The 72089-nt window shown below is 38.7% G+C and overlaps 4 long non-coding RNA genes and 1 pseudogene across 4 annotated transcripts; all 5 read right to left on the minus strand.

Moving 5' to 3' along the window:
* Window positions 1-16113: 16113 nt before the first annotated feature.
* Window positions 16114-24893, minus strand: LOC150057220 (uncharacterized). The gene is made up of 3 exons (XR_016537156.1): window positions 24867-24893; window positions 24678-24766; window positions 16114-16168 (listed from the first exon to the last, which is right to left on the minus strand). It is a non-coding gene; the product is annotated as an uncharacterized LOC150057220 (long non-coding RNA).
* Window positions 24894-31230: 6337 nt separating this feature from the next.
* Window positions 31231-37103, minus strand: LOC150057221 (uncharacterized). The gene is made up of 3 exons (XR_016537157.1): window positions 36869-37103; window positions 34753-34872; window positions 31231-31457 (listed from the first exon to the last, which is right to left on the minus strand). It is a non-coding gene; the product is annotated as an uncharacterized LOC150057221 (long non-coding RNA).
* LOC150057222 (26S proteasome regulatory subunit 4 pseudogene) lies at window positions 32521-33830 on the minus strand (annotated as a pseudogene).
* Window positions 37104-38887: 1784 nt separating the features above from the next.
* On the minus strand, window positions 38888-43280 carry LOC150057223 (uncharacterized). Its single transcript, XR_016537070.1, has 4 exons — window positions 43226-43280; window positions 42057-42110; window positions 40250-40303; window positions 38888-38939 (listed from the first exon to the last, which is right to left on the minus strand). It is a non-coding gene; the product is annotated as an uncharacterized LOC150057223 (long non-coding RNA).
* Window positions 43281-48613: 5333 nt separating this feature from the next.
* On the minus strand, window positions 48614-56884 carry LOC150057224 (uncharacterized). Its single transcript, XR_016537071.1, has 3 exons — window positions 56830-56884; window positions 50681-50734; window positions 48614-48690 (listed from the first exon to the last, which is right to left on the minus strand). It is a non-coding gene; the product is annotated as an uncharacterized LOC150057224 (long non-coding RNA).
* Between the last annotated feature and the right edge of the window lie 15205 nt (window positions 56885-72089).

Raw genomic sequence — 72089 nt, forward strand, 5'->3', positions numbered from 1 at the left:
TGCCTGTTAGAGAATTACTGACACCCACTTTGAGCATATTATCTAAGTGTTTTGTAAAACTTTTTAAATTTCATTTGTCAGGTAGTAGGAGGTGCAGGTCTTCTCACACATTAATACACCTTCTCATGTGTTTCTCCCTGTTTCCCTCCACCCACCCCCTTCCAATCATGTTGTTTCCCCCCTTTCCCTACTTCAAATAAACAAACAAACATATATTCTAAGTGTTTCTAATTGACAAAAGTTACCAAGGGGCTGGGAGTTTGCCCTAGTGTAAGAGTGCTTGCCTAGCGTGCATGAAGACCCAGGTTCAATGACTCAGTACCACATACATAGGAAAAGCTGACAGTGGTGCTGTGGATCAAGTGGTAGGACTCTAGCCTTGAGAAGGCCAAAGAACAGTGCAGAAGCCATGAGTTCAAGCCCCAGGACTGTCACAATAATTACCAAGACATAATTGGGTGTATAATGAAACCTAGTAGTTAAATAGTGTTCTGGGTTTTTTTTTTGTATTTATCTTTGTTTTCGTTAATGTCAGTAGTGGGGTTTCTACTCACGACCTTGAGTTCTCAATAAACTTTCTCTGCTCAAGCTGACCCTCTCTTACTTGAGCTCCAGTTGCATTTCTGATTTTTCAAGGACTCATTGGAGATAAGTGTGACATAGACATGCCTGCCCAGGCTAGCTTCAAACTGTGTTCCTCAGATCTCAGCCTCCTGTATAGCTAGAATGACAGGTCACTGAGCCACCAGTGCCCAGCTATATTGCCCTGAATCGGTGAAATGATGTTTTTGTCTAAGCCACAATCTCATCAGTGTAAAAAAGATTTATCAAGCAAGGAAAAAATGATACCAATTTTCCAGAAATGACTACAAAAAGGAGGATCCAATGTTCTTATAATCTCCAATGAGATGATGGTGGTGGAAAGGACAAAGCTATCCTTTAGCAAGAACCAGTTTGACAAGAAGCAACAAGTAAACACCCTGCCTCTGTCGAGGACTTTGCTCAAGAGACAGCTGGACACGTAGGAAAATTGATAGAATTTTTCCTTTAAATGCAGAGTTTACTCTTTCCAAAATCAAATTGTATGTGAGTTACAAATCTGTAGAAATGAGGCTTCCTTGCTGCTGTCTTAATAGATTTGGGGTATTATCAGGCCCAGTTCAGATTTCAAGAGAAGTCTGGCACTGGATGTAACCAATACTATCCAGCACCACTTCTGGCTTTTTCTATGTATGTGGTACCAAGGAATCAAACCTGGGTCTTTGTGCATGTTAGACAAGCACTCTACCACTAGGACAAACTCATGGCCCAAGGTCTTCATTCTCCTCTCTCTCTCCCTCCCTCCCTCCCTCCCTCCCTCCCTCCCTCCCTCTCTCTCTCTCTCTCTCTCTCTCTCTCTCTCTCTCTCTCTCTCTCTCTCTCTCTCTCTCTCTCTCTCTCTCTCCTTTTGGTGGGTCATGGGGCCTGAGTGTTGTCCCTGAGCTCTACAACCCAAGAATAACACCCTACCCTTAACCCAACCCCTATTTCCCTTTTCTAGAGGTTAATTGGAGATAAGAGTCTCAGGTCATTTAGTGCCCAGGGTGGCTTTGAGCCTTCATCTTCAGATCAGGCTCTTGAGTAGCTAGGATAATAGGCCTGAGCCACCTCCCCCAGCTCCAAGGTCTTCATATCAATCCTCACACTTTTATGATGACATGGCAACAGTCATTTCTGCCTTGATGTGAATGATCTAGAAAGTGTTTTTCTTTTTACCACCACAGGTCAATACTCCTGAAAACTGAGTCTTTGTAGGTTCAGGAATGAGTTTCTAGATAAAGTAGTAGGTTCTTAGCAATAATACATCATTCAGTCATGAGGAAACCTTTTCAAAGGGGAGGTTAACCGAACAATGCTTTTGAAATTGTTAATACTTCTCAGGCCTTAAAACTTCTGTCCTACATGGAAATGTGCCTACAGCAGAAGAAAGCCAGCTAAAGCCTCCCTAGACTAATCCCACCAATCATGACCCAATAAAGTGACATCCACCTAGACCTTTCTATATTCCAGGAACCGGGTAGATGTACACTTCGTGAAAGAACTTGATCATTACTATGATCTGGGTAATTGCCTCTTCACTGACACATTGCCTTATGGTAGGGGATAGGAAATGTTTGCTTAGGCAATTCTTTATTTTTGTAGAAAATGAGCTTAGTATAGTAGGCAAAGGAATTGCCAATCTGTCTTACAATCTGTCCTTACCTGTTTTTCTCTATGAAAGATGTATGGAACCACATGAAGAATGCACAGTCATCATAATAGTTAGGAAGCTTCTAAAAACACATGATTAAAGAAAGAGGTGATTTGTATAATAAAATGGATACCAAAAACTAATAATTGCATTGGGGTTGACGTTCCTTCCTTCTGCCTTTTTGTGTACATCAATTGCAACATCCTATCTATTACAATGTACTCAGAGGCTTGAAGAGAATACTTTTTCATTAAAAATATAAAGGATCAAAATTACTACAATGAAATAGAAAACAAGTGTTCAGTTGGATTTCATTAAAAGACATAATCAGGGTGAAAAAATGTAGCACCAAAATAGAGGGAAACATAGGCATATTTTGTATCTGGATGGGATCTTGTATTCACAATATTTTTAATTCAAAAACTAATGTCTGAAAAACAAAAGCAGATGCAACAAACACCAAGGGTTTGAGCATATACTTCAGTTAGTCAGAGAGTATACCCCAAAGGTGGCAAACACATGCAGAGCAGAACTGGACTTCTACTCTCACCCACTAGGATCACCAACAAAATTCAGCAAAACCACAGACCACTGGAGTCCTCAGACCTTGCTGACACAAATGCCAAATGGGAAAGCAATGGTAGAAAAGGGTCTGTGGGTTTCTCAATAAGTTAAACATAGAATGACCATTTGGCACCAATTCAACTTCAGGGATGTTTTTATATGATAAATATAGACAATGATCTCTCAATCTGATTAGAACACCACTAAAGAATCAACTAAAGACCTATGTTTACACACACACACACACACACACACACACACACACACACACACACACACACCAAACATACTGTGGTGAATTCTTCATCCTTTCTGTTTGTTCTGCTTTCATTTTGACTATGTTAGGCTGGAATACCAGAATCAGGGCACAGCCACCCCCAACAGTTTCCAGTCTCTGCTACCTCTCAGTTCCTCAGTGGGAATGAGCTAGACAGCTGTCTTATGCACCCATTTTCTAGTGATCACCTGTCTATGTGACAGCAGATACAATGCACTTGACCTAGTGACTCCATACTACCAGGGACCTCTGAAGATATGTCATAGTGACTACTTGTGCTACAGCACCTTGGACCACAATGAAACCTCCCATGGAAAACCTGCTAAGGTCACACCTGGCCCCCAAGAGAATGTTATTTGCTTCTAAGGTTGCCTTGTGTCCCTCCACTGGTCAGGTATCAGTTTCCCCTGGATGGCTCCCCTCCATCCACTGGCCCTGCAAGATGTGCTGCCTTTCCCTTCTCTGTCATAAACTGCTTCTCTTATTCACTGTGTTGTGTTTTCATGCTTTGTTGGTGACTTATGTAATAAGCATATACAACCTGTTCTATTCAGGGTTTTCCTAGAGTGATTAATTTGGTAGAAAGTCAAAACACAACAAGTCAGACAGCAGCTATAGGTCATCTGTCAGTACAAACAAGTTTCCTGTGAGGAGGATCCATGGTCACCAGTGGGACAATTAGACATGAAGCCACTCCCCACCAGGGTAAACAATCATCCTGTGAAAGACACACTGTACAGCATCCACAGCCATTTCCCCTGGAGCTCCATCACAACAAAGCTGGAATGTATGGTCCTGTCCAGAGACAGTGTCCTTGAGAGTCAGCCCAAAGACATAGAACTCACATCTCTTTCCATAACTGACAGCTAGTTTGAATAATTAGGCATCAATATTAGTGATGGCTAGCTACACAAGAAGCTGAGATCTGGAGGATCAAAGTCAGCCATGGCAAAAAGTAAAATATTGTTTCCACGTTAACCAGCAAACAAACAGGGCTGGAGGCATGACTCGAGTGATAGATGTTTAGCCAAGCAAGTAAACCAAGCAAAAATCCAAACCAAAGTATGGCCAAAAACAAAACAAACCAGTAATCAATAATTTCCTCATTTTTCACAAGCATGCCATCCCATCTTAACCCTTAATAATCACAAAACTAGCTCTCATCAAGACCCCCTGCACCAGGGAGAAAAAACACAGTGTTTGTTTAGAGACACTAGCTAAGCAAGAATTCACAGTGGTTCTGTTATCCAAGGGGAAACATTGAAATGGAGAGACTTCCCAGGTGGTCACTTGCTTCAGCATTCACATTCACATCTCAGTACCTAAGACTGCTCAGCAGTGAGCAAGCAGGTAATGAAGGAGGGCATACAGAACACATGGAAGTTCTTACTCAGAGTAGGAATAGATGATTTCATAGACAATCACTATAGTCATATATGACACTCAGACATGACATGTACGGCTAATCCATTAAAATTACACAGTCATACTAATGATAGCAAGTCAATAGATAATTATGGACAGGAAAGTAAAATCTCCCTCACATTTGGTAAACACACTGATCATGGTGTGTTTAAAAGATAGACAACATAACTATAATTACTCTTATGGAAAGTCAACAATGTCGGTTTCTTTTTAGCATCTTTGCTTTCATACTTTTCTCATTTGATAAGTAACAGATATCAATTGCTTACAATTCAGAAGAAAGTGATCAGAAATATTTTAAATATATACAAGAAATCCTGATGACTTTGTTTTGTGTTTTCCTCCCCTTCCCGAGACATGCATTTTTATCTGTCCTTTCTATTGTAGGGAACTGCAGCAAAGGAATCGCAAACCCAGACCAAACAAAAGAGCATCCAATCATGCAGGATACTTGAGGACTCACCGAAGAAGAAAATTTTACTTTTACATCATCACATAAGTCCGGACAGTTGGGCACCAAAAAGATTGCTCTATTTGTATCAATATCATGGACAACCTGTTAATGAACACATGGAATTAGGAACTCAAAGTGTTGCCAGCGATTAGTATTCTTTTTCACTCATGAAATCATCCTTAATTCATTATATACTCATAATTTCATAGCTTGGTAATTTCATATAGAAAATAGCAGTAATTTTTTTCTGAAGTGGTAAAGGTACTGGGCTCCAAATGTTTGATAGCTATCTTAAGACTACACTTGAGAAGCAAAGTATTCATTTTTGACAAGTGTCTTTTTGTTTATTGTAATGTATAGAGGGATTACAGTTATATTCACCAGATAGTAGGTGTCTTACTTCTCACACATTGATACCACCTCTCATGGTTTTGTCCCCATTTTCCTCCCCCAACACCTCTCCCAATCATATTGTTTCCCCACTTCTCTTTCCTATTTTAAATAATCAAATAAACATACATACAATATACCAGGTCACAAAGTCAGATACAGTAACAGTATGAGATTAACCAGAAGGAAACTAAACAGAAGAGGAATAAAGGAGTGCATTAAGAGCCACAATCATACAAGATAAAGCTCTTGTTTCAATATCCTAGAGATCCTTTCATTTAGTCTCATCCTATATGACCAGGAGTTTCTAATGTAATACACATTACTGTTCTATGTGAATCATCCGATTTTTATATTCTTTTAAGGATGCGCTTTAACTTCAGTCTGAAACAGTATATTGATGTTCAAGAAGCAATGAATAATTGACCCCACTTTCATGACAAATATTATGTTGCTGATGAGGTCAATGAGCCATTCCAGTGAATGGAATGACCACAAACAGGTCAAGGTTGGGGATTAACAACTATGATATCATCCCATGTATTACTCTGATATTCATATACCATCATAGAATAAGAAGAAAGCTATGCTAGGCTTCAAGAAACATACCACAGAAGACTCTCACATTATTTTCAAGTTTTCAGGAAGTTTTCTACATACAGAACAATATGAAAATAATATATTGTTTTTAAGCTTTATAAGGAAGTGTGCAAGTGTGTCCTATGGGAGGGCAGTATACAGCAGAAAGTTTGAATAACAAAGCATATTCTAGAAAGTAGAATTTCAGTTGGTCATTGGAGGATTTTAATAAAGGAGGAATAATATAGGCCTGAGAAGAGAAACCAGCAAAAATATCAATGAAACTGAGAATTTTATTCCATGTGCCAAACAGATGAGTCAGTCTTCTCTAATGGGAATTTGTAGGTCCAGATATTGATGGAAATAGCTTGGCTACACTAGGGTTGTTATGTATTCAGAGCTTAAAATCCAGGAAAATAAGAATAAATATGGGCTAAGAATTGATGGGATCAGTGTCCTATGTGACAAAGTGGTTTGAAAATGGTCACTTTTTACACTGATTTGATAACTCATAGATTAGAGATTAAATTCAAATATATTACCTAAACCTCACAACACACTACACTTGTGTGCATGTACAGAAGTTACAACAGGAACCTGGGAATCATTCTGAAAGCTTCCTTTGGGATTAAAAAGGAAATTTGCCAATTTCTCCTAGAAAAGGTACACAGTCTTGAGAATTTCTTGAACATTTCAGAAATGGCTGTGGGTAAAGAGGCATCTCCTCAGTCCATATGCTGTCTCTACTGATCTCAAGGTGACAGCCAACAAAACATCTCAATGACAGTCACTGAGCCCATTGCTGAGTGGACAGATTCTGCATCACTCTTTGAACCTATGACTTTCCACTTCCACAAGTGCCAAGGTGACTTTCAAGAACACTGCATTTGAGAATCAGAGCTTTGTAATAAATGATCAAAATGATCAAAAGGAAGATCATATGGCAAATACTGACATGATGTATGCATTTAAAGCCTCGAGTAATTCCTGGGGACATTCTTAGCATTTGTGGGCACAAGTGAATTCGAAGCAGCACTAAACTGAAGCACAGTTTGACAATATCTTTCAGAAACTGTTTGGAACAAGGCTCTGCTTTGCATCTGAACTAAGCAATGCCAACTGGAATGGTGACAGAGGGCAAGAGCTGTCTCTTTTTGGTGAGTGTTACTTTGGGGAAGACCATCATGCCACTTGACTGGGAGCTTTGAAACAAACATGAGAATTCTCATTTATGAGCTTTGGCTCACCGTGCAGGTTTGGCGAGTACAAGTAAATACAGTCTTGTGCTGCATTATTATTTCAATTTTCAGGTCTGCTCCATTACCTTCTCCTACTCCTGCATAAAAGTGAAAAAGAAAACATATATGTTTGTTAGAGTACAGAGCAAAATGTCTTGCCAGTTAACTCAATGGAGAATAAAGAGAGAAAATATTGGCCAGCTAAGGTTGTGGGTTTAGTTAATCATTTGATCTTGCATAGAATTTGTCCTTTACAAATGGTTTCTGCCTCTTAAAGCAGTTCACAATATTGCAAAGAAAGAGAAAAATCATTATATCTTAATCTTCTACAAGATAAATTCTTACTACATCACCATTCTAGGAAAAAAAAAAAAATTGGGAGCTTCCAGAATTTCTTGCTTATGAAATGCTACCTTTAGAGTTCTATAATAATAATCTAAATTTAATTTTCTCTAAGTCAAATTTATAAATCAATATCAAGGATAATATTGGTCAGGTATACCCAAACAATCCTGTTTGTGTACATTAGAGACAAATAGTTCTATGCCATTTTAGCTTATACTTTTAGTATCTTAGGTGGTTACGCAAATGGGTTTACATTAACCAATCAGTTTATAAGTACAATATATCTTGATGGATATATCAACCCCTATCCTATCTTCTCCATTTCCCTAGGCTCATAGGATATATGTTGTTAAATATTATGGCTGCATTCCCCTATTCTCTCCACATTAATCTAAATTCCTCCTCTATATAGACATAAAAACCTATGACTCTATAGACATAATGTTTTATTTCATAAATTAATGTGTTTCTATGACGTACAAACCTTAGCTTCATTGTGATTAAGTTCTAAATACTAAGTCCCAGTGATTGTAAATAGAGATTGCCTCCTTGAACACTTGTATGTTGAACTTGTCATTTAAAATATGATGTAAAAATCAACGTTAATAAATTCTTTTTTAAAAAAAAGAAAAGGTTAAAAAAAAAAACTAATGGGTTGTCAGCCTGACAAAATGAGTGTGCTCAGGAAAAGCAACCAAGGAATCATTGGGAAAATTCACCGAAGTCAGGCCTTAGGTTTAGCTTCTTTAACCAGTTTGTGCAGAAATTTGCAGGCAACCCAGCAGGAGGTGTGACATTCCATTGGAGTTACTGAGAGATGAAACTGCTGCCACATATTCTGTTCTGCCTGATTCTACCACCACCCCACAGCCGTTTCCTGAGAGGACTGGAACCAAAAACTCTTGGTGATGGGACATTCTGTGCTAAACTCAAAGTCCCCTAGTTGGTTCCAGCCATTATGGTGACTCTGGATGGGTGAATTTTCCATCCAGTGCTGAACAGCCTAGATGAGGGAGATGCTAAATGGGTATGAGGACTATGGGGCCCCCAGAGGAACCGTAATCCCCACCCGAGGGATATGCATCTACCGTTGACAGGTGTAAGCATTTGCATGAGGTGCAGCTAAGACTGCGAGGAGACAGCCTAAACAGCCATCAGTCTCGGGGTCTCCTAGGGACACGCCCAATAGCATGGAGGTTGGCATCTATGAAAACCATTCCCCCGCAAATAGATGCTTGGCCTCAGCAGAAAGACAGATACATGAGCCAGTGGGTCTTGCTTCTTCCTCAACATGGCCTCCATTCTAGGAATCAGGGCCTCTGTCCCCCCTCTCAGGTTAATGCCTACCATAATTCAGATATTGCCTAAATCCTTGCCCCTCACTTATTTCAAGATGACGGGAGGAGATCGGGGACATTCTCCCCCTCCCTGAATTCTTACTGTAAGAATGTGCTTGCATCTTGTAAGTAGGTCACTAAGCAGCACATGCCTGCTTGCGTTGATATGCAAACATCCTACTACCTGGCCTCTACCCCAAGCAAACATCCTACTACCGGACCCCCTCCCCCGAGCAGTTCCTATACCCCAATCCCTCTCCTGAAGAGGCATATAAACCCTTGTGTGAAAAATAAAATTGGCAGCTTGATCAGGATGCTTGTCTTGCTGCCTTCTTCATGTCTCCTGTCCCTTTCATTCCTCCCTCTAGGTTCTTGGCCCTAGTTGATGTCCCGCTGGATGGGACACTCTTTCACTTTGGAATATTTATAATTAATTGGGGATAAGTGTTTTCTATCTGGGTTGGCTTCAAACCACAATCCTCAGTTCTCAGCCTCCTAAGTAGCTAGGATAACCAACGTGAACCCAGGGTGTGTGACCTTTTCCTCAGTTCAAATGGCCCCTCTTCCTTTAGCCTTTCCTCCAAGATCTGGTTTCAGAGTCCACAATGAAGTTTTTCCTTTCAACCTTGCCTATTTCACATTAACATGAAGCATGTCTGATTGGGTTTTCATCTTGCCTTGTTTTGGTGTCTCTTAATTTCATGGATCAAACACTATCATCAGAAAGATTTCTGATGGAAACATGGCTTTTGCTGCACTCTCCTCTCCCTTGTTCCAGTTGTCCAACTGCTTTCTACTGATATCCTCTAGCAATAAGCCACTGAAATGCACAAGTACAATGTGCTAAGCCTTTATTTTCCTCACATTTAAACAATTTACATCACACAAAGGAATTTCATCCTTGAAAAATACAGGCAAAGCTGGGCTCAGTGGCTTCCATAGTAACCATAGCTCCTTAGTGTCTGAGATCTGAGGATCAAGGTTCAAAGCCAGCCTGGGCACAAAAGGACCCGAGACTCTTATCTCCATCTAACCTCCAGAAAACAGGAAGTGGGGCTTGGCTCAAGGGTACTGCAGAGCTTAGGGACAACACCCAGGAACAGGGGTACGGTCGTAGCCTTGAGCTGAAGAGTTCAGGTACAACTCACAGGTTGGGCTGGAATCCCATGATCCCCCCATGCACCCACCAACAAAATACAGACAAAATGAAGTGAAAATTCTCTGTCTCACCTTCTTCTACATGTTTAGGTTTCTAGCTCTAAATAAATAACCTCTTTTACTATTTTTCTAGTCCAGCCTGGGTAAAGAGAGACTTCATCTAGGAAAAGAGTAGAGCGGCCCAAGCCTGTAGTCCCAGTTGTGGGAAGACTGAGATGGAGAACCCAGGGGAAAACTTTGGAGAACTGGGTGGTCTGTGCCGGTCTTTCCAGCAATATTGGGAAGTCTAAACTAGACAGTCTGATTTCTTGGAAACAGCACCAACTTGGCAGTTGCTAGAGGAGTCTAGTAGAAGAACAAGTTCTCCAAACCTGTTCTATGTCCATGGAGATTCAGGTGTGAGTGTCAAACAAGGGCAATCAGGGGAATCCAAGTGCTGCCCTCTAGGAACCTTGTCTGTACTACCTAAACCTGGCCTGCAACAGAGTCTAACTTTTGTATTTGCAAGTAGCAGAGTTTGAAGTCTGGGTCTTGAACCTGCTCAGCTTGTCTAGCTGACACTCTATCACTTGAGGCATGCCCCCATTTTGCTTTTTTTGGTTGCAATTGGAGACTCAGAGTGGCTTGGGATGGCTTCAAACTGTGGTCCTCCACATGTCAGCCTTCTCAGTAAGGAGGCTTTTAGGTAAAGAGCCTTGAGAACCCCTGCATTGTAGTTGGTTTTTTAAAATCTAAGCACTTATTTGTCTTTTCTGCTCACAACCCCAGCTGAATGCTAGCATATGACCTGGCCAAAGGTGGTAACAAATGAAATAAGGCATCCTGATGGAGAAGATAGTGAGGAGATGCTTAGAGGAGGAGGAAAGAGAGAAAAGACTATAGTTCTGAGAAGAAAGGGCCGCTGGAAGGACTGGCCAAGAAAATGAGGCAGGGCCAGCAATGCTGAGATGAACCATGAAGGAGAAATGAGTCTGAGAAAGAAGGACTCTACTGGGTTCTGTAATCTTCTCTTCTCCTATGAAAAAAAATCTATCCTAGGTTGAGACAAGAACATCGAGAACAGAACGCAAGGGGTAGAACCTCCCCTCAAGTGGAAATGGGTAAGGGATAAGAGAGGCATCTAAGGAGAGCTGACATGGCAGCTCAAGAGGGAGAAGGTCACATGCATTGACACTTAGCTGTGATGTAGGATCATTTGCATAACATAAGCAAAACCCTCCCAAATAGTGGATCGCACATCCTCTTGTCTTCTCCTTCCTTTCTAAAGCACTTACCTTGGATGGAGTAAATCACAAACTTCACAATTTTAAGAGGTTTTTTCACTGGCATTTCCAAGTTCAACACATTCTTCAAGATGTCAAAGTAGCGGACATAGCGACTCTGTAAAGCAACAAAAGCCTCCACTTTAGTGGGAATGCCAGATGTAAAGTCAGTATCCTAATCTCCTTCTCTTTTTCAGCTTGTGAACAGCAGTAAGAAAGGAAGACAACATTTAGAATGAGCCCTTACATTATCAACATTCTTATGTATTTTCCTCATTGTGGAAAAAGAGCCCAGCTGAGACTTGCAGACAGTAACATGGAAAGAACAAGCCCTTGCTTCTAGGCTTGCTTATGACCATGAGAACAGTGAAGGTGCTGAAACAGCGATGACACAATCTGTTGTCATGCACTAGAGAAAGGACTATGGTTTGGGAGATAGTTCCTCATCAGGAGGAATGACATCTCCACATAGCTGCACTAGATGATTCTGTACCATTAGTGAGGGGTCCTCTACAGAGAAGAGATTCTTTATCTGCCTTTTTCTCCAATATGGTTTTTTTTTTTTTTTGGTAAGGGAACCTTTCAATACTGTTTGGCTCCTAGCAAGTTGCTCAAACAGGATTTCTTAGAAGTCTCTTTGAGAAACTCCAGATGTCTGATGATGAACCAACTGAGAAGAGTTCAGAAAGTGAACTGCCACATTTCCAATTAGCAAAAGCACTTGTACTGCATGCGAGTGGCTGATGTCTGTAATCCAAGCTACTCTGGAGGCAGAAGCTGAGAGGACTGAAGAATAATGCCAGCCAGGGCTGAAAACTTTGAGATAATCCATCTCTATATACTTAGCCAGAAGTTGAGCTAGAGATCTAGCTCCCCTGATAAAGTGCCACTTGTGAAGAGTTCATTCGTTGAGGGCTTCCTAAATTTAAAGCATTAGTAGGAGGTGGGGAAAATGTTAGGAGTTGGGGCCTCATGAAACCAAAGAAGTCACTGGAAGGATGGATCATGTCGCAAACCCTTCCTTCTCCTCAGCTTCCTGGGAACCTTGAGGTGAGCAATCCTTCTCCACAATACCCGCCTCCTTGACATGATTGTTCAGTGTCAGTGTAGGCCCAAAGCAATGGGATCAAGTGGCCTTAAAGTAAATCCTGAAACTGTGAGCCCAAATGAATCTTTCCCCACTTTAAGTTCTTTGGTCAGTTATTTTTTTTATAGTGACCAATACTCCTATCCAATATAATTGGGATTTTTCATATTTTCATAATAAAGTATTATCAGAGGAAAATAGGACAACAGTGGATAGTTTAAACAATGTTAAGAATATGGAATGAAAGTATATGATAATGTCTGCTGGAACAAGATTTGTAAAATACTTATTTTCCCAGTTCATTCTGTTTTCTTCTTTCATACTCCCATTATCTCTGTGTGTCTTTATCTCTCATTCTTGGTCTGAGGAGCTCTCATTCTTTCTCTTCTCTGCACTCTTCTTTCCCCTACACTGGGGTCATCACAAAACCATCCTGGCAGTGTTCTAAAGACCTTGAATTGCTCATTGCCTTAGCAAAAACTGGTGAAGGATCCAATCTCTCTTTCTAGGGAAACCAATGGCTAGTAGATCATCTACTAGCCAGAGATCATCTTCAGGCATCAGAAAACCTCAGATATTTGACCTTCCTTTTTGGGAGGGGACTCAATTCCAGAAGCTGTAGGGAATAAAGAATAAGAAATGGAATGTGTGATGCTCTGTTGAGAACTGTTGGGAGCCAGAGTGGAATCAAACTGTACCTTGATTTGCATCAGACAATTGCTTTATTGTCTTATGGTTTTCTGGCCTTATTCTGTTTAAATGACCTGAGATTTACCATATGAATGTAACACCTGGAAGTTCCCTGGTTTCAAGAAGGGATATAAGCCTTGAGTTGAGGATAAAGGGGGCTGCAGTCTTTACCTGGGCTGCAGACCTACCAACCCCATGTGTTTGTCTCTCTTCTATTGTTTCCAGTCCCTGCCCCATATTTCAGGAACCCCAATTTGCTGCCGGTAGGCCCCAGCAGAGAACCAAACCAAGTAGCCTATGAGGCTACAGATGTGGGCCTCCAAAGATCAGGAAATGGTTAGGAGTCACAAGTCCTCTGCCATCATTGATTGTTAAAGAAGGGTTACAGATGCGACCAGGCTAAATGTGCCACTAACATTTCCCCATAAATAACTTTGTGACAAGAGAAACTTACTTGGGAAGGAGTTTCTACTCCTTGAAACTGACTGCTCACATTTCTGTCAGTTCTGCGCTCCCCGAAATACTCCAGGCTGTCCTACAGAAAAGGGGTTAATACAATCACAGTGCTTATCTGTCCTCTTTGGACAGAGCTACTTATGAACTTTCTTAGTTCCTAGCTTTTTAAGTGGCTAAGATTACAGGCACAAGTCTACAATGCCCACCTTTCCTTTGATTCTTTTAAAAATTACTTTATTATTTTTTTGAAAGGTCTTTCTAGCTCCTTTGCCAAATTACTGATTAGCTCATTAGTTTGGGGGAGATGTTAATTTTTGAGCTTCTTCTATATTTTGGATATTAGGACTTTGTCAGATATATTGTTGGTAAAGATCTACCAGTCTGTTGGCTGTCTTTTTAGTTTAGCACCTATGTTCTTTGCTGTGCAGAAAATTTTTATTTTGATATAATCACATTTGTCAAGTCTCTCCTACTTTCTGTGGCCTTGCCACTATTTCCAAAAAGTTCCTGCCTATGCCTATCAGTTCTAATATTTCTCCTACTCCAACTTGCAATAGTTTCAATGTTTCAGGCCTGACTTTGAGGTCTTTAAATTCATTTGAGTTGATATTGGTGCATGGTGATAAACAAGGATCCAATTTTAATTTTCTTTTTTTTTTCATTTACCTTTTTTTTTATTGTAATTAGTAAAAGGGTTACATGGTATTTGCCAGAGAGAAGGTGCATTAATTCACATACATTGATACCCTTTCACATGTCTTGGTACCCGTTTCCCCCCCCCCACACCCCCCACCCGTCTTGGTTTTCCCCCCTTCCCTATCAATTTTCAAAGTGATGTAAGCCAGACTCAAAGGAACTTAGGCTCAATGGTTTCCCTCATTTGTCATAATCAGTAGAAACCTTGGGCTCTACTAGCAGAGATTTCCAATAGAGCCAAATCTTGATACATAAGGACATATAATGTGAAGCTAATTGAAAGGACCTCCAGGATAGTGAAACAAAAGTCATGTAATGAATGATTGTTGTCCTTAATGTACTATGCTGTCTCTCATCTCCTTTGCTGTCCCTTGGTTATCTCATATTGGTATAGTATCTCACTTTGTTACCCAATTTTAATTTTCTACATATGGAAGTCCTAATACCAATTATTGAAAAGACTATATTTTTCCATCACACATTTTTATTGTGCCTAATTTCTTTATATATATATGTATATATATATATTATTAAGATGCTGGAGGGGATGTGGCCAGGAGGGATCATTATTACACAGTTGGTGGGAGTGCAAACTCATTCAAGCATTATGGCAGCTCCTCAAAAGACTAAACATAGAGTTCCCCTATGACCCAGCAATTCCACTACTTGGCATTTACCCAACCGTCCAGAAACAAGGACATACTAAAGCCACTAGCACAACGATGTGCACTGCAGCACTATTTACCATAGCAAAGATATGGAACCAACTCTGATACCCTTCGATTGATGAGTGGATCAACAAGATGTGGTATTTTTACACAATGGAATTCTATGCTGCTGTCAGAAAGAATGACATCACTCCATTTGGAAGGAAATGGAAACACTTAGAAAAAATCATATTAAGTGAAGTAAGTCAGACTCAAAGGAACATATACTCAATGGTTTCACCTATTTGTCATAATCAGTAGAAACCTTGGGCTCTCCTAGCAGCGATTTGCAATAGAGCAAAACCTAGATACATAAGGACATACAGTATGTCGCTAAATGAAAGGACCTATAGGAAATAGAAACAAAAGCCATAAAATGAGTGATTGTTGTCCTTAATGTACTATGTTATCTCCCATTTCTTTTGCTGTCCCTTGGTTATCTCATATTTTTATAGTATTTCACTTTGTTATCTGATATATTGTATATATGCGTATTTGGTTATTTGAAATTGGATAGGAAAGGGGCAAAAACAAGATGAGGGTGGGAGTGGGGGGAGGGAAATGGGGACCAAGACTTGAGAAAGGGTATCAATGTATGTGAAGTAATGCACCTTCTATCTGGCGAAAGTAATGTAACCCTCCTATTAATTACAATAAAAAATATTTTTAAAACTCATTATAAAGGTGTTATACAGAGAGGCTACAATTACATAAGTCAGTTAATGAGGATACAGCTTTTTAGAAAACGTTGATTCTTATTTCTTAAATACGGAATTACAAAGTCATGTGTATATCCTACAACATTAAAGAAATGGTAGGAAGGAAGTAGTGGGTTGAGATGGAGGGAGGAGAATGATGAACGAGTGACCTTACTCAAAATGCACTGAATTCTCAAACTGCTTTTTTGAATGGCAACTACTTATAGATGGTAAAAATATACCTTAAAATGCTGTTCTTCTTAGTGATTCTGAATTTGGACATTCCTTTGCATTTGTGTCTCACTGCTCTCACTATAGGCTTGGCCCAGAACAAGAATACAAGGGTACAAGTCCAGTAAATAACTGCATATTAAACAAGGCTGCATTAATCCAGGCTTTCACTTTCACTTAATCACCATGAGCTAAGCATTTCCTTAATATTTTACCATGAATGCTTCAGAACTAGCAAATTCAATACATATAAAAGACTAAGTATCAAAACCTTTTTCCTACCTTTGCAGTTAAAAATGTGCCAGTGGCAAGAAGTAGAATAGATATCATTGTTCCTGTTCGTCCTAGAAAAGAGCAGAAATGAGTTCAAGAAACCTTTGTTCCAGTGTAAAAATACACTCACAAATACGCATTTGGTATTGGTACTGTTTCTTCTGAAGTGTTGCTGTCTCAAAATTTCCAATTGAGAAATAGTAAGACTTTATTTTTCATTAATGTAATGAAAAGAACTCTGGTCCTCATGTATAATTCCAGATTCCCAGGTGGGAAGATCAGGATGGTTATGATTCCAACCAGCTTAGGCAAAATAAGCAGGACCCCATTCTCAACCAGCAAGATGGGCCGGGTGCTTCACATCTACAGCCCTCATTGGGAGGGAGACATAGAAACGGGTTTCAGACTGATGCCAGCTCAGGAAAATGTAGGATACTTTATCTAAAAAAAGCATTGAAGCAAAACAGAGCTGAGCATATACCTGAAGTGGGAGAATGCTGGCCAAGCACGTGCCAGGTGCTGAGTGCAAATGCAAGCAGGAACCCACATTATCAACTAGAACTATAGTCCCTATGTAATTGTATTATTTGAATTGTATTGTGAACATTTGCAAACATAAGAATATAGAGAGACAAGCATAATGAATACGCATATTCCTATTCCTCAGATTATGTAATTCTAAGTATTTTGCTGTAGTGTTCTTGCTTACTTTCTACCTCAGCTTACATGCCTGCTTTTCTCTCTTCTCCCTCTCTCTTTGCCTCTGCCTGGGTGTGTGTGTGTGTGTGTGTGTGTGTGTGTGTGTGTGTGTGTGTGTGTGTGATAGTGTTTTGTAGCAAATACTTTGACAAGTATAGCAAGTCCTTGACTTCTTCCTGCTTCAAATCACTCATCCACTAAGTCTCTTCTGTTACCTTCTACTTATATCTTAGTTTTGTCCTACAAAATTTAAGTTTGAAAATATGTTCTTTTCTCTTTCTATATTCATCCTTATAATCTAATTTTTAACATACCCTTTCACCTGAAAAGTACACATTTTTCATCAGAGAAATCAACATTGCATATGTAACCCAGCTTACTAGCCAATTCCTTAGCCTTTGCCTTTTCTAGCTTGCCAATTTGAGTCACATATTTTGGACTGAGGACATGCCTTCCCAGTGAGGATGGATCTCATCGTGAGTATATGTCTTGGGAGCTTCAACTCATGAACTCCTTTGGCTTCTTTTGATCAAGAGAAGGTACTCTACCAATTCAGTCATATTATCTCTACTTCTAGCCTTTTGTTTGTTAAACAGAGACAACCATCTTAGGGATTTTTTTTTGCCTGAGTTGCCACAAATCTCACATTCCTGAGTAGCATGGGTTACCAGTGCCTGGGTGAAACTTTCACATAGGCAAAAACAAAGTATCTTAAATGCCAGGTGAGAAGTCATTCATGTTGAGGTCTGGTTCTCAGAAGATATGCAAATGGCTAATTGATACCTAAAGAAATGTTCAACTTCTTTAACCATAAAGAAAATACAAATAGAATCTGAGCTGATTTCATCACACCAAGGCAGAATGGAAGTCATAAAAAAAATAGCAAAGGCTGGCAAGTATGGAACAGAAAGGTGAGAATGAACTATATTAGTATACTGTTGGTTGGTTTGAAATTAGTCTATCCACTAGAGAAATCAGTATGGAGGGTCTTCTTCAAAACACTAATCATAGACTTACTTTGTAAGTTTTATAGGTCTTATAAGTTACAAGGTAACTTCTCATTTTATAGAATATCTTGTTTGTGACTTTGGATGTGGTGAGCTCTGTGTGTGTGTGTGCTGTGTGTGTGTGTGTGTGTGTGTGTGTGTGTGTGTTTCATACGTTTTACTACAGAAAAATCTCAAACCAACAATTTAATGGTACAACTTAAAATGCTGGAAAAAGAGTACCAAACCCAACCAAAATCTAGTAGAAGGAAACAAATTATTAAAAGTAAAGCAGAATCAAATGAATTAAGAATCCAAAAAACCCCAGAATCCACAAACAAGGAGTTGGTTCTTGGAAAAAATTAACAAAACTGACAGACCCTTACCAAATCAGATCAAAAAATGAAGGGAGAACACCTAAATAAACAAAATTACAGACAAGAAGGGCAATATAACAACAGAAATTACCAATATCCAGAGCATCCCAAGGGATTACTTGTCAAATCTTCATGCCAACAAATTTGAAAATCTAGAAGAGATGGACGAATTTCCAGCAAATATTGAAATAACCAAACTGAAGCATGAAGATCTAAATCTACTAAACAGACCCACTTCAAGTAATGAAATAGAAAAAGCAAGAAGAGACCTCTCATCCAAGAAAAGCCCAGGACCTGAAGGATTCATAGCTGAAATCTATAAGGCCTTCAAAGAAGAGCTCACACCAATACTCCCCAAAATCTTCAATGAAGTTAAAAGTGAAGGCTCTCTACCAAACCCATTCTATGAAACCAGCTTAACCCTCATGTCAAAACGAGACAGGAACTCATCAAAGAAAGAGATCCAGAGACCCAGTTCTTTAATAAATATTGATGCAAAACTGCTCAACAAAATATTGGCCGATCAACTTCAACAACTCATCAAAAAATTATACACTGTGATCAAACAGGACTGATCACCGGGATCCAAAGCTGGTTCAATACATGCTAGTGGGTTAATATAATTCATCACATCAAAAGTAGCAAGGACAACAATCACATGATCATCTAAATAGATGTAGACAAGGCATTTAACAAGATCCAACACCCCTTGATGCAAAAAGTTCTGGAGAAAGTAGGAATCATGGAACATTCCTCAGTATATCTTACACCACCACCCTACAAACTAGCATAAAAGTAAATGGAGAAAAGGTAAAGCCATTTCCTCTGAAATCAGGAATGATACAAGGATGCCCACTTTCTCCACTCCTGTTCAATACAGTATTAGAATTCCTAGCCAGAGCAATAAGGCAAGAGCTAAACATAAAGGAAGTTGAAATAGGGAAGGAGGAAGTGAAACTTTCTCTCTTTGCAGATGACAGGATTCTTTTTTTCCATACATCTTTTATTGTAATTGATAGAAGGGTTACATTATATTTATCAGATAAAAAGTGCATTACTTCACAAACTTTGATACCATTCTCATGTCATGGTCCCCATTTCCCTCCTCCATCCCCCCATTCATCTTGATTTCCTCCCTTCCCTATCCAATTTCAAATGACCAGTTAAGTATATATAAAATATATCAGATAACAAGGTGAAATATTGTAATAATATGAGATAACCAAGGGACAGCAAAAGAGATGAGACATAACATGGTACATTAAGGACAACAATCACTCATTATATGGCTTTTGTTTCTACATCCTGGAGGTGCTTACTAGATTTTGTTCTATTGTAAATCTCTGCTAGGAGAGCCCAAGATTTCTACTTATTATGACAAATGAGGGAAACCATTGAGCATATATTCCTTTGAGTCTGGCTTACTTCACTTAATATGATTTTTTCTAAGTCTTTCCATTACCTTACAAGTGGGACAATGTCATTATTTCTGACCTCAGCATAGAATTCCCTTGTGTATAAACACCACATCATCTTGTTGATCCACTTATCAACTGAGGGACATCTGGTTTGGTTCCATATCTTTGCTATGGTAAATAGTGCTGCGATGAACATTGTTGGGTTCGTGGATTTAGTATGTCCTTGTTTCTGGACAATTGAGTAAATGCCAAGTAGTGGAATTGCTGGATCATGGGGTGATCTATGTTTAGTCTTTTGAGGAGATGCCAAACTGCTTTCCATAGTGGTTGAACAAGTTTGCACTCCCAATAACAGTGTAGTATTGATCCCTCCTGGCCACATCCCCTCCAGCATCGGTTGTTACTAGATTTCTTGATCCTGGCCATTGTAACTAGAGTGAGGTAGAATTTTAGAATTGTTTTGATTTGCATTTCTTTCATGACCAGAGATATTGAGCATTTCTTCATGTGTCTATAGGCCATTGTTATTTCTTCTTCAGAGAAGACTCTCTGTAAGTCTTTGGCCCATCTTTTTTTTTTTTTTTTTTTTTTTTTTGCCAGTCCTGGGCTTGAGCTCAGGGCCTGAGCACTGTCCTTGGACTTTCTCAAGGCTAGAGCTCTACCACTTGAGCTAGAGCTCAGCACCACTTCCGGCTTTTTTGTATGTATGTGGTACCAAGGAATCGAACCGGGTCTTTGTGCATGCTAGGCAAGCACTTTAACCACTAGGCCAAACTCCCCGCCTTTGGCCCATCTTTTAATGGGATGGTTGTTAATTTGGAGATTAGTTTTGGAGTCATTCAATTTTTTGAGCTGCTGATATAGTTTAGATTTGAGGACCCCAAAATACAAAACAAAACAAAACAAAATTAAACTAAATCATAGACAAGAATGCAAATACCACAGCAGAAATTACCAAGGTACAGAACATCATAACGGAATACATTTCTAACTTTATGCCAACAAATTTGATGATCTAGAAGAGATGAATGAATTTCTAGCCAATATTAGCATACCCAAGCTGAACCAAGAAGACCTAGTCCAAATAAACAGACCTATGTCAAGTCCCGAAATAGAAATGGCAATAAGAGACCTCCCATCCAAGAAAAGCCCAGGGCCAGATGAATTCACAGCTGAATTCTATGAGGCCATCAGAACAGAGCTCACACCAATACTCCTCAAGCTCTTCAATGAAATTGAAAGTGAACACTCTTCTGCCAAACTCATTGTACAAAGCCACCCTAACCCTCATCCCAAAACCAGATAGGGACTCATCAAAGAAAGACTCATCTCTTTGATGAATATTGATGCAAAACTGCTCAACAAAATACTGGCCAACCATCTTCATCAACTCCTCAAAAAATTATACACTACGAAAAAAAAATTATACACTATGCTCAAACAGGATTCAGCACAGGGGTGCAAAGCTGGTTCAATAGACGCAAGTAAATTCCTATAATTCAACACATCAACAGGAGCAAGGGCAAAAATTCCATGATTGTCTCAAAGGCATTTGACAAGATCCAACACCCCTTTATGCTAGAAGCTCTGGAGAAACTAGGAATCCATGGAACATTCCTCAGTATAATAAAGGCTGTGTATGACAAACCCACAGCTAGCATTATACTTAGTGGTGAAAAGCTAAAGCCATTTCCACTAAATTCAGGAATGAGACAAGGATGCCCACTCTCTCCACTTCTCTTTAACATAGTATAGAATTCCTAGCCAGAGCAATAAGAAAAGAAGCAAGTAGAAAGGGGATCCAAACAGGGAAAGAGGAAGTGAAACTTTCCCTCTTTGCAAATGACATGATTCTTTATTTAAAGAAATCTATAGATTCTACTTGCAAGTTGCTTGAGCTGATTTGAAACTTTGGCAAGGTAGCAGGGTATAAAATTAACCCTCAAAAATTAACAGCCTTCCTGTATACCAGCAATGAGGGGACTGGGGCAGCAATCAGGAAAGCAACTCCGTTTGCAATAGCCTCAAGGAAAATAAAATACATAGGAATTAATTAACTAAGAATGTAAAGGACATTTATGATGGAAACTTCAAAAACCTGAAAAATGAAATTTAAGCAGATCTGAAGAAATGGATAAACTTCCCATGCTCCTGAATTGGAAGAATTAACAACATGAAAATGGCAATCCTGCCAAGGGCTATGTACAAATTCAATGCAATAATCATCAATAGCCCAATGTCATTCTTTAATGAAATTGAAGAAGAAATCCACAATATCATATGGAATAATAAAAGACCCTATATAGCAGAAAGAGCAACTCTGAAGGAATATCAATATCAAATTTCAGACTCTATTACAAAGTTGCAGTAATCAAAACAACTTGGTACAGGCACAAGAATAGGACAGAGGACCAATGGAATCAAATTGAAGGCCCAAAAGTCAACGCACAAACCTATGGCCACTTAATCTTTGATAAGGGAGCCCAAAAAATAGAATGGAAGAAAGACAGCCTCTTCAACAAGTGATGCTGGCAGAACTGGTTAAGCACCTCCAGAAAATTAAAGTTGGTACCTTCTATGTCACCCTACACTAGGATTAGTTCCAAATGGGTCTTAAAAACTTTACAAGAAGGAATGGGAGATACACTAAGTCCCCCTGGCACAGGTTGAAACTTTCTTAATAAAGACCAAACAAGCACAAAAAATTAAATATAGCTAGGACAGAGGGGAATGCATTAAATTGTAGAGCTTCTGTACGTCAAAGGACATAGGTAGCAGGTTAAATAGAAAGCTCACAGAGGAAGAGAAGATCTTCACTAATCATACAACAGACAAAGACCTCATATCTAAAATATATCTACAGCTAAAAAAATGAATCATTCCAAAATTAAGCTCCAAAGAAATAACCATCCTATAAAAAGATTGGCCAAGACTTAGAGTCTTCTCTGAAGAAGAAATAAGAATGGCCTATAGACACATGAAGAAATGCTCAACCTCTCTAACCATAAAAGAAATGCAAATCAAAACAACTTTGAGATTCCACCACACTCCAGTTTGAATGGCATGATAAGGAATGCAATAACTACAGATGCTGGCTGGGATGTGGCCAGAAGGGATCATTACTACACTGTTGGTGGGAGTGCAAACTCGTTCAACCACTATGGAAAGCAGTGTGGCAGTTCCTCAAAAGGCTAAACATAGATTACCCCATGACCCAGCAATTCCACGACTTGGCATTTACCTAATAGTCCAGAAACAAGGACATACTAAAGCCATTAGCACAACAATGTTCATTGCCACAATATTTACCCTAGCAAAGGTATGCAACCAACCCATATGCTCCTCAGTAGATGATTGAAACACCAAGATGTGGTATTTATACACAATGGAATTCTATGCCGCCATCAGAAAGAACGACATTACACGATTTGTAAGGAAATGGAAAAACTTGGAAAAAATCATATTAAGTGAAGTACTGAAAGAAACATAGGCTCAATGGATTCCCATTTGTAATAATTAGTATACATCTAGGATGCCCCTAGTTGAGGAATACAGTAGCTCAAATCCTGCAGACATAATGCCATATAGGATGAGGCCAAATTAATGGACTACCAGGACATGGAAACAAGAGCTTAATTATAAGTGACTGTTATTGTAATGTATTATGTTCTTCTCTCTACTCTTGTGTTGCCCTTTGGTTAATCTCATATTGTTACAGTATCCCACTTTGTTACCTGGTATATTATCTAGATGTTTACTTGTGTATTTGATATAGGGGGGAAAAATCAGGGGAGGGGTTGGGCAGAGGGAAATGGGGACAAAAACATGAGACGGGATATAGATGTGTGAGAAGTTTGGCACCTTCTATCTGGCAAATATAACTGTAACCCCTCTATACACTAAAATTTTTAAAATAAAGTAGATAATCAGCTGAGCAAAGAGGTATATGCTATGGAACCAGAGAATCTCCAAAATGGGTTAAGAAACAACACAAATAGCAAGACAATACATTAACCTTTCCTAAAGCAGGACAAAGAGGGAGGTATGGTGGCCATTTCTGCCATTCAGCACACAGAGGTAAGGGCAGGAAGATAACAAGCTTGAGACTAGGGAAATCCTGACTCAATCAAAACCAAACAAATGCTCACAAAACACAAAGCCAGCCATAGTGGCTGTATTACTAGCTATTCAGATATAGACAATGGGGAGGTTTGTCATTCAAGGCAAGCCCAAATCTATACAAGAATTCTTCTCAAGTAAAAAGTAGAGCATCACAGTACGTATCCATGAAGCCAAGTGTGTGAAAAAGTTAAAGAGGGTCGCAGTCTAGGCCTTTCTGGATTCAGGATGAAAAGTGAGAACCAATGTGAATAATGACTAAAGCAAACAGGTATGAGGAATGTAAGTGGCTCCAGTAGTAAAGGGCCCCAGGACGTGTGAGGCCTTGGGTTCCGACCATAGTAATGCCAAGAAACAATACAAAATCACCCCACACTCCCAAGAATCAAAAGGCAGTGTGGTAGGACACAGTACTTGGAAAGACATTTCTGAAAACGAAACCTTAAAGTGGCCAACAGATTTATGAAACAATTCTCAATGTCAGTAGGTAACGGGGAAGAGCATCTTAAAAGCCCAAGGCGAGAATGCATTTGTCAACTAGCTTCATTCAGCATTCCCCATTGTATATAAAGAGGAAAGTATTACATTTACATGATACACAAGTGCAGCATTGTCAGCTAAAGAAGAAAAAGGCATCGCTGCAAATGAGATACAAATGCAATACCATCCTGAAGTTGAACACTGTTTGGGGGAGGCAGGTATACATGGGTAAACCAAAATGGAAGAAACCCATATAATCAGCAATTAAGGGAAGTAGCTCATTGTCCTCCCTTCTTTACATTAGTTTTTCCTTTGTTCTTCCCTCCCCTTCTCTATTTTCCTTTTAGTATTCTTTGCTTCTTTCATCCTTTAAACACAAGATTAATATGTTAGCAATGATGAATCTATCTGAGGAGTAGCAGTAGGTATCTTCCTACTGCCCGTCAATATTTATTCTCAACTATCTTTTTACAAAGGAGACAGAAAGGAAAGCATCATTACCTTTTCCACCTTTGCAGTGAATTATGATGATGTTGTGAGGATCCTTGGATAACCAGGCAATGACTTCTTTAGAGAAGGAAACCATCTCTCTGGTTTAACAAAAATTTTTAGTTAATTAAAATTCATTCCCAAATTTCAAGCCCAGTGAATTTAGTGCTTTTCTGACCATCAGTGTGGCATCAGACTTACTCAAGAGTGGGGACATTGTGGTCATCTACCATTATTCTCTGCACACGGTGATGAAAATATTTTGGGTCATAAGACCGTTCGCCTGAAAGAAATGAGATATGTGTCAGAGCTGTATGCCTACTGACATGAAAGTTAGGAACGAAGTTTAAAATTTCTCTTAGGAATTCTTATCTCCTTTCCATTGTTCTAAAATGATTTTTAACATCACCAGCACAAAGGTCCTGAGAGGAACACAGGCAGACCAGTGGACCAAAGAGCCAAAGAGACATGAAGGACGTTAGGGACAGATTCTTGTCCTTAAAGACTTTTTCATCCCAAGTAATCTAAAATCAGCTCATGCTTTATATTCCTTACCTTTAACCTTCTAACAGAGTGATTATTCGATCTTCCAGACTGCATATCCTATCATCCTGCATTCTGCTTATTCTATCTTCTAGACTGCTTATTCTATCATACTACATAGGTACCACTAAGCAGAGGTTAATGGTGCTGTCTAAATGCTCAGTCCGTGAAAATATCATTAAATGTTTATTCTGACAATAAAATGCAATAAAAATGTACATAAAAATCATGATTGGTAAATCAGGGGACAGTGAAAGGGAGACAAAAACATGAGAAGGGGTATCACGGTTTGAGAAGTAATGTAACCATTACCTAAAAAAATCTAACTGTAACCCCTCTATACATTAACCCTAAATAAAGTACAAAAAAAAACCCATACCACCATAAAAAAATCTAGACAGGTGTTAATGTCTAGACAGGAGAAAAACTGAAGACAGACACAGCAGAGAAACTGGGGGCACATTCTTCTCTTTCTTCTGTTTTCTTTTGTCGTTTCTCATCATGCACCTTGTTCTCATCACCAACCCTTTCTGGTGGATCATAGAACATACTTGCTGAATTGTCTGTGATACAATCTGGCATGAAAGGCAGGAAGAGTTGATTGAGAATAAGAGCACGAGCAGATCTTTCCTGAGTACTTCCTGTGTAAGTCTGCCTCTTCGGTCTCACTGGCCCATCTCTTTCTTAGGGAATGTGCTGCCAAGCTCACACAGCACCAGTGCATTACAGAGATTTCTGATCTGACTTCTTACTACTTACTATTTACAATTAAATGAAAGATACCCAAGGTGACTTTCTTACATATCTACAGTAGCAAATATATTAAAGTGATATACATACTACAAAGGTTGTATACAAAATAATGCTCAGGATGTCTGGTGTTGAAGAAACGAGCCACTTCCTAAAAAAGATAAATACATTCATAAACTATATTGTTGAAGGTGGCTCCTTTGTACAACTACTTAAAGATACTAGTAAAACATGCTGTCTACTTTTGAAAACGCTTTCTCACAGCTTTAATCTTCTGATTTTCTTCTTCTTCAAGTCTGCGAAATGCTTCTTTTGACCTAAGAGTATACACTAGCTCCCCCCTTGTTCTGAAGGACAAAGCAGCCAAGCATTCATGCCTTCTAATTCTTGTCTATCTCCAGATAGACCCTCATATTAAACAGGAAGGTATCGGAGGCATTAAGGTAGGCATGTTAAATCTGTCCAAGTCTCAGTCTGAATGACCTGCCCTTAGCCTTTGTCTCTGGAGGCCTGGCCAGTGTTTATAGTTCTGGATTTTTCTCTTCAAGATGACAAGAAAAGGCATTGTGTTTGGAAAGCAGTCTGCCTTTTGCAGTTTTATAAATCCTGTTCTTCCTGGATCCCTAGATATCTATGAAGTGACTGCAAGGGAGCATGGCTAAGATCAAGAACACATTGTATTTTCCAGCAAAAGTAGCTTTTACTTGACTTAGGGGCAAAGGGACATGGCCTGACTGCATACAGAAGTGGCCAGACTTGTTGATGCTTCCTCACTGTGTTTGTTTCTCCAGTAACTGTGGCTGTGTCCCACGCATCTGCACTCTGACCCTTTTCTTTCTATATTCAGTGTTGTGCAAAATACAATGCTGAAACCTTCTTCCCTTTGAAGGACAAGCAGGAGCATATGACCTGCTTAGCCTCCTCAGGAATTAAGTTTGTTCAGTGTTATGTTTATGATGTACAGATCAACACAAAGTACAATGTTTACCCTCATTGTTTTCAAACTCAAATATTTAAAGTCATATGAGCTATAAAATGTCCACTCAAAAACTTCCAGCTGCCAAATTTACATCTCTTCCTCCAGCTTTATTTTGTCATAGTTGCATGTTTTCCTTTCTACCAAATGGATTTGCAGAATATAATGCATTTCATGACACTTTGGAGCAGTATATAACACTATACTTTCTGTGCGTGCATTTTCCATAGATCCATAAATATTAATCCTATTTCTAAAAGAACAACCAGGGCACAAAACTAGAATTTCTTTTGCTGGTAGAAACTCAGTTACAAAAGAGCTACCATATGATTCTACTATGAGAAACTCAAGAAACATTAAAACTGATCTATGCCAATCAAAAATCAAAAGAACACTTTCAGTGTTTGAAAAGTGATTATAAATGCCAGAACATTGTCAACAATTTGATAGTGGTGTTCATTGCATGCCCTCATACATAATTGCGTTAATAGACAAATGTAAGATGAGGGCAATGTGGAATCTGCATCAGTAAAGGTTTATTTATATAAGCATGCATTACATAATGATAGTTTTTCAGTTAAACACCAATTGTTTTTTTGTTGTTGTTGTTTTTTGCCAGTCCTGGGATTGAGCTCAAGACCTAAGCACTGTCCTAGGACTTTCTCAAGGCTAGAACTCTACCACTTCAGCCTCAGCACCACTTCCGACTTTTTTCTAGGTATGTGGTACCGTATTGTTCTTTATTGATACATACGGAAGAATAAATGTCATGCATATTACTAAGTATCGCATGAGATTTTGAGACACACACATGTATATGCGTATACACATACAAAAACACATACATACATGTACATAAATCAGGTTAAATACAACTATTATGTCAAGCATTTGATAACATCATAGTGAAACTTTAAAATACTTTGTTCTTTAATAATATATAACACAATGCTGTTGTGTGTAATCAATCTACTGTGCAACAGCTCAGCGAAAAGTTACCTCTTATGTCATTATAACCTCTTGCTCATTGATCAACCTTTGATCAAACCTTCCTCCTTCTGACTCACCCAAGTTTCTGATATTCACTAGTCTAGCCTCACCTTCATTGAGATCAATGCTTTTTTATTTCACATATTCCATACTTGCCATTTGGCTTATTTTATTAACATATAACTTCTCCTTTTGTGTTATTGACAAAGACAGTTGTTTGCAGGAGTAAACAATGCACTATCATGTAGAGGTGCCACAACATTCACCTTGGAATGGAAACTTAAGAGGTGGATTTCATCCCTTGGCTATTCACTGCTGAGCAGTGAGTTTTAACCAGGGGTACATATGTGTCTGCCACATAATGATCTCTTTAAGTCGCATCAATACCCAGTCGAGGTATGATTGGATCCCAGGATCATTGAAGTGTGATTTGTTTGAGAATCTTCACACTGTTTTCTTGAATGTCTATGCTAACTGATATCCCCATCAATAGCTTGCCATGGGCCATCTTTCTCCACAAGTTTACTAGCATGTGTTACCTCTTAACTATTCAATAATTGTCATGCTTGTGGAATGTTGCAGTGCTATCACATTGTGGTTTCCACCTGCATTTTTCTGATGATGAGTGAGGTTCTACATTTTCTCTTACACTATTTTTTTTTACCAATCCTGGGGCTTGAATTCAGCGCCAGGTACTCTCCTTGGATTTTCTCAAGGCTAGGGCTCTACCACTTGTGCTACAGCACCACTTCTGGCTTTTTCTGTGAATGTGATACCAAGGAATGGAACCCAGGGCTTCATGCATACTAGGAAAGCACTCTACTACTAGGACTTGCTCGCTTGTCTCATAAGAATTGTGGAGCATTTATTATTTGCCTTGTGTGTGGAAAGAGACCTTTAGTCCTGAGGCTATGTTTGGATAACTGATGCCCAGCTTACACAACAGTACTCTTATGGGATGAAGCTGCTGAGAATTCCAGGAACTTACTTCAAGTACATTCATTGATGTTCACACACTGAGTGATCACCCATCAGAGCATTTCCTGTCATTGACCACTGAATGTAAATACATTATATATGAACCCATACACAGATCTCCAATTATATTTCATTAAGGAAAAACAGTAGGAATTACTACAGGAATTCACTGTATGTGAATACATATGTACATATATCCCTAACCCAAAATTTTATGTACTTTCTTAGTAAGGAGCTTCAAGGGGCTTAAAATTAAGTTAGTCACTTACAGAGCCAAAAGTGGGATTTCCCTTATTTAATTATCAGGGAATCTATGTGAAAGAACATATATATTTTTAGACATGGCTTTCTTCTCCCTGAAAGACTACATATGGGGACACAATTCCTCTCATCCTGTGATGGAGCCTATTTTCTGATCCTTGAATCCAGACTGCTCTTGTAATTCATTTTTGTCTTAGCTAATGAATTCAAGGCCACTCACACTCACTTGAAGACTTAGTATTAATGTAATTACATTCATTTGCTTGCTGTTCCTAAGGCCATCTCAATGGTCCCCAAGATCTAGCTGCCTGGGAGAAGAGACATAATAACAGAGAGGCAATCAGAAAAGCCAATTCAGATTAGCTAGTCCTCAGATGAGCGGCAACTCATCAGAGATGCCCAGATCAGCCCAGTGAAGTAGCCAGTCCTGTATCTAATCATTGGAACCACTCCATTAAGCCCCATCCAAATGTTCAAACCACTCTATCTTGAGATAAATAAATGGGTGCTCTTACTAATCAGTAGGACCTCCAGGGCTTCGCATAAACAAAAGCAAGTTGATACCATGCTTTTATGATTTTTCACCAGAAAGAATAAAATGGTAGAACACTGCTTTGCCTGGGTCAACACTAAGCTCTTGAGTCTATAGAGTTAACTCTGTGCTGCACCACATATGCTTACCTGCATTGGATTCCTATAGAATGTATGTATCCCAGAGGATGGAAATGACATGGCGACAAGACGGTCTGGAAAGCAAAAGAATCCCTATTAGGAAAGTCAGTACAGATGGGAACAACAATAATAACAAAAATTATTTGTACATCTATCCAGGTTCTTTTCTCAGAGTACAAGAAGAGTTGATATGATAGTGATATAACCAAGATGATGCATTAAGATGAAGCAATAGAGGTCTAGGGAGGTGATTTTGTGGCAGAGCATTTGGCTTGCATGCAAAAACACTCTGAGTTGGATTCCTCAGGACAACATAAACAGAAAACACCAGAAGTGGCAGTGTGGCTCTACTGGTAAAGTGCTAGCCTTGAGCAAAAGAAGCTCAAGGACAGTTATCAAGTTCTGAGTTCAAGCCCCAGGACTGACAATACAATACAAAAGTAAATAAATAAGCTATGCAATATCATAATATCCTTAGGCTCAACAGGAACTTAGTGTTTGAAGCCCTCTTCCCTTAGCAAACCTGACCTCATGGATAATGAACTTGTTCTCTGGGATTTTAGAAGATTAAGGTCTCTTTCTCTTGGATGCTTAGATAGCTAACAAAACTGAATAAATAATAAGTGAAATTTTAATGGAGCCACTTGAAATTGCATCGTATTTACTGTCTAACCACCAGGGAGTCTTGGTTTGAAATCAATGAGATTACCTGTGCCCAGATGTAATCTACCAATCTATTACCATAACACAGTAGCCTATGAAATCATTGAGAAAAATACTTTGAGAGTATAGAAAGGAAGGAAGGAAAGAAGAAAGAAAAGAAGGTAAGCGAGACAGAGAAAGGAAGAAAGAAGAGAAACAAAAAAGAAGACAGAGAAAGCAAAAAAGCTAGGCATTTTTGGCTCAGTCTTGGAAATCAGCTATTCAGGAGGCAAAGATCTGAGGAACATGGAAAGACTTCATCTCAATAAATGGCTTGGTACAATGGCATACAAGTAGAGAACTGTAGCTCAGAAAAGCTGGGACAGAGAGCAAGAGCCTACCTTGAAAATAACAATTACATAAAAAGTGCTAGTGGTGTGGCAGAAGTAGGAGAGCCTCCCAAGCAAGCAAGAGACTGAGTTCTTTTCCCAGAACCACCAAAGAAGCCAACGTAGTAACAAATCAAAAACAAAAAGCACAAACCAATGTGCCTTAGATAAAAAACATTGTGGTTTGGGAAAATCAAAGGGAATATTCTTACTTCAAAGGAAAATGTGGATTAAACATAAGTCAATCACATGACAAGTTTCAAAAAACAGTAATATAATTAAGAGAAGTCAATCAACAGTTAAGTTTCACAAACCAGTGATGTAAGTTAGATCTAGGTCAAATCCATCCTTGGCATATCGTCTCTTATTGCCAGACACCTGGGAGGAACAAAAATGATGAAGCTGTAAAACAGAAGTCAACCACAAAGAATTTGATATTGCTACCTAAAACTTTTACCAGGATGGGAAGCAAACATGTCCTGCCCACTTACCAGTCTTCTGATTAATTTTTCTAGATGTCTTTTCTGAGTTGCAAGGTGAAAGATCCTCATAAGTGTTATCAGCCTCAGAAGCCGAAAGAATACAATCATTCTAAAAATTTATAGATACATACTTTTAGTTCAGAAAGAGAAGAGTTCATCAATACATACGTTTAAATCTGTGTACATATGTTACATCGCTCTGCACCACCCCCATGGCCTCCATGTTCTGCTCTAGTGCTCTAACAGTCAGTTATACCCCTCATCCCAGAGGACCCTGGGTAACATATGGACATACTTGGTAGTCACAACCAAATGGATGCAGGTGCTAATCACATCTAGGACTGCTGCTAAACACCCTACAATAAATATGAATCTAGGAAGAATGATAGGATGTTTTTGTCCTCTCTTCCCTACCCAAGTAATAACTATCTTCTCAAAATATCAGTAATGCTAAGATTGAGAAATTACTGTCTGGACAAACAGTAACGAGTTCATTCAGATTTATAGACTATTTTAGTTTTCATCTTCCCCCCAAATGAACTTTGATTGTTTGTACATTGGTGTTATTCCTTTTAGTAACAGAGGCTCCCTACAGCTAGTACATGCATATCAGGCAGGGAACAGGTTGCAATACTTTCCAACCATACTGGCTGGTGTTTCTCCTCCATTCAGAAACACAAAGGTGTGGACATGTCCAACAAGATTCATTTGGCAGAACTGCTTCAACCATGGTTCACAGATCCCAGAGCTACCAATTCAGTGGTCTAGGGTGGAGCCTGAAGTGTTCTTTCTTTCTTATTTTCCTTCTTTCTTTCTTATTTTCCTTTCTTTCTTTCTTTCTTTCTTTCTTTCTTTCTTTCTTTCTTTCTTCTTTTCTTCCTTCATTCCTTTCTGTCCTTCCTTCCTTCCTTCCTTCCTTCCTTCCGTCCTCCTTTATTCCTTTCTTTCTTTCTATCTTTCTTTCTGAAAAACGCACTTTATTGGGAAGCAGAGTGCTGCACAGCATAGACAACAGAGATTGCCAGATGTGAGACCTACAACCACATTTCCTAAGACAAAGGGGAATTTTTAGTAAAATCATCTGACCCATGGTTTCCACTGGGCAGGCACTCATGGCTTCCCAGTGGAGAGCCAGGAAAACTCCCATCACTTTCCTGAGGCAGTTGTGGTTCCTAGAGATAGAGCCCCTCAGGTGTGCCTTCTTGTTTTGAATAAACAAGGTTTTCTTTAGATTTTTTGAAGTCTGCATTTGTTACTTTCATTCTGCGTTCCCTCAAGGCCATCAGCTCAGCTTCTGTACACATTGCCTTATTGTTGGCCCCAGAGAGATCATCTTTGCCCTGATCAAGTCATCTAGTCACGTTGTCTGCCAGGACAGTCAGGCTTTTATGAATATGGAAGGTGAGCTTATTTTTTTTTCTCATCTGGCAGGGGGAACTCAATCTTTCTGTCAATGCAGCCTGGTCTGATCAGTGCTGGATCCAAAGTTTCTATCTGGTTTGGGGCCATGATCACTTTCACATCCCCCCTTGAATCAAAACGATTCAAGTGGCTTAACAGCACCAACATGGTTCTCTGAACTTCTCTCTCACCTCCAGAGTCCAAATCTAACATTCTGGTGCCAATGACATCAATATAATCAATAAACACAATGGATGGTTCGTGTTCTTCTGCAACTCGAAACAATTCCCATGCAAGTAGGGGCCCGTTGCCTAGGTGCTTTTGAATAAGTTGTGAGCCCACCACTCTCAAGAAAGTGGCCAATGTTTCATTTCCTACTGCTTTAGCCAACAGTTTTACCTGTGCCAGGTGGCCTATAGAGAATGATGGGTGTTTTATACCAATCTCTTCATAATATTCAGGATGAGTGAGAGGCAATTCCTCAGATTCCTTAATATACTGGATTTGGTTGTCTAAGCCACCCATATCTGCATATGTCTCCTGGGGAGCCTCTCCACCTTCATCACTGTGACCAGGGGGACCGTGTCATCCATTAGCATCCCTATCACCACATGCACTTTGTGGTTGAGCAGGACTGAGCAGCCTGGTTCCAGCAGGTTCTTGTCCAGGATGGAAAGGATGATGACACATTGCTCAGAGCCCACAGATGTGGACACCATGGCACAAATGTCATCAGTGATCCTCTTCCAAGGTGCCTACCGACATCAGGGTCCCCCCCAGGTCATCCACCTTCCATCTTTCCTCCTCTTGCTTTGCTTCTAATAGCTTCATTTGTTCCTGATTTCTAAGAAATTCTTCTTCCATGAGAAGATAATCTTTAATTCTCTCTAACTTCAGTTATTTCAAGCGACACTGAGTGTAAGGTGTCACCAGTGGCAGTTTGCTGGCAGCATCTGGTCACTTCGTTTTCTTCTTCTATTTCTCCACTCTAGTTGGTACAGGTACTTCATATTTCCTTTTCTTGTCCTTATCATCCTTCATGCTACCTCTGGCCATGACCACGACTCTGACTCCGATCCATGTTGATTCAGCTGCTGTAGCTGCTACCTCAAGTGTTGTCTTGCTACCAAGGTCTCAAGTGGTGTTGAGGTTGCCCATTGAAGGACCATATGGATTGAGGTTATTTTCAAGATCCAAATCCTAGCCAAAGCAATATTTACTTGGGGATCACACTGGACCTCTCAGAAACTTTGGTAAGAAAGAATCTATTTCTTTGACTTCTAATGAATATAGCTAAAAGCCTCCTAACATTAGCCCTCCAATGTACATTGGTATTTTTCTATCTCATTTAGGGAAAGGGAGATAGAGACAGAGGCAGACACAGACACAGATACAGACAGACAGCCACACCCATACACATATTACTTAGTAATCCCTTACTGCTTTAACTTTGCCTTAACATTCTTCATTTTACCAAACTGCCATTGCAAAAATCCATTATGTGGGTTGCCATATACGGGATTTCCTGGTTTCCATCGGCTATTTTTTAGAGAAGTATAACTAGAGCCACTGAAACTTCATACATGTTCAAGTCAATACACTTGCAATATTAGGAAAAGCAGATTAGTAGATCATCAAGGGGGGATTTCAAAATGATGTTCCAGTTCCTATATCCAATGGAAGTACTTTAGTGAAGACACCTTTAACTGGCCTTAAATGCTGTCTTTTTTTAGATCTCAAGGGTATGAAAATGTATCATTTTCCCTTCATTTGTTCTTCCATTTTTGTGTTACAGTCCCTTGAAATCAGGTTCTTACACTTGCTAAGTAGGCCTCTACCACTCAATCCATGTCATCATCCCTAATATTTTATTTTCAAAAAGATGTATCAGGTTCAGAACTTAAACAGAAATCAGTTCAATATACACAATTTAAGACAAGAATAAGCACAAATTAAGGAACAAATGAAAGAAAAGTGTGACAGTTAAGTCATGGGTTTCCTACCTTTGGATATCTTTAAAAAATGTAGCATTAAAGAATATGTATGTGATGTCCATAAATAAAATAATGATAGTGATGGCAGCATCTGTAATATTGAGGAAATCTGAAAAATAATGCTTTTTCCTGTAGGAGAAAGTTTAAAAAAATGGTTATCTTCTTTAAGAGGATAGAGGAAAATCTTTAGAGCAAAAAGTACTTGACTCAACTTCATTAAAATTGTTATTGTAATAGATTCTATGAAATGGATGGACTGGATTTGGGAAAGAGAAAACATAATACTGGTGGAAGGTATTCAAGTAGTAAATTTGTATTATTACATACTTGCATACCTGATGACAATCAAAGCTTAATGAATAAGCCATGTACCCCAGCCATTGGACAAGAGGTATGCACTGCCTTCTCCAATGGAGTTGGAAGAAGACAAGTGCAAGTGTACAGTTCTGTTGAGCAACAATTTCAGTACATCATACTATCCCCAGATCAATATGGGAGTAGCATATGAGATGGGTAGGAACTGCGCTTCTGACCTCATAATCTGTCCTTGCACCCACAATGGAATCCCAAGGGGCTGCTGTGTCCTTAAAAGGACAAAGACAGACATCCATCTACCAGACTCCTTTCCACCACTGACTCCTGCAGAGGTGCCCACTAGTCCTCCAGGAAAAGCATCTTCACACTCTGAGGCAGTCTGTCAGGATCAGACTAACCTGGCAGTGAATAACTCTGCTTAGCTCAAGAGAAGAAGGAGAACAAGTCCTCAGGAAAGAACATACACTGCCTTCTGAAATGACTTGGAGAAAGGGAGGCCAGGAAACCTAGTGCCTGACTCGCCCAGCAGCCCATCCCCAAGGCTTGCCTCACCCACCCTACTTTTCAGAAAACCAGCAAGCAGGAAAGGGAAGCAATCTATTTCTTTCTTGCTACATCTCACTAATGAGATAAGCAATCTCCACATCACCTGCAGATGCTTTCATTGAAACTTTTCCTTTCAATGAACTCAGGACTATTTAGAGTGCAGTATCTAGTATTTCACATACTATCAAACATTACTTGAAATTCCAGTCAGAATCAAAGTATTGATCTATAGACCTCAAGTATATACTTCTCCTTCTATTTTTTAACAGTCATGGGGCTTGAACTCTGGGACTGGGTACTGTCCCTGAGCTATTTAGCTCAAAGATACCATGCAACACGTGAGCCAGAGAAACACTTCTGATTTTCTAGTAGTTAACTGGAGGTAGGAATCTCACAGACTTTAGCACCTGGGCTGGCTTGGAACTGTGATTCACAGATCTCAGTTTCCTGAGTAGCTAGGATTACAGGCATGAGACACTGGGCCCAGATTCTTCTTCTTTGTTTTTTCTCAAGTCCTGGGGCTTCAACTCAGGGCCTGAACACTGTCCTTGGACTTTCTCAAGGTTAGAGCTTTACTACTTGTGCCACAGCACCACATCTGGCTTTTTCTATATGTGGAACCGAGGAATTGAACTTGGGTCTTTCTGCATGCTGGGCAGGCATTCCACCATTAAGACAGACTCCTGGCACTCATACTTCTCCTTCTTAACATACACATTGACATATTACCTGGTCCCTTTTGGTAAATCCCTTTAAGCTTTATCTGTTCAAAGACTTTTCTCAACTACTCCATGAGAGTGTCTCAAGCAATATAAAACTAATTAAAGCTACTCAATGAAAATCTGGGTTTGGGCCTTGGCTTCAAGAATGCTTTTCAAGAGGCACACATTTGTTTAGATTGATCTTCTAATTAATTTAGTATCCTGAAAAAAATTTGGCTGTGAGTTTGTCCTAGTAGAATGTTTGCTATCATGCACCAAGACCCTGGTGCAATTCCTTGGCACCACATATATAGAAAAACACTGGGAGTGGTGCTGTGGCTCAAGTGGTAGTTCTTTAGCCTTGAGAAATGTCCAAGGACAGCGCTCAGGCCCTGAGTTCAAGCACCAGGACTGGCAAATAAATGTTATTTTATGTAAATCAAGGAGATAAATGGGAGTTTCAAGCACACAGTTAAGGGAAATAGTGAGCCTGAGCTACTTGGTGGGGGAGCCAGTCTCAGTAGGGTTCTTCAGATTTAGGCTTCAGAGAGAATAAAACTTACCCTGTCACAAATAATTGTAGAACAACATCCAAAAGGAAAAATATAGCAATCAGAAGGGAAATTGTTCTATACTCTAATGGAATATGTAGTTTGCTGGTCGTAACTATGATATCTGTTACCATTAGACCAAGATCGACAAAAATCAGTAGTATTGCCAAAATCCTAAAATAAATAAAGACAATGAGAGTTTGGCACCACATTTCAACAATTCCTAAAACTATATGTCAGATGCTAAAAAGACATTATTTAAGATTATAGTGGCCAGTGGTATGAAGAATTAGTGCATTCCTATCTAAAAACATCGTTCAGTTGTTTATCCAATAGAAGCACTGAATAGTGAACAACATTCCCTCCTAAACAGTATACTGGAGGGTATGTAGAAACCACACAATAACTGCAAGCTAGAACAAAAATGGAAATGAAATGACTAGTCTGTCAGTATAAACTCTTTAAATATTGATAAATTCTGAAGATGAATCTCTCAGTTTCTTTTAGCACATTAAAAGTCATCAATCTGAATCTTTGTCAGACTGTAATAGTTAAAGCTCAGTGAAGGCATAACTGACCTAAGCGCTTGAAGGACCACCTGCCTGTGTGCGGTGGTTCATAGCTATGATATTAGCTATTCATGAGACTGAGGAGGATACCAGGTCAAGGCCAGCCCCAGCAAAGAAATTCCACAAACCCACTTCAACAAGACAAGCTAGGTGTGATGATGTGAGCCTCTTGTCCCAGCCAGGTCAATAAGGCAACTTCAGTCTTCCTACTGAAGTCCAGGTCAGTCAGAGCAAAAAGCCAAACCTTATCTCAGAAATAAGAAAGTAGGAAGGGCTAGAAGTCTAGTTCAGTCAGTAAAATGCCTGTCCAGGAAGCATGAGGCCCTAAAACGACTAATGCCCACTTGGATCCTAAGACTTTTATTGAGGATTTTAACATGTATATGATTATTTATTTGGGGGTACTACTTGCGCAGCTATGGACACATGAAAAAGAATTCAATTCCATACATATTTATGGAATTGAACTCCAAGTGCTTTGAAGCCTTTCTGTCACATATTTTAAACAAACTACCCATTGGTTGATTGTATCGTTTATGTCGTTATGACGATGAATTGAGAAGATTTCAAAGTCTTTAAAACTGAAATTCAAATGAAAATACTATTAATTTTTATGTACTCTAAGGCACAGTATAAAATTATTCTCATATGTAGAGTGGAAGCCTAAGGAACGTGTTTCCAGAATGGAGGAATCACATAAATAAGGGAGTTATTAGAATACAACCTATACTTCCAAAAGTTTAACACTTCGTTGTTATTCTTTCCTTTATTTTTACTTTCCTTCTTTCCTCCCTCCCTCCATACTTTTCCCTGTTTTCTTCTTTCCTACTTTCCTTCCTTCCTTGCTTCCCTCCTTCCTTCCTTGCACTCCCTCTCCCTCTCCCACACCCTCCCCCTCGCAATCTCCCTCTCCCTCTCCCTCACACCCCTCCTCTCATTCTTCCAGTATTTCTGTCTTTCCTTCTTCCTTTTCCATTCCTGAGCCTTGTACTCTAGGTGCTGTCCCTGAGCTGCTTTTGCTCAAGACTAGCAAACTCACTTGAGGCAAAATGCCACTTCTGGCTTTTTCTGGGTCATTTATTTGAGATAAGAATCTCAAGAACTTTCCTGTCCAAGCTGGATTCCAGTGGTAATCCTCAGCTTTCAGCAAGGATTAGAGATGTGAGCCACCAGCACCCAACTTATATTTACTTACTTTCATGAGTAGAAAAACACATAGCCATATGTCATTACATAGACTTGCTTAAATGCCATTTTTTTCTGAGTTATAAGACCAGCTTAAGACAATTTTCCAAGATCAATTGAATTATAGTATGAAGGCACACATGGGTTATTTTTCAACATCTTAACAGTAGAAACTCTTGTTGCTCAGTTTGGACTTTCTTAGATTCTTTTCACTTCAAATATTGATGTTATATTTTATATACATACTTCATTGCTTGTATTTCTACAGTCTTACCCACCTGAATGATAGCGACAGTAGAATTTTATTTGCAATTTTCTTCATGTGGTTGCTGTAAAATGTGAATAAAAATAAAATCAGTCACATTTTGTCTCTCTTGATATGGCTTTGTTACCTTTTTAGGGAAATAGTAATCTGTTGGTCTTAGGAACCGAAACTTTGGTGCAAATCCAAACAAAAGTACATGCATTGTACAAGATTAACCAAAACCAAAGTCCTGTATAATATCAATTTAAAGGGATATTCTACACCCGTTTTATAATGAAATGCTTTTAATAAACAACTAAAATATTTACATTTATGTTTCATGAGTTTTTCACCTTCACATCCAGAATATATGAGGAAACAAACATACATATACCATACACCAAGTTTTGAATCTTTAGTGTCATATTTACCTTTCACATAAAATTCTAACCCTGACTTGATGGTAAAAGACTTTTCATCCACTAAATAAAGCACATACAATATGAGGGGCCTGTCCTCAGCTGTCAGTTCTCCATGAACAACTGGAAACCTAGTCAAGTCATTATATATTGGCCAACCCAATTCCCAGAGCAATGAAATGAGATACATCAGGATAAACACAGGCCCAAAAAGATTCTCGTGTCTTCATCATCATCTCTTGATATAGACATCTGACACGTAGTTGGGCAGAATTTTGTTTAAGGCTTGAAATACACCTTGGAGGTGGGCCATTATAGGAAAACGTATTTCAAATTAAAACTTCCCTAAGGACTAGTCTTTTCTCACTCTGAGAGAGAGAGAGGGGGGGGAGGGAGGGAGGGAGGGAGGGAGGGAGGGAGAGAGGGGGGTGGGAGGAAAGGAGGGAGGGGGGAGAGAGAGAGGGGGGAGGGAAGGAGGGAGGGAGGGGGGAGAGAGAGAGGGGGGAGGGAGGGAGGGAGGGAAAGAGAGAGAGAGAAAGAGGAAGAAGAAGGAGGAAGAGGAGGAGGAGGAGGAGGAGGAGGTGGTGGTGGTGTAGGAGGAGGAGGATCAATGCTGGTGTTGTATCCTCTAGCTGGAGATAATGGAGCACCTGCAGAGTAGTTTCTTACCCTGCTGGGGCTTCCATCAAAACACTGAATTGGCTTTGGCCACCACAATAGATTAGGAATAAGAAGAATTCTTGATATTTATTCTTAAGACAGCTAAGGTTTTAGAAAGGTAGCTGCAGATATTACATCCAATGCATCTTAGAAAAATATCAAAAATCCTGTATTGTCATCAATACTTCCAAGAAAGTTCTCTAATCTAAATCACTTTCCTTTCTTTGACTATACTTTCATGTGTGTCTGTACCTACATTCATGTTAATATCTATAAGTATACCTAGGTGAGTGGTGCATATATGTTCAGAACATACCCTTCATTGTTGTTAAGTTCATCACGTTTTGTTGTGGTATCAGACAAGATATCGCTACAGGATGAAAACAAAGCACATTGTCAGGTATCTTCTAGACTTGATTACATATCCCCCCATATTTCTCCAATAACCATCAACCAACCGTTCAAAAATGTTTTGTTCTACTTCTATGTGTTTCAATATATTCTGTAGTTTATCTAGCTGTCTATTTCTACTGGAATTCCATCATGGGATGATAGCATGCAGTAATACAATCATTTCTTTTTTCCCCATATATTTTTTGTAATTAATAGAAGGGTTACATTATATTCACCAGATTGAAGGTGCATCACTTCACATACATTGATACCCTTTCTCATGTCTTGGTCCCCATTTCCCTCCCCTCCCCCCGGAACATTATCTTGTTTTCCCCCCTTCCCTATCTGTTTTCAAATAACCAAATATACCTATATACAATATATCAGATAACAAGGTGAAATACTGTAACAATATGAGATAACCAAGGGACAGCAAAAGAGATGAGAGATAACAGTACATTAAGGACAACAATCACTCATTATATGGCTTTTGTTTCTATATCCTGGAGGTCCTTTCATTTAGTGTCATACGACATGGACTTATGTATCTAGGTTTTGTTCTATTGTGTATCTCTGCTAGGGGAGCTCAAGGTTTCTACTGATTATGACAAATGAGGGACACCATAGAGCCTATGTTCCTTTGAGTCTGACTTACTTCACTTAATATGATTTTTTCTAAGTGTTTCCATTTTCTTCCAAATGGGGCGATGTTGTTCTTCCTGACAGCAGCATAGAATTCCATTGTGTATAAATACCACATCTTGTTGATCCACTCATCAACTGAGGGGCATCTGGGTTGGTTCCATTCTTTGCTATGGTAACTAGTGCTGCAATGAACATCGTTGTGCTAGTGGCTTTAGTATGTCCTTGTTTCTGGACGGTTGGGTAGATGCCAAGTAGTGGAATTGCTGGATCATAGGGGAGCTCTATGTCTAGATAAGTAGGACTGCGTTAAACTGCAGATCTTCTGTATGGCAAAGGACATAGCTAGAAAATTAACTAACCTTGCAACCTTTCTCCAGAGGAATTTCCCTTCACCAAAGAGCACATGGCTCACAAGGACACTTATCTTAAAAATGTCACCTTAAAGCACATGCCCAACTTACAGAAGGTGGACCTCTAGAGGGCAGTTACCAAACTAGATCCAGACTCATATGTGTTTCTGAGAGTAAAAGAACAGCAATAACATAGTTTGGTAGAACCCGAATCAGATGAACAGATGGATTGGATGAGGACTCCCAACACTTGATCCAGTATTGTTCCTCTGATTGCTTCTGGAGCAGTGCAGCTAATTTAAAAATAACCAAGTGTGAAGACATGGAACCTCAGAAAACATGAGAAAGCCTATGCCACTACATGCCTCAGAACACTAAGGAGCTATTGCTCCTGACAGCAGGCTTTTCTCCCATTGCTGTGGGCCAGTAAGAATGGCAGGAATGCTACACTTCCATCTCAGCCAGCATCAGTGGGTGGGGCCCTTGCTCTTTTTGTTCTGAATATGAGGCAAATAAACAAGTCTGTATACCTTTTCAAAATAAAATTCTTTGAAAAATAAAGAATAATTCTTTTAAAAAATCTTAATTGTGAGAAGACTTTAAGAACAGTGTTGAAAGAAATCTATGGACACTTGGATGCCAATGCAGTGACCTCCATGTTTGCTTCTTTATACACAGACACACACACACACACACACACACACACACACACACACACTGAACTTTCTATCTTACATTTTAAATGGTAATCCACTTGTAGGTACTCTTTTGGTTTCTACTTCAGTTTTGCTAAAGAATAAAAAGGAATGCAAAAGAAACCATGTCAGTTTGGGTCAAGTTAGTTATAATTAATGTTTAACTAGCAAGCTGATCTTCTAAACTTTACATGTAGCAATCTACCATGTCATCTGTTCTAGAAAATGATTCTAATTGATCATATCAGGCCTGTGAAGACAGAAGATTTCAACCTGGTTATAGTTCTGCATGCCTGTAATCAATGCACACTGAACGCAGGAGAAGAAAGATCATTCCAGGAGAGCTCAGAGTACCTTGAGACCATGGATTAACAACAGCAGCAAAATGCCGAAAGATGTATTGTTGAACTTCTTATTTTTACTACAATAGGACTTTATAGGCTAGCAATGAGGACCTCAGAAAATAGTATTATAAAAGTATCTTTATTAAAAAGTGAAAGATTTATACAATCTGAACAGAAACCAAACTACATGACTCTGATGACAAAATGCCATAGGAAGAAAAAGTATCGTCATATTCATAAAAATCTCACCATAATGTGGAATTAGGCAGACAGGCTCACAAGATGACCTAGGACTGGTTAAAGAAGAGCTTATGTGTGATCCTCGACTTTGCTCCACAAAGGATTCTTTCTTTAGCATAAATTTTTAGTCAAAAAACTGATTACATATGAACCAATCGATTTTCACTGCTCATGTCATATTGCTACTTCATATGACACCATACATATTAGTAGCTAAAATCAGAAGATAAGTGAATTCGGTCACCATTTAATTAGAATAAAAATGATACGGCTTGAGATAAGTGCCTTCCCAAGCAGGCTTCTAAATGAGATCACATCCAACTTCCACTCACCACACAGCCATGTGAGAGGCATGTGTGACAGGCTGACCCTTCCTGATGTATGCTTCTTTCATTTTCCTAGCAGCACTGGTGCTCCAACACAGGATCTTTACTTTCTGCCATGCCCTGCATCACGCCTGCCACCAGTCCTTTCATGGTGTTGGTGTTTCTTTGTGTCCAAGTGCTCAGCTCCAGCCATGTGTATGTGCATACTTATGAGTACATGTGTCTGTACATATATATATATATATATATAATATGAACATAAACTTCCACCTCTACACTTGTCTTGGTTTATAGCTTACCTTTCTGTCACATTGCCATCATCAGGTGCTGGACAAGGATCATGTGCAGTTGTGCTAAAGTAACAAAAACACCTATGGTCACATATCACATGAATACAGAAGAGTTCAAATTCTGGGTCAAATTCTGATGCAGGTCCTACATTCATGCACTGTTCTTCCCTATAACTGGTTCTCTTCTCACGTTGATTTGAAATAAATGCAACCTTACAGTTTCAGACCATGAAGAAATACACTTGATGACACAAAAATGACAGTTAGCGTGACTGGCATTCTGGGAGTGAGTGTGTTTCTAGTTCAGTGTGTCATTAAGGAGGACAGGTGCAAGGTCATCTCCAAAAGAGAAAACAACCACATTACTCACCAAGCCACCAAAGAAATTTGGCCTCAAATCACTAAGGGGAAGGCGGGCTCATCGACTATCCATGACCTTCCTCACATCTAATCAAAACCTCCAGTTTTTCCAAGTAACTACAGTTAGATGAGAAAAAGTAGCTACAGACTCATTTCTGATCTGAAAACTTCAGTGTCCTCCATTCACATGCTGGGGAAATCATCAGAGTGACTTGGAGCAAGGAATTTTTGTGTAGTCCCTCTATTGAACATTTATTCCCATGTCAATCCATCACTTTGAAACTTATCAACCACTTTTCCATGCAAATAAGTGTGAGTATTAGGGGAAGGAAAAAATTTAATCTGAGACGATTAGATAGAACAAAATCTTTATGTTCGTGACTTACAACTAAGTGAAAGCAGTGCTCTTAGCTTTTTGTGTTTTCTCCCTAATGGCCCTCTGTTTTCTCAGTCCAAATTTCCTCTTTCTTCCTAGTTAAGTTCCAGGTTCTCCACTCCTTGTGCCAACTTTTTATTGCCATCATTATAAATATCTGCCTTGCTCTAATACTATGTGTGGCACGAGGTCGAGCCTTTTCAGTGTGTAACAGACTTGGATAAGAACAAGTCTTCCATGGTGGCAGAGCAAGACACAGTGCCATTGTAGACACTAATTTCACAATGACAGGGCTCTGAACTATCAGGGATGCATGCATGATCTTGATCTTATACATGCAGTTCTGTGCAGACTCAGTAGCCTCTATTTTTGTTTCTTTTACTTTTCTGCACATAGGATCTGCTCCTTTGGTCCAATCAATTACAGACTCACAAGTTGCAAACGTCATGTTTTCTAGAGGAATATGTTACTAATGTTAACAATGTACTTGAAGCATATTGTCATGACTGAGTCTTTCTCCAACGCTTCAGTGGTATTAGAAAAGAAAGTGATCCACAAATCTCTCAGGGGCTGAGATCTGAGCACCATGGTTCAAAGCCAACCCAGCCATGAAAATCCATGACTCTTATGTCCAATTTACCACCAGAAAACCCAAGGTGGTGCTGTGGCACAAGCGGTAGAGCATTAATAGCCTTGAGCTGAAGAACTTAGGGACAGCACCCAGTTCAAGCTAATGAATTACCAAAAAAATAAAAAACAAACAAAAATATGAGAGAGAGGGAGAAAGAAAAGTATACCATAACCCAACAAGTCTACCTACTCTAGTCTATAATGACTTCTTGTTCACGTTCAACTCACTTCAGAAGAACTCAAGACTTACATATCATCTAATTATCATCTAATATTCCCTGCTGCTGCTCCTGCTCTTCAGATAGGAATAAGAAAAAGCAGTCTAAAAGTAAGGCTCCCCTTCAGTATGAATGTGGGCCTTTCAGGGTTTAAGCATTCAAAAGAAAGAAGGATCACCTCTTAGCTACTGGTGCTAGGCCTACTTTTTGGTTTCAGCAAAGGATTCCCAGGTCCCTTGCCACATTCGGAGTAGCTGACAGGCACCGTGATAATCTAAGAATTTTGGGTGCTAGTAGTTGCCTTCATAGCACACCATGAGCGAGTGTCTTTGGACAGGTTCTATCATTTCTATTGAGTTTCAAAACACATCATGATTACATTCAATATTGATAAGCAGTGCTTGTGTACCCTGAAGATATCATTGTGCAAAACGAGTTATCACTTACATGACAAAAAAAATCAACTCACCAACTACTGATGTCTTCATTGGAACGAACTATAACAGCTCTTAAGCCACTATCCTCACTGTGGACATATTAAAAACACACAATAATTAACTGGGAAAATGTGGGAATTAATCATGCATTTTTTTCCAGAACACTAAGTTAGGAAACTAAGGTCTTGTGAATGCAACACAAAAATGCTGCCAACAGAGCTTCATCTCTACCATTTTTGTCCCTGCTACTCCTGCCACTACTGAGATCTCACCCCAGAGCCCTGTCCTTGCTATTCCTTTGCTCATGGTATGGTGACAATTTGGGCCTATAATGAGAAATGCTAATCTAAGGGTTTTGGGTGCTAGTATTTGTCTTCACAGCACATCAAGAACCACTGTCTTTTGATCTGCTCTATCATTTTCTACTTAGTTTGAAAACATGTCATGATTACGTGTGATACGAACAGGTAGTCCTGTGTGCTCTGAAAGGCCATCATTTTCCAAAATGATTTATCAATTAGATGAAAAATGAATCAACTTACAGTAAATGAAAAAAATTCTAGAATACAGAAACAAGAGCTTTACCTTGTGTGATAGTTGTTCTTAATGTACTATGTTATTTCTCTTTTCCTTTTTCCCCTTAATTGTTAATCTCATATTGTCATTGTATCTGAAAAGTTACCCGGAATATTACATATGTTTATTTGGAATAGGAGAGGGAGGGGATAAAGCAAGTTGATTGGAAAGGTGTAGGGAATGGGAAATGGGATGAAAACATAAACAGGCGTATCAATGTGTGAGAAGAAATTCACCTACTATCTGGGGAAAATAAGTATAAGCACTCTATACATGATCCCCAAAATAAAAAAAATTTAACTCACGCAGTACTGATGTCTTCGTTTGAATGAACAACAACCGTGGTTAAGTTGCTGTCTTTGCTGTGGACAAATTGAAACATATAAAAACTAAGTAGGACAATGTGGGAAGGAATGTTGTATTTATAACAATATTAGGTTAGAAAACTATAGCTTGTGCATGCTACACAGATGCTCTGTCAAATGTACTATGCCTCTATCTCCTCTGTCTCTGCCAAAACTTCTCTCCAGTACTGAACTCTGAACTCAGAGCCCTGTCCTTGCAACTCCTATGGTGATGGCATGGTGATCCCTCCTACCTAGGCTTGCCTATTCAATGACAGTTCCCCTTAGGATTTCACCAGAATGGTAGATGGATGTGTAGACTTGGGTTCACAGGTGTGATTCTGTCTACAGTGGGGGTGAACAGCAGAGGATAGCAATATGAAGCCTTCCAGAGTATTCCTTCTGGCAGAAGTCCATCTCCACTGAATGAGCAAAATGCATTGCATGTGTGAATGAGGAAGAAGAGATACAGTGATAAACAAGAAAGTAAAATATTCCTGGAGCCCTGACTTGAAGCCATAGTATCAGAGTATTGCCACTCTGCCACACACGTGTGGACATGATCGATCTCTCTCTCTCTGTCTCCTACCTCTTTCATTGTAAACATAAATTTATTCACGAACCCTGTATTCACAGATGTGAGCAGTAAGGAGCTTGACATAATGCTGTGGAGCCATCTGTCTATCCAATCGAAATGGTGCCCATAGAGTACTCACACTGTCACAAACCTTACAACCACAGTTTTGAAAAGTTGGCATTAGTGCACAATGAAAATAATATGTATAATTTAAGGTCTAGGCCTACAGAAAGTCTATAACCATCAAAGAACTGGACATAGCCAACAGAATATGGAAAGGACCGAACAAACATGTAGCCACTTCGATCTGACACTTGTATTTCTTCACCTGTGAAGAAATTGTTATGGCAGGAAATAAATGCATAGGATTCTGTGTCTTTGCCATCAGACCAAAGGAACACAACCAGTTGTAGTAGGATCTCATACACTGGCAATGTGGGAGTTTCCCTTCACTGCTCCCTACAATAGCAAAACACTATTGTGCAACTCATTTCTCATTTACTCATCAAAATGGAAAAGGGGCAATCTGACAGACAGAAGGTACACTGACAATATTTGGAAACTACCCAGAAATGATCAATCTGTTTCATAACATTTATATTTATGTATGTTTATCTACTTGTAGATATCTGACCTTTGCTTGAATTCTTCCGTCCCAAGATCTGGTGGGTCATTTTTATCGAAGCTAAAGAGAATTAAATTATAGATAATCAAATACCATGTGCAATCATAGTTTTACGTTTTCACTCAGTGTAGTAAGTTAATCTAAGACTAACAAATTTGTAGAAATCAAAACTTTTACATATTTAGCTAAATGAACAAAGGAATTTAATTTGGGGTAGGGGAGTTACATTTTATCATTTCAAAAGAAATCTTTTATGCATGGTCAAAGAATTTTTCTCTCTTAGTAAACCTAATACACTGCTCCCTACAATAGCAAAACACTTTTGTGCAACTCATTTCTCATTTATTCATCAAAATGAAAAAGGAATAATATGACAGACAGAAGATACACTGACAATACTTGGAAATTTCCCAGAAATGATCAATATGTTTCCTAAACATATACTTATACACGTTGATCTATATGTCTATATCTGACCTTTGCTTGAATTCTTCTGTCCCAAATTCTGCTGCATCATTTTTATCCAAGCTAAAGAGCATTAAATTATATACAGTCAAATACCAAGTGCAATCATAGTTTTACTTTTTTACTTAAGGTAGTAAGTTAACCTAACACTAACAAATTTGTAGAAATGGAAACTTTTACATATTTATCACTTCAAAAGAAAGCTTTTATGCACGGTCAAAGAATTTTCCTCTCTTACTAAACCTAACACACTGATTATTGGTATCATGTAGTTTAATTGTACATGCAACTCACTTCAGAAGAACTCAATCCATTATACAATCTGATTTTCAGCTTTCTAAGTCTGCTCTTCTCTCTCCCTGTCACTAACTTGGCTGATTTCTTAACTGCTTCTCACCAAAAGACAAGAAACTACAGCCTAAAAGCTGGACTCTCATCATACCTGAAAATGAGCCTGTCTACTAAGTACCAGATTTCTAGGGAAGGAAAGAGGCCCACCAACATTTTCACCTCAGAAACACTGAGACCACCTCATTGTTCCTGACTGGGACTCTCTCCTCCATTGTCTCAGTACAAGTTGCATGTAGGAAATAGGTAAATAAGGTAGAGAATAGGTAAATAAGGATACGGTTACTATGTTTTACTTCACAGTATACCATGACCAAGTATCTGCTGCCTGACGCTATCATTTTCAATTTAGTTTCAATACAAGAGAAGGATACATGAGGACACTGATCAGCTGTCATATAGATTGGGTACTAACCTCACCCTACAAGTGAATTTACACTCAGATGACAGAAAATTCAACTCACCAAATGTTAATGCTTGGGTCACAAACTGCAATGGCAGTTAATGCTGTGTCATCTCTAAAAAATAAAATAATAGAAAATCAGCCACAGAAAATCAGTTGGAACATTTAGAAGAAATCAAACTGTTTCTACAAGGCTGTGTACTAAAACCATAACTGTGTTCATTTGAGGAACATGCTCTGCCACTTGAGCTACATCGCCATCTCCAGCTCTTCTGTTCCCTCTAGCTATTTGCTCTGGTACTATGGTGTGAAGTAGGAGACCTGTACTTAGATGAAAAGCAGTATTTCCATTTTACAATAGAATGGATTTGAATCTCTTCAGGAACTTAAACATGGAACTTAGAAAAGTAAAGTTTTCACACAAGATAGAAGAATTGTTCCCCCTACCACAGTACCTAATGCCATCTTGTATGACTTTCAATGCAATGCAATTCAAGGGAGCTCAACCGGGAGGTCACAGCCAATATTCTGCTTCCTCTGTTCCTTCTATTCCCTTCTTATTTTCAACAATCATGGATGTCTTTACCGACTTACTTGCAGAGAGTACCAATGGGTGGCAGGCCAGAAGCAGAGAACTCTCCACTGCTAACCAGGACAGAGAGAACTCCCTCTCCTCTGGAGTCTCAATCCTTCACCCAATTTGCAAAAAGAAAGAATGGCACAAAAAATTGCCCTTCCCTGACCTTCCAAATGGTTCCCACAATCATGGTGCTTAGTCTGTGTACAGCTTTCTACACAAGTCTGTCGACATTTGGGTATCTGACCACTTAGGGCTGTCTTGTGTGCATCCATGTGCATCCTGCTAGTTATTATCAACATCAATAATTAAATTGCACACAGTCAAATACTGTGAGAATTCCAAAACCTACTTTTTCTCCCCAAATAGCTATAACTGCCTGAAAACTAACTCTACATATACTGTATATGCAAGGGGGTATTTCGTGTGCTTTCCTAAAAATATGGCCTCTCACTTCAATGAAATGTTCACCTGTGCTAAACAACCACTTATGCAAGACTGACAAATTCTTTTCCTAAACCACTGGTAGCACTGTTTTTATGGGTTTCCTTATCTTCCATTTCCCTTGCTATGGAATTAATCAAGCTGATCTACCACCTACATTTCTGCTTTCTCTCTTCCCTCCATGCTGGCACTATTGTTCTCTATCCATCCAGCCTCTCTGAGTGATAAAAAGGATTTGTATTTCATGAGTTATTCGCATTAATATCCAGAATATATGTTGGAATGATCGCACAGACATGCTTTTACTATTTAGTAGTATTTCACATTCACATAAAATTCTAACCCTCACTTGATGGTAAAAGCCTTCTCATCCCCTAAATAAATCACAAATGGTATGAGGGAGGTGTCTTCAGCTGTCACGTCTCCCATGAACATCTGATATCCTAGTCATTATATTTTAACCAGTCTCCTTCCCACAGCAATTGAAGGAGACACATCAGGGATGAATACGGCATGAAAAGATTCTCTGGTCTTTTCATCACCATCTCTTGAAATAGACATCCAGCACATAACTGTGTAAATTTTTGTTTAGGCCTGAACGTGAACTTAGAGGTAAGGCATTTTTGGATAATACATATCAAATTAAAACCCAGTAATGACCAGCCTTTACTCATTCATTCTGGAGGAACGGAGGGAGGGAGAGAGGGAGGAAGAGAGAGAGGGAGAGGGAGAGAACCATCCTCTAGCTAGAGAAAACAAATTCAATAGAAAGAAGTTTCTTAACCTGCTAAATCTTACAGCAAAACATTAAATTGTTTTTGGCCATTAAAATAGATTAGGAACAAGAAACATTCTTGATATTTCTTCTTAGAAATAGCTAACATTTTAGAAAGGAACTACTGATATTATGGCCAAAGTAAATTAGAAGAATATCAAAGACCTTCAATTGTCATCTATACTTACAGGTCCCTAATCTCAATTACTTTCTTTTCTGTGACTGTCCTTTCATGGATGACTGTACTTACATACATGTAAATATGCATAAATACACATGGGTGACATTGTATGTTTATTTGGACCTTACCCTTCATTGTTGGTTCCTTTGTCAAGTTCAGTTGAGGTATCAGATAAAATATCGCTAAAGAATGAAACCAAAATATATAGTCAGAGGCTCCCATGATTTTCTACATTTGATTACATGTCCCTCCTTTCTTTCTTCCATAACCCATTAAACATTCAGATTTTTGTTCCATTTCTATGTATTTTAATTTTTTCTATTGTTTACTTCCATGTCTATTTCTAGTTGAATTCCACCATAGTATGATAGCACATGGTAACATTATCTTTTCTTATATGTCCTGTTAAGACTTCCTTTAGACTCTGCCAAGAAACCTCTTTGAAGAATTACTACGGAGGAGTATTAGAGAAAGGAAAAGGAAAAAAGAGAATAATACTGCCTCTATGCTCTAAATATTATTTCCTTTGGGGAAAGCTTGGGGTTGCCTGGATGATACTTATTCTGGGACTGCTGGATGGAATATTCTGCAGATATGTGCTACCTTTGGCTCTGGGTCTTCAGTTAAATCTGCTTTCTTGAGGATTCTTTGGAAAGGATCTAACATGGTTGGGATCCATCAACTCATTTATGTTCAGCGATGTCTGTTGTGTCAAATTGGGTGCATTGAGGATTAGTTGCCTTTTTGTTGTTAATCATTACAGTGTCTTTAGCAAAATGAAATGACTTTCATGTTGTAATACTTTCAAGTTTTCTTTGCCAGATAGGAGTACATTTACATTTGCTTCCTTTTGGGTGCCATTCTTGGAATATCTCTTTCCATCCATTCACATCAAGCATGTGACTGTCTCTGCTAGGGAGGTGGACTTCCTTCTTTCTCTTTCTTACTATGTTTCTCTGCAGGTACTATTGGGTTTCCTCTTAGGGCCTGGGTGTTCTACTTTAGCTTTCTCTATTAAGATGAATACTCTACCACTTGAGCCATACTTCTGGCTTTCGGGAAGTAAACTGAATAAGAATCTCATAGGGTTTCCTGCCGATATTCCTATTTAGAATGCCACTGCTTTGTTCCAGAAAGGATTCTATCCTTTGGTTGACTGCATTTGTAACATCTTGGGAAGTGTAGCTGACATAATGACTAGAAGAAATTCTCCTCATGACCTATTCCTCTTTTACCCTAGTTGTTATAAAGAAGGAAGAAAGATGTGCATTTGTCTCTCAGTAGCTGGGCTGTCATGCCTGTGTCTTAGTTGCTTCCAATACTGCTTATTTCACATTTTGACATCTGTTGGTGTACGCACAAATATATTTCTTTCCTTCATGCTCCCTTTAGAAATATGTGTGGATATGTATATATATATATATATATATATATATATATATATATATTCAGAGAGTCTTCCTAGATTTGAACTCACATTTCAATGCTAGATCCCACATAACATTCTACAGACACTTCTTCCAGGATAAGAAAGTCTCGTCATAAGGCACGACTATACTCTACATTTTCAGTCAAATAGCTACCTACTTTATACATGAAGTGATCAATTTTCTCTACTGCTATAACGCTGATACTTCATACTTCAGTATACATATAAGTAATTAAAATCAGTAGATAAATGAAGCTAGGTCATCAGTTTGATTCGAATGAAAGTATGTTGTTAATGATTACTAATAGTGGAACTGTCCCTCACTTAACAACAGTTTCTTAGTATTACCATATATGCACATGAAGGCATATATCACTTGGAAAGTTAGAGTGTAAATTCTGCACCTACACAGATTTTACTGATTATTAAGTCTTTTAACCATATGCTTCCTGTTGCTCATTAAGTTAACTACTGCCAGTAGTAAAGAGTAAATTGATAGGCCAGATACACAAAGAAGAAGAGAATAAAACTTTCTCTACACTTTCTCCAAACAACAAAGGAGGAAAGAAACAAGGATACAGTAAAGAAAAAGAAATGTGAACAATATGTCCCTTATGATCAAGCAGAATTTGGGTGATAAGGACTATTCTCTTTAATGAAAGATGCCAATGGTTTTAATGGTTTAAATATAATGAATTTAACCTTGACTCAATGATACACTGCCCACTAAACACGCATTTCATGAGTGAGTATGGAATGGAGGAATTTATTTCTGGAAAACAATCAAATGTAAGCAATGACAGAAAATTCTTGTTACACAGTTAAAAGAAAAGCACAGTAAACAGTGAAAAAGTATCAAGACTGGCAGGAAATTTTGTGAACTATATCAAATAAACAACCATGGCAGCATAGATATCTCCTGATTTCTGCTTTTCTGAGGTGTTATTCCCAAAGAAGGAAATTAGTCATAAGTGCTTGTCTCTAGACTTTCTTTATGGAGAACTCAGGTTAAAATATATAAAACTAACAAAAATAGAAACCCCATCTTGTTTTCCCCCTCCTCGTCTCTATTTCAAATAAGTGTATTAAAAGGGGGGGAAGGGAGGTTCGCCTAGTGGTAGAGTGCTGGCCAAGCATGCAGGAAGACTCGGTTTCAAGTCCTCTGTACCATGTACATAGAAAAAAGCCAGAAATGGTGTTATGGTTTAAGTGGAAGAGCTCTAGCCTTGAGAAAGTCCGAGCACATTGCCCAGGCCTTGAGTTCAAGCCCCAGGACCGACAAAAAAACAACAACCATGAATAGTCATTGTAACAATATAGGTATATAGTGCAGGAAACTGCTCTTCTATAAAACCAACAGCATGAAATCTTCAAGGAGACATACACTTGAATGACATTAGATGCATTCTATCCTTTGCTAGTAAGGAAAGATCAGTTAGACAAAAAATATCAATCAAAAAACATCAAAGTTTACTACAGTCCAAATTTGTTTAGAAGACACTTGAAAACATTTCATCTTTTAGCTGAAGAATATATATTCTATCAGAAGATCAGATGCTGAGCTACTAACCTAGTCTGAAGAAATCGAAAAACAAAATTGAAATCAAAAGTGTATCTTACTTTTTTCAATTCATGTGGCTTCAACACTAGGCCTCGGCTCTTTCTGTGAGCTCTTCAGCTCAAGACTACTACTACCTGTCCCTAGAGTCACAGCACCACTTATGGTTTTGCTAGTGGTTAATTGGAGGTAAGAGACTCACAGAGTCTCACAGGCCAGGGCTGGTTTTGAACTGTGATCCTCAGATCTCTGCCTGCTGAGTGGCCAGAATGACAGCAGCAGTGTATCTTATTTAAGGACATAGAGCTACAAAAATACTAAAGGTATTAGAGATTATATTAGATATGAAAGTTAACTGATAAGTAATTGATCAATCAGAGGACTGATAAACCAAGGAAGAAAGTTTAACTTACTTAAAGGAAATGGGAAAATATTGATACGATTGCAAAACACACTAACTTTGATATGGTAGTAAAGCTGATATTCCAGATGTGTAAGATGGAATAGTAGTCAGAGATAAGGCGTTGCCAGTGTGGGTAGAGGGATTGTGAAATGTCCCTTGCATTGTGCTGGTGTTTTATCAGTGTCTTACCTCCTGGGAACTACAGACAAATGAGAGTACCTTTTTGTTTCAGAAAAGGATTCCCTGCGACCTTGGCTCATTGTGAGTAGCTGACAGGCACCTAGGGATTCTAGGTGCTAGTTCTTGACATCACAGCACTCCATGAACCACTCTCTTTTGATCTGCTCTTCATATCCTGCTTAGTTTCAAAACACATCTGGATTACATATGATATTCATAGGTAGTCCTCTGTATCCTCAAAAGTCACCACCATCCAATTCTGATTTATCACTTGATGACAAAAAAATCAATTTACACTAACTGAAAGGAACTTTAAAAAATGGAACCAAGAGCTTTATTTTGTGTGATTGTTGTTTATAAGGTACTATGTTATTTCTCTTTTCCTTTTTCCTCTTTATGGTTAATTTCCTATTGGGATTGTATCTGACTTTATTATCTGGTATATTGTATATATTCTTATTTGGTTATTTGAAATAGGAAAGGAAAGGAGGGAAGACAAGATGATTGGGAGGGGTGGGGAAAAGAAATGGGAAAAAATATGAAAAAGAGGAATCAGTTTGTGACAAGTAATCTTCCTATTACCTGACGAATGTAAGTGTAACCCCTCTATACCTTGTCACGACCAAAAAAAAAAAAATCAGCTCGCACACTACTTATGTCTTCATTTGAAGGAACAATAACAGTTGTTAAGTTGCTGTCCTTGTTGTGGACATATCAAAACATATAAAAATTAAGTGGGAAAATGTGGGAGGAAATGATACAATGTTCTAACACTACCGGGTTAGAAAACTGTGGTCTTGTTTTTCTACACAGGTGGTCTGTCAAATGTACTATGTGTCTAGGTCTTCTGTCTCTGTCAACCCTTCTTTTCCTGAGGTCAGAACTCAGAGCACTGTCCTTGCTACTCCCATGATCATGGCATGTTGATACTTCATGCCTAGGCTTGCCTGATAATGACCCTTCCCATTAGGCTTTCAACAGAATTTTAGATAGATGTGCAGACCTTTGGTTTACAGACGGGGCAAATAAGAGAGGATAGCAATAGAAAGCCTTCCAGGGTATTCCTTTCTGCAGAAGTACATCTCCACTGAATCAACAAAAGGGTGCACTTCATGTGTGGATCAAGAAGCAGAGGCCCAATGATAAGCAAGAAAACAGATTAATCCTTGAAACCTGATTTGGAGCCCCACTACCGCACACATGTGGACACACACTCTCTTAGTCTCCTAGCTCTTTCATTGCAAACATAAATTTATTCACGAACCCTGTATTCACAGGTGTGAGCAGTAAGGAGCTTGTCATAATGCCGGGGAGTCATCTGTCTATACAATATAAATGGTGTCCATAAAGTATTCACAGTGTCACAAACCTTAGAACCACAGTTTTGAAAAGTTGGCATGAAGTTCACAATGAAAAGAATAGATATAGAGAAAGAGTATACCCATCAAAGAACTGGACATAGCCAACAAAATATGGAAAGACCCGAACAAACTTGTAGTCACTTTGATCTGACACTTGTATTTCTTCACCTGTGAAGAAACTGTTATGGCACGAAATAAATGCAAAGGATTGTATGTCATTGCCACCAAACCAAAGGAACACAACCAGTTGTAGTAGGATCTCATACACTGGCAATGTGGGGGGGGGTTAGGAGTTTTCCTTCACTGCTCCCTAAAATAGGAAAACATTTTCTGCAACTCATTTCTCATTTACTCATCAAAATGAAAAGGAGTAATATGACAGACAGAAGGTACACTGACAATATTTGGAAACTACCCAGAAATGATCAGTCTGTTTCATAACATATATATTTATGTATGTTTTTCTATTTATAGATATCTGACCTTTGCTTGAATTCTTCTGTCCCAAATTCTGTTGGGTCATTTTTATCCAAGCTAAAGAGAATTCAATTATATACAGTCAAATACCATGTGCAATCATAGTTTTACTTTTTTACTCAAGGTAGTAAGTTAATCTAACACTGACAAATTTGTAGAAATTGAAACTTTCACATATTTAGCTAAATGAACAAGGTATTTCCATTTTTTTCCCTAGAAAGGAAATTCGTATGCAGGAACTTATATTTTTACCTCTACAAAAGAAAGCTTTTATGCATGGTCAAATAATTTTTCTCTCTTAGTAAACCTAAACACTGTTTATTGGTATGTGTTAGTTCATTTGTACATGTAACTCACTTCAGAAGAAATCAATCCACTATACAATCTGATTTTCAGCTTTCTAAGTCTGCTCTTGTCCCTCCTTCTTTTCACATACTTGGCTGTATTCTTAACTGCTTCTCACCAAAGGACAGGAACAACAGCCTAGAAGCTGGACTCACATCATAACTGTCAGTGGGCCTGTCCAAGTATCAGATTTCTGGAGAATGAAAGAGGCCCACCAGCTCTTTCACCTCAGAAACACGGAGACCACCTCACTGTGCCTGACTGTGATTCTTACCTCCATTGGCTCAGTAAAAGTTGCATGTAGGCAATAAGTAAATAAGGTAGAGAATAGGTAAAGAAAGATACGGTTGCTATGTTTGAATTCACAGTAGACCATGACCAAGTATCTGCTGCCAGATGCTGTCATTTTCTATTTAGTTTCAATACAGGAGGAGGAATAATGAAGACAACGATCAGCTGTCATATAGACTGTGTACTAAACTCACACCACAAATGAATTTACATTCAGATGACAGATAACTCACCAAATGTTAATGCTCGATTCACAAACCGCAATGGCGGTTAACGTTGTGTCATCCCTAAAAAGTGAAGTAAAAAAAAAAAAGACACAGAAAATTGAGTTGGAAACTGTAGAGGAAATCAAACCTTTTCTACAAGGCTGGGTACTAAAACCATAACTGCCTTCATCCTAGGAACAGGTTCTGCCACTTGAGCTACAGCTCCATCTCCAGCTCCTCTGTTCCCTCTAGCTCTTTGCTCTGGTACTCCGGTGTGAACTAACAGACCAGAACCAAATGAAAAGCAGTATTTTCATTTTACCACAGAAATACAGTTGAATCTGTTCAGGAAATTAAATATGGAACGGTTTCATGCAAGGTAGAGAATTTTTCCCAGTACCCCTACCACAGTACCTCTTGACATCTTGTATGAATTTCAGTACAATACACTTCAAGGGAACTCAACCTGAGATCATAGCTAATATTCTGCTTCCTCTGTTCCTTCTATTCCCTCCTTACTTTCAGTAATCCTAGATGTTTTTTACTGACTTACTCTCAGATTGGACCAAGGGGAGGCAGGCCAGAAACAGAGAACACTTCATTGTTCACCAGGACATTGAGAATTCCCTCTCCTTACAGGAGCCTTAATTCTTTACCCAATTTGTGAAAACACGGAATGGCACAGAAAAATTTCACTTCCTTGACCTTCCAAGGGGTTCCCACAAACATGGTACTTAGTCTCTGTACAGCTTTCTACACGTCTGTCTACATTTGAGTATCTGACAACAAATGGCTCTCATCTGTCAATCTATGTGTATTCTGCTCCTCATTATCAACATGAACCATTAATTTATGCACAGTCAAATACTATGGAAGTTCCTAAAGAGACTTTTCTTCTCAAATTGCTATAATACCCAGAAAACGAACTCTACATGTACTATATATGTAAAGGGGTATTTCCTAGAAATGAGGGCTCTCTCTCCAATGAAATGACTACCTGTGCCAAATAAAAACCTATGCAAGATTCACAAGGAGTTCTTTTCCTATGACCCTAAAGCACTGTTTACACTGTTTTTGTGAGTTTCCTGATGTTCCGTTTCCCTTGCTATGAAGGAAATTGAGCTGATCATTCATCTACATTTCTGCTTCCTCTCTCCCTTCCTTGCTTCCTCTGTCTGTCCAGCCTCTCTGATTCATAATAGGATTGGTACTTCATGAGTTATTCACCTTAAACTACAGAATATATGTGGAAACTAACACACAGACATGCTTTGGCTATTTAGTAATATTTGCCTTTCACATAAAATTCCAACCCTTACTTGATGGTAAAAGACTTCTCATTCACTAAATAAATCACAAATGCTATGAGGGAGCTGTCTTCAGCTGTCACGTCTCCCATGAACATCTGAAAACCTAGGTAAGTCATTCTATTTTGGCCAGCCTCCTTCTCACAACAATGAAATGAGACACATCAAGGATGAACATGGGCATGAACAGATTCGCTGGTCTTTTCATCATCATCATCATCTCTTGAGATAGACATCCAGCACATAATTAGGCAAATTTTAGATTGGGGCCAAAAACGCACCTTATCAGTAAAGCATTTTAGGAAAATACATAACAAATTAAAAAGCCCCTAATGATCAGCCTTTACTCATTCATTGAGAGAGACAGACAGAGAGAGAGAGAGAGAGAGAGAGAGAGAGAGAGAGAGAGAGAGAGAGAGAGAGAGAGGAAGAGAAAGAGAGAGAGAGAGACAGACAGAGACCTAGAGACAGAGAGACACAGAGAGACAGAGAGAGACAGTGTGTGAGAAAGAGAGAGGGAGAGAGCGAGACAAACAGCCACACACACAGACAGACACAGAGACAGACAGACAGACAGACAGACAGACAGACAGACAGACCACCTTTAACTTGTTTTATCCTCTAACTAGAAACAACGGAGTCACCAGAACGATTAACCTGCTGAATCTTACAACAAAACACTAAATTTCTTTTGGCCACCACACTAAATTAGGACCAAAAGAATTCTTGATATTTCTTTTTGAAAACACCTAAGATTTTAGAAAGTGATCTAGAGATATTACAGCCCAAGAATCTTAGAAAAATAACAAAGGCCCTGCAGTGTCATCAATACCTAAAATAAAGTTCTGTAATCCTAATCACTTTCATTTCAATGACTATCCTTTCATGTGTGACTGTACTTATATACATTTAATTATGCATAGATGCACATACATGAGAGTATATGTATATTTAGACCTTACCCTTCATTGTTGTTTGTTTCGTCAAGTTTGGTTGTGGTATAAGTTGAGGTGTCCCTATAGAATGAAACCAAACGTCATAGTCAGACTCTCTTAATGGTTTTTGTAGACTTGATTACAAATCCCTTCTTTCTTTCTTTAATAACCCATTAACCATTCACAGTGTTTGGTTCGATTTCTATCTATTTCAATATTTTATGCAATTTATCTTGCTATTTTAAGTTGAATCCCACCATAGAATGATGGGAAAGAGTACACTGACTTTTCTTATATGCAATTGTTAAGATTTCTGCCAAGAAATCTCTTTGAATAATTACTGTAGAGGAGTATTAGAGAAAGGGAAAGGGAAAAAGAATAATGCTGCCTCTAGGCTCTAAATATTATTTCCTTTGGAGAAAGCTTGGGGGTTGCTGGGATGATACATATTCTGGGACTGTTGTGTGGAATATTCTGCAGATATGTGCTGCCTTTGGCTCTTGGCCTTCAGTTGAATCTGGTTTCTTGCGGATTCTTTGGAAAGGATCCAACATGGTTGGGATCCATCTACTCATTTATGTTCAGCACTGTCTGTTGCGCCAAATTGGGTGCATTGAGTCTTAGTAGGATTTTGTTGTTAATAATTGCAGTGCCTTTAGCCAAATGAAATGACTTTCATGTTGTAATACTTTCAAGTTTTCTTTGCCAGATAGGAATACATTTACATTTGCTTCCTTTTGGGTGCCATTCTTGGAATATCTCTTTCCATCCATTCACAACAAGCCTGTGACTTTCTCTGCTAGGGAGGTGGACTTCCTTCTTTCTCTTTCTTCCTGTGTTTATGTGCAGGTACTATTGGGCTTCCTCTTAGGGCCTGGGTGCTCTCCCTTAGCTTTCTCAATTAAGACGGGTACTCTACCACTTGAGCCATACTTCTGGCTTTAAGGAAGTTAACTGGATAAGAATCTCATAGAGTTTCCTACCGATATTACTATTTAGACCTCCACCTCTTTGTTCCAGAAAGGATTCTATCCTTTGGTTGACTGCATTTGTAACATCTTGTGAAGTGCAGCTGACATACTGACTAGAAAAAATTCTCTTCATGACCTGTTCCTCTAGCTGAAGAATATATATTCTATCAGAAGATCATATGCTAATAACCAGATCTCAAGAAGCTGAAAAAATGAAATCAAAAGTATTTCTGATATTTTTTATTCAAGGGGCTTGAACTCTGAGCCTGGGCATTGTCCCCGAGCTCTTCAGCTCAGAGCTACCACTCTACTTCTTGAGCCCCAGCACCGCTTCTGTTTTTTTCTGGTACTTAATGGGAGGTAGGAGTCTCAAGGTCTTTAGTGCTAGGGCTGACTCTGAACCACGATCCACAGTTCTCAGCCTCCTCAGTAGCTAGGATTATAGGCTCTATGTATCTTTTATTTTTATAAAGACAGAGCTACAAATATCCCAAAGACTTTAGGGATTTTCATAAGACATGAAAGTAAATTGATAAGTACTTGATAATCACAGGTCTGATAAACCAAGAAAGAAAGTAAAAATTACTTCAAGGAAATGGAAAAATAAATGATTCTATTGCAAAACGCACTAATTTTCATATGGTAGCTCAAGTTGATGTTCTAGATGTGTAAGACAGAAGAGTAGTCAATGGTGGGGATTTGGTAGTGTGTGTCCAAGGATTGTGAAATGCCCTTTAGATTGTGCTGGTGTTTTTCCAGGATCTCAATCACAATGGGGACATGAAACATATCTTAATATATTTCTGTTTTGTCCAAATAAAATTAGAAAGATTCCCAGGCATACAATATCGAGATGAGGTAGAAACTTAGTTGATGTCATTTTCTAGTGCTGGAAAACTCTCCCTGAACATCAGAAATCTGTCTCCACATTTCTCTATTTATTAGGTATCTTCAGTATCCATACATGCAAAGAAACTGAAGTGAAGCTTTTTGCAGAAATTAAACTTTTACACCTGCAAAAGATGATTTTTATCCAAGGTTTAATAACACTATAAACAAATAAATTTTCCTAACCTGGTGGATAACAGCCTCATCTTCTTGCACCCAACTCAATTCAAAGGGACTCAAGAGTTATATCTAATTTCCGCATGCCACTGGCCTTCCACTCCCAGCTCTATTTCCTGCCCCTCAGTTAGGGACAAGAAAGAACAGTCTAAAAGCAGGGCTCCCATTCAGTGTGAATGTGCTTCTTCCTCTTGTGCTCTTCAGACACCTGGGACTACCTTTAGGTTTCAGAAAGGGATTGCCAGGTCCCTGGGCTTCTGGTGAGTAGCTCATAGGCTCTGTGATAATCTCAGGATTCTGGGTGCTAGTTCTTGACTTCACAGCACTCCGTGAGCCACTGTCTTATGATCTGCTCTATCATTTCTCCTTAGTTTCAAAACATATCATGATTCCATGTGATATGGATAGGTAGTCCTGTGTACTGTGAAAATTCATCATTGTCCAAAATGGTTTATCATTTAGATGATCAAAAACTCAACTCACACTAAATGAAAGGAACTCTAGGATATGGAAACAAGAGCTTTATCTTGTGTGATTGCTGTTCTTAATGTACTATGTTATTTCTCTTCTCTTTTTTTCCCCATATGCTTAATCTCATGTTGTTACTGTATCTGGCTTTGTAACCTGGCACACAGTATATACGTTTATTTCCTTGTTTGAAATAGAAAAAGGAAGTAGAAAAAACAAGATGATTGGGAGGGGGAAGGCACATGGGCACAATAACATGAGAAGGGGTATCATTGTGTGAGAAGTCATGCATCTACTATCTGGCAGATGTAATTGTAACCCCTCTATGCATTACCCCAACAATCAAAAATAAAATAAAAGTTAAAATTAGTCAACTCACCCCCCCTTGATGTCTTCATCTGAATGAACAACAACTTTGGTTAAGCTGCTGTCCTCACTGTGGATATATTGAAACATACAGAAATTAAATTGGACAATGTAGGAAGAAGTGATGCATTTTTCTGACACTTCTCGGTTAGAAAACTATGGCCTTGTGTGTGCTACACAGGTCATCTGTCAAATGTACTATGTCTCTAGCTCTTCTGTCCCTGCCAAACCTTCATCCAGTACTGAAGTCTCAACTCACAGCCCTGTCCTTGCTACACCTTTAGTCATGGCCTGGTGAGCCTTCATGCCTAGGCTTGCCTGTTTAATGACACTTTCACTTAGTCTTTCACCAGAACTCGAGATGGATGTGCAAGCCTTTGTTCACAGATGTGATTCTGCTTTCCAGGGGTGTGGTAGATGTGGGGGGAAGACCACCAGAGGATGGCAAGATGACGCCATCCAGGGTAGAAAATCCTTTCTGTGGTAGGCCATCTCCAATGAATCAGCAAAATGGTGTGCTGCACGTGTGTATCAAGAAGCAGAGCCTCAGTGATAAGTAAGAAAGGAAAACATTCCTGGAGCCCTGACTTGAAGGGATATCACAGTACCGTCCTTCAGCCACATATGTATGGAGTCTCTCTCTCTAACTCTCTGTCTCGTAGCTCTTTCATTGAAAATGTACATTTATTCATGAACCATGTATTCACAGATGTGAGTTGTAAGGACCTTGTCATAATGTCACCGAGTCATCTGATTATCCAATATAAATGGTACAGAGACAGTGTTTATAGTTACACAAAACTTAGAACCACAGTTTTTAAAAGTTGGCATTAAGTGCACAATGAAAGGTATATGTAAAAATTAAGGTCCAGACCTAGGGAAAGGGAATACCCATCAAAGAATCAGACATAGCCAAAAAACTACGGAAAAGATCAAACAAAGTTGTATAGCCACTTTGAACTGACACTTGTATTTCTTCACCTGTGAAGAAATTGTTATGGCAGGAAATAAATACATAGAATTGTATGTCATTGCTGTCAGAAAAAAGGAGCATAACCAATTGTAGTAGGTTCTCATACACTGGCAATGTGCAGGGTTTGGGGGGTTTTCCTGCACTGCTCCCTAAAATAGCAAAACACTTTGTGCAACACCTTTCTCATTTACTCATCAAAATGAAAAGGAGTAATATGACAGACAGAAGGTACGCTGAAAGTATTTGGAAACTACCCAGAAATGATCAGTCTGTTTCATAACATATATATTTATGTATGTTTTTCTATTGATAGATATCTGACCTTTGCTTGAATTCTTCTGTCCCAAATTCTGTTGAATCATTTTTATCCAAGCTAGAGAATTAAATTATATACAGTCAAATACCATGTACATTCATAGTCTTACTCAAGGTAGCAAGTTACCCAAACACTAGTGAATTTGTAGAATTTCCATACTTAGCTAAATAAACAGAGGAATTCTACTATTACCCAGAAAGGAAATTAATTTCTGTGGAAACTTACATTTTTATCTCTTCAAAAGAAAGCTTTCGTGCACAAGTAAAGAAATTTCCTTTCTTAGTAAACCTAACACAATGTTTATTGGTATCATGTACTTTCATTGTACATACAACTCACTACAGAGGAACTCAATCCTTTATGCAATCTGATTTTCAACTTTCCAAGTCTGCTCTACCCCCTCCTTACTTACATTAACTTGCTGTTTTCTTAACTGCTTCTCACCAAAAGAGAGTCCAAAAGCTGGACTGTCATCAGAACTGTTAGTCCAAATATTACATTTCTGAAGTATAAAAGAGGCCCACCGGCTCTTTTCACCTCAGAAACACTGAGACTACCTCATTGCTCCTCATTGGGATTCTTACCTCCATTGGCTCAGTGCAAGTGGCATGAAGGCCCTGATAATAGGTAAATAAAGATATGCTTGCTACTTTTCACTTCATAGCAGACCATGACCAAGTATGTGCTAACTGACTCTATCATTTTCTTTTACTTTCAATACAAACAAAATGATTACAGGAGGACACTAAGAAGCTGTCATATAGATTGTGTAATAAATTCACACTACAAATGAATTTACACTCAGATGAGAGATAATACAACTTACCAAATGTTAATGGTAGGGTCACAAACTGCAATTTCAGTTAATGTTGTGTTATCTCTAAAAAATAAAATAAGACACAAACAATTGATTTGGAACATACAGAGGAAATGAAACTTTTCGACAAAGCTGGATATTAAAACCATGACTGTGTTCATGTAGTATCATGTATGCCATTTGAGCTACAGCTCCATCTCCAGCTCCTCTGTTCCCTCTAGCTCTTTGCTCTGGTATTCCGGTGTGAACTAACAGACCAGAACCAAATGAAAAGTAGTATTTTCATTTTACCACAGAAATACAGTTGAATCTGTTCAGGAAATTAAATATGGAACGGTTTCATGCAAGGTAGAAGAATTTTTCCCAGTACCCCTACCACAGTACCGCTTGACATCTTGTATGAATTTCAATAAAATACTCTTCAAGGGAACTCAACCTGAGGTCATAGCTAATACTCTGCTTCCTCTGTTCCTTCTATTCCCTCCTTACTTTCAGTAATCCTAGATGTCTTTACTGACTTACTCTCAGATTGGACCAATGGGTGGCAGGCCAGAAGCAGAGAACTCTTCACTGCTCAGCAGGACAAGGAGAACTCCCTCTCCATACTGGAGTCTCAATCCTTCACTCAATTTGCAAAAAAGACGGAATGGCACAGACAAAATTACACTTCCCTGACCTTCTAAATTGTTCCCACAAATACGGTGCTTGTTCTCTGTACAGCTTTCTACACTACTCTGTCTATACTTGGGTATTTGACACATATGGCTGTCCTCTGTCAATCTATGTATGTTCTGCTCCTCATTATCAACATGAACCATTAAATTATGCACAGTCAAATACTATGGAAGTTTCTAAAGGGACTTTTTCTTCCCAAATTGCTATAATACCAGGAAAACAAACTCTACATATACTATATATGTAAGGGGGTATTTCCTGTGCTTTCCTAGAAATGAGGCCTCTCTCTCCAATGAAATGATTACCTGTGCTAAATAAAAACCTATGCAAGATTCACAAGGAGTTCTTTTCCTATGACCCTAAAGCACTGTTTACACTGTTTTCGTGGGTTTCCTGATGTTCTGTTTCCCTTGCTATGAAGGAAATTGAGCTGATCATTCATCCACATTTCTGCTTCCTCTCTTCCCTCCTTGCTGGCACTACTGTCCTCTGTCTCTCCAGCCTCTCTAATTCATAAAAGGATTTCTAGTTCATGACTTATTCACCTTAACCTACAGAATATATGTGGAAACAAAAACACAGACATGCTTTGGCTGTTTAGTAATATTTGCTTTTCACATAATATTTCAACCCTAACTTGATGATAAAAAAAACTTCTCTTTCACTAAATAAATCACAAATGGTATGAGGGAGGTGTCTTCAGCTGCCACTTCTCCCATGAACAACTGAAATCCTAGGCAAGTCATTCTATATCAGACAGTCTTCTTCCAACAGCAATGAAATAAGACACATCAGGGATGAACATGGGCATGAGCAGATTCGCTGGTCTTTTTATCATCATCATCATCTCTTGAGATAGACATCCAGCACATAATTAGGCAAATTTATGTTTGGGGCAGAAAACGCACCTTAGCAGTAAGGCATTTTAGAAAAATACACATCAAATTAAAAATCCCCTAATAATCAGCCTTTTCTCATTCATCGAGACAAAGAGACAAGGAGAGATACAGAGAGACAGACAGACAGACAGACAGAGAGAGAGAGAGAGACAGAGAAAGAGAGAGAGACAGAGAGAGAGAGACAGAGAGAGAGAGACAGAGAGAGAGAGAGAGAAAGAGCTCACAACTGTAACTTATTTTATCCTCTAGTTATCAGAGAGACGTTTTTAAATTGCTGAGCCTTACAACAAAACACTAAATTGCCTTTGAACACAACAATAGATTAGGAACAATAACTCTTGACATTTCTTCTTGGAAACACCTAAGATTTTAGAAAGTTATCTACTGATATTACAGCCCAAAAATCTTAGAAAAATATCAAAGGCCCTGCAGTGTCATCAATACCTAAAATAAAGTTCAATAATCCTAATCACTTTCTTTTCAGTGACTATCCTTTTATGTATGACTGTACTTACATACATTTTATTATGCATAGATGCACATAGATGAGAGTATATATATATATTTAGACCTTACCCTTCATCGTTGTTTGTTTCGTCAAGTTTGGTTGTGGTATAGGATGAGGTGTCCCTATAGGATGAAACCAAATGTCATAGTCAGACTCTCTAATGGTTATTATAGACTTGAATACATATCCATCCTTTCTTTCTTCAATAATCAATTAACCATTCAAAGCATTTTGTTCCATTTCTATGTATTTCAATATTTTCTGTCTTTTATCTTTTGTCTATTTTCAATTGAATTCCATCATAGTATGATAGCAAACAGTAACATTGTCTTTTCTTATATGTGATTGTTAAGACTTCCTTTATACTCTGCCAAGAAACCTCTTTGAATATTTACTGTAGAGGAATATTAGAGCAAGGGAAAGGGAAAAAGAGAATAATGCTGCCTCTATGCTCTAAATATTAATTTCCTTTGTAGAAAGCTTGAGGGTTGCTGGGATGATATTTATTCTGAGAATGTTGTGTGGAATATTCTACAGATATGTGCTGTCTTTGGCTCTTGGCCTTCAGTTGAATCTGGTTTCTTGCGGATTCTTTGGAAAGGATCTAACATGGTTGGGATCCATCTACTCATTTATGTTCAGCGATGTCTGTTGTGTCAAATTGGGTGCATTGAGGATTAGTTGCCTTTTTGTTGTTAATCATTGCAGTGTCTTTAGCAAAATGAAATGACTTTCATGTTGTAATACTTTCAAGTTTTCTTTGCCAGATAGGAGTACATTTACATTTGCTTCCTTTTGGGTGCCATATTGGAATATCTCTTTCCATCCATTCACATCAGGCCTGTGACTGTCTCTGATAGGGAGGTGGACTTCCTTCTTTCTCTTTCTTACTGTGTTTATGTGCAGGTACTATTGGGCTTCCTCTTAGGGCCTGGGTGTTCTCCCTTAGCTTTCTCTGTGAAGAAGGTACTCTACCACTTGAGCCATACTTCTGCCTTTCAGGAAGTTAACTGGATAAGAATTCCAGAGTTTCCCACCGATATTACTAATTAGATCTCCACTGCTTCATCCAGAAAGGATTATATCACTTGGTTGATATTCAAGGGGCTTGAACTCTGAGCCTGGGCATTGTCCCCGAGCTCTTCAGCTCAGAGCTACCACTCTACTTCTTGAGCCCCAGCACCGCTTTGGGGTTTTTTTTGGTTGTTAATGGGAGGTAGGAATCTCTAGGTCTTTAGTGCCAGGGCTGTGTCTGATCCATGATCCACAGTTCTCAGACTCTTCAGTAGCTAGGATACAGGCTCTATGTATCTTTTATTTTTATAAAGACAGAGCTACAAATATCCCAAAGACTTTAGGGATTTTGATAAGACATGAAAGTAAATTGATAAGTACTTGATCAATCACAGGTCTGATAAACCAAGAAAGAAAGTAAAAATTACTTCAAGCAAATAGAAAAATAAATGATTCTATTGCAAAACACACTAATTTTTATGTGGTAGCTCAAGTTGATGTTCTAGATGTGTAAGACAGAAGTGTAATCAACAGTGGGGATTGTGCTAGTGTTTTTGCAGTATCTCAATCACAACAGGGACATGAAACGTATCTTTTATATATTTCTGTTTTTCCAAACAAAGTTAGAAAGATTCCCAGGCACACAATATCGAGATGATATAGAAACTTAGTTAATGTCTTTTCCTTTGTTGGAAAATTTTCCCTGAACATTAGAAATCTGTCTCCACATTTCCCTAGAAAGGAAATTAATTTCTTTGGGAATTTACACTGTTATCTCTTCAAAAGAAAGTTTCTATGCACAAGTAAAGAAATTTTCTTTCTTAAAATTAACAAAATGTTTATTGGTATCATGTAGTTTAATTGTACATGCAACTCACTACAGAGAAACTCAATCCTTTATGCAATCTGATTTTCAGCTGCCTAAGTCTGCTCTACTCCCTTGTTATTTTCACTGACTTGGCTCTTTTCTTAACTGCTTATCAACAAAATACAAGGAACAACAGCCGAGAAATTGGACTCTCATCAGAACTGACAGTGGGCCTGTCTAAGAAACAGATTTCTGGAGAAGGAAAGAGGCCCAACAACTCTTTTCACCTCAGAAGCACTGAGACAACCTAATTGTTCCTGACTGGGATTCGTATCTCTATTAGCTCAGTGCAAGTTGCACGTAGGCACTGATAATAGGTAAATAAGGATATGATTGCTAATTTCACTTCATGGCAGACCATGACCAAGTATGTACTGATTGACTCTATCAATTTCTACTTAGTTTCAGTACAAAAATAACTATTACATGAGGATACTGATAAGCTGTCACATAGATTGTACACTAAACTCACACTACAAATGAATTTACACTCAGAGGACAGATAACACAACTTACCAAATGTTAATTCTTGAGTCACAAACTGCAATTGCAGTTAACGTTGTGTCATCTCTAAAAAATAAAATAAAATAAGACACAGAAAACTCATTTGGAACATACTGCAGAAATCAAACTTTTCTACGAGGCTGGGAACTTAAACCATGTCTGTGTTCATGCTAGGATCATGTTTGCCACTTGAGCTGCAGCTCCATCTCCAGCTCTTTGGTTCCATCTAGCAATTTGCTCGAGTACTCTGGTGTGAACTAAGAGACCAGAACCAAATGAAAAGCAGTATTCTCATTTTACCACAGAAATGCAGTTGAATCTCTTCAGGAAATTAAATATGGACCGTTTTAATCCAAGGTAGAAGAATTTTTCCCAGTAGCCTAACACTGGACCTAATGCTATCTTGTATGACTTTCAATATGATGTTGTTCAAGGGAACTCAACCCTGAGGTCATACCTAATATTCTGCTTCCTCTGTTCCTTCTATTCCCTCCTTACTTTCAGTAATCCTGGATGTCTTTATTCACTTACTCTCACATTGGACCAATGGGTGGCAGGCCAGAAGCAGAGAACTCTTCACTGCTCACCAGGACAGTGAGAACTCCCTCTCCTTACTGGAGTCTCAGTCCTTCACCCAATTTGCAAAATGATGGAATGGCACAGACAAAATTGCACTTCCCTGACCTTCCAAATGGTTCCCACTAACATGTTCCTTCATCTCGGTACAGCTTTCTACACAAGTCTGACTGTATTTGGGTATCTGACCTCTTATGGCTGTCCTCTGTAGATCTCTGAGTGTTCTGCTCTTCATTACCAACATGAACCATTAAGTTATGCACAGTCAAATACTATGGAAATTCCTAAAACTACTTTTTCTCTCCAAACAGCTATAACTAGCTGAATACTAACTCTAAATACTCTTTATATGCTAGGGGTTATTTCCTGTGTTTTCCTAGAAATGAGGCCTCTCTCTTCAATGAAATGTGATACACAAAGATTTATGCAAGGTGTAAAAGGAGTTTTTTTCACATGACCCTAAACCACTTTTTGCAGTGATTTTGTGGGTTTCCTTATGTTCCATATCCCTTGCAATGAAGAAAATGGAGCTGATCAACCATCTACATTTCTGCTTCCTCTCTCCCCTCCTTGCTAGCACTACTGTCCTCTGTCTGTCCAGCCTCTCTGATTCATAAAAGGATTTGTAGTTCATGAGTTATTCACCTTAATCTACAGAATATATGTGCAAACAAACACACAGACATGCTTTGGGTATTACCTTTCACATAAAATTCCAACCATCACTTGAAGGTAAAAGACTTCTCATCCACTAAAAATATCACAAATGGTATGAGGGAGCTGTCTTCAGCTGTCTGTTTTCCCAAGAACACGTGAAATCCTAGGCAAGTCCTTCTATTTTAGCCAGCCTCCTTCCCACAGCAATGAAATGAGACATATCAGGGATGATCATGGACATGAAAAGATTCTCTGGTCTTTTCATCATCATCTCTTGAGATAGACATCCAGCACATAATTAGGCAAATTTTTGTTTGGGACTGAAAACACACCTTAACAGTAAGGCATTTCTGGAAAATACACATCAAATTTAAAAACCCCTAATGACCAACCTTTTCTGTCATTGAGACATAGAGAGAGACAGGGAGAGACACACAGAGACACAGAGAATAGACAGAGAGAGAGAAACAGAGACAGTCAGTCAGACAGACAGACAAAACCCCTGTAACTTGCTTTATCCTCTAGCTAGACAAAATGGAGTCACCAGAGAGAAATTTCTTAACCTGCTGAGTCTTACAGCATAACACTGAATTGGTTTTGGCCACTTCAATAGATTAGGAACAAGAAGAATTCATGGTATTTCTTCTTGGAAATACCTAAGATTTTAGAAAGGTCTCTACTGATACTAGAGCCCAAGGATCTTAGAAAAATATCAAAGGCTCCCTAGTGTCATCAATACTTAAAATTAAATTCTCTAATCTCTATCAATTTCTTTTCTGTAACTATCCATTCACGTGTGTCTGGACTTACCAACATGCAAATATGCATAGATACACATAGGTGAGAGTGTATGTATATTTAGACCCTACCCTTCATTTTTGTTTCTTTCAGGAAGTTCAGTTATAGTATCAGATGACAGTTCTTCATTTTGGGGTAAAATCTCTTACCTCTCATACATTTCCCATAGAGTTTCCTTCACTGCTTAGGTTTGACAGCAGACTATAGTATTCCTACCTATGTCTCACAGCTGGCATCTCATGCCTATAACATATTGCTCTGCTACTTCTTGTTTAACATGTTGACATCTGTTTGTGTATGCACGTATTTCTTGCCTTCATTCTGACATTAGGAATACGCATAGATATGTATATATGTAAATACCATCAGATCATTGAGAGCCTTCAAGGATATTAACTCACATTTCCATCCTAGATCACATTTTATGTCCTACAGCCAATTTTCAGGATAGAAGTGTATTGGAATATATAGGCAGGCATGACACATAACTTTAGCATACATGTTCAGTCAAAGAACAATCTACTTTATACAAATGATCAATTTTCACTACTCATAGCAAATTGCTACCTCATAGGATACCATACATAATGATAGATAAAATCAGAAGATAGATGAAACTAGGTCATCATTTTGATTATAATAAAAATGATATATTAACATTTACTGATTGTATAACTATCCTTCACTTAACAATAGATTGTTAATATTACCACAGACCCCACAAAAGCATTTATTTCGAGCTGAAATAAATATGTACTTTGATGATAATCAATTATTTTAATCATATCTTTACTGACACTCACTAAGTCAACTTACTGCCAGTCATACAGGGTACAATTTTAGGCTAATACACAAAGAAGAAGAGAATCAATCCTTCTCTGGGTTGGCAGCCACCAAATAACAAAGAAGCAATGAAACAAGGATATATGACAGAAATAAATGAGAACGGGAGCAATATGTCTCTTCTGATCAATCAGAAACTTAGGGGAATATGCATTATTGTATCCAATGAAAGTGCCAATGGTAGTAGAGTAAGTTTGAAAACCCCTGCCTCAATGATATGCTGGCTGCTGAATACCCATTTTTAAGAGTGAGGATGGAAAGGAAGAGTGTATGTCTAGAAAAAATCAAATGAAAGTAATAACAAGCAGTTCTTGATATGTAAAAAAAAACCAGACTACAGCAATCACTGGAAAAAGATGTCAAGAAGAGCAGGAAATTTTGGCAAATACATCAAATAAACAACCAGGAATAGTTATTGTAAATATAGAGGTATATAGTGCAGGAAAATGCTTTTTTATAAAAACAACATCATGAGACCTACAAGGAGACATATACTTGAAGAGTATATTACATGCATTCATAGCCATTGCTAGAAAGGAAGGATCATTCAGACAAAAATGTCAATCACAAAACATCAAAGTTTACCACATTTCAAATTTGTCTAGAAGACACTTCAAAACATTTCATTTTCTAACTGAAGAATATACATTCTACCAGAAAATCACATGTTAAGCTAATAACCAGCTTAGAAGAAACTGAAACAAAAATTGGATATACCAATGTATCT

Source organism: Megascapheus bottae, chromosome 11, assembly GCF_031878675.1.
Source record: "Megascapheus bottae isolate mThoBot1 chromosome 11, mThoBot2.hap1, whole genome shotgun sequence".
Classification (NCBI taxonomy): domain Eukaryota; kingdom Metazoa; phylum Chordata; class Mammalia; order Rodentia; family Geomyidae; genus Megascapheus; species Megascapheus bottae.